The sequence below is a fragment of the Spinacia oleracea genome, chromosome 1, assembly GCF_020520425.1.
Source record: "Spinacia oleracea cultivar Varoflay chromosome 1, BTI_SOV_V1, whole genome shotgun sequence".
Taxonomy (NCBI): Eukaryota; Viridiplantae; Streptophyta; class Magnoliopsida; order Caryophyllales; family Amaranthaceae; genus Spinacia; species Spinacia oleracea.
The window spans coordinates 106,460,299-106,527,337 of NC_079487.1; the positions used below are offsets into that span (position 1 = coordinate 106,460,299).

Consider the following 67,039-nt stretch of genomic DNA (forward strand, 5'->3'; position numbering starts at 1 on the left):
AATAAACACTAACTTCGTTTACTGAATCCGACTTGAATTGCACTGTTGTCTTATACCCCCTTCGTATTTTTAAAAATCACACTTTACCCGACACATAGTTTTAAGATAGTGAATTAAATTTATTAAAATAAGATTAAAGCGAGGTAGTGAGTGGTTTATTTATTATAGTAAAAATATGATGTGAGTAAGTGTGGAACCAAAGAAAGAGAAAAATATTAATACTTCCTCCGTCTTTTAATACTCGCAACGTTTGGACTTTTGCCACTATTCATATAATCTACTTTGACTATTCGTAGTGTTTTTTATATAAGATAAAACATAGTCGTGTGAGATCTTATTAAATTCGTCTCAATGTGTATTTTCAAAATATCAACTTTTTATAATTTTTGCATAAAGAAAATTTAAGATATAAATGATCAAAATTGTGCATTGGCATGCGTGAAACTAACAAACGTTGCGAGTATTAAAAGACGGAGGAAGTATAATAAAAGTAGAGACCAAAACATGTTAAAAAAGGAAAATGTATCTCTTTTTAAAATACAGCCGTTTAAGGACAGTGTACTCCGTAGCTCTTTTTAAAATACAGAGAGAAAACTTTCCACCAATTCTTAAATGGGTTTGGTCCACACTTAATTTATTGTAGACCGTGTCTTAAAATATACTTTCTCCGTTCCGCAATAGATGAAATTCACGAATCATTTGTGATTTATGGGGGTAAGGAGAAATATAGTCGTGTGAAGTCTTGTATGATTCGTCTTGATATGTACTTTTGTAATATTAATTTTTTAATAATTTTTACGAAAACAAAATTATAGATATTAACGTCGAAACATTTACCTTGGCAAGCGTGAATTGAAAAGATAAAGTTTAACCATTATTTTGAAACAGACGAAATAGTGAGTAAGTCTCTTAAAAATAGCTTCTGCGTACAATAGAGCTCGAACTCGAGATACTCATATAGCAATATTAAGTCACTTATCACTAGGTATATCAAGTCTTGGACGTAACTCGAATTTTACTAGTTTGATACAATTTTCGTCAAGAATACTTTGTAGAGTAGGAGAAGTTAACTAGCTAGATTATTCTTTTTTTTTGTCCCATCAACCAATTAATGTTGGTATGTGTTGAGTAATTGAGAAATTCAATCATAAACCAAAGTACATAGCACTCCACAATTAGGCAGGGTCCAACACGTACATGCACTCCAATTGATATGAACTTCATTAATTTGTTTGGTTTTGACGGCAGTGAAACATCCGTCCTCTATGGCTTCCTGTCCATTTTTTAATTATGAGGTCAAATACAAAGTAGTAAAACATAGGTTAATTGAATATATGGATTCCAATTGCATTGAGATCTACATCTCTGCTACTGTCAAAGTAATACCACTACGACTTCTCGAAAAGCATAATTAACAGACTGTTCGGGCCCTCTGTGGGACCCATCTTTTTACACGAATTACCAAAATATCCTTTTAGGGGAAATTACTAAAAATACCCTCAAACACTCAGACCAGAACTTAGGGGCCCATATCTCAGCCTCCTACAGGTCTAATATTTCATACCCCTACACTTGCCCATATTTACTAATAATGTCATCCTACATTACTATAAATATGTCTCACCTAATCATTACTCAGGTATGCAATTATTCTCAAACTCACTCTCTGACTACGTTCTCTCTCTAACAAGGACTGACTTGAGCGTCGGAGAGGGTTTTCTCGGGAACCCCCCCGAGCCAGTTTACGTTTGCTCCCTTTTGTAGGAAAACGACAGCCGATTGGAGGAAAATAACAGCCAGGTTGACGTGGCTTCCCCTATTTTCACACTTAGCAATTTCTTCGCAGAAACAGTTGGCGCCGTCTGTGGGGAAGTCAACTACAAGCCATGGTGAACACTCGACGAACCAGGCAACACTCCTCCTCTCATCGATCAGAGTCCCATCCCAATTACGTGTTGATGCCTACTCCGCGGAACGGGGATGATCACGATGGTAATAAAGACCATGAGAACCAACAGCCCCATGTCAAAGGTCACCCTGAGAACTTGGTCACCAGAAAGGATCTGGAGCATTAGGCTGCTCAAGTCAATGAGGCTATCCACAACCTCCAAGGAATGGGAGAGGGACCTTCAAGGAAACATCCAAACCACCCTACCAGCTCAAGAGTGAGCACAACATCTCATACCATCCACAGGGCACGGCCTCTAAGTGTGATGAACATGCTAGGTGACAGGGGTGGGGCACAACCTCGCCCTCACCAACTAAGGGCCAGTCAAGATGCACGCCGGGTAATTGAAGAGCGACAACTGCACAAAGGAGACCTTGATGCTCGAGACCTCTTGCACAGGAGGCGCCTCGAACAAGCCAGAGAAGCCATCAGGAATGATAGGATCACCCGAGGTCTACCCCCCTCTAGTGCTAAGACTACTGCCTCCTCACGAGACCACCGCACTCCTTCAAGGCAAGTCGAACCGGTCGAAATCAGCTCTCGAAGGACATCTCCCATGACTCCATGAGGCACTCACCTTCTCCTATAAGGAGACGTCACTCACCCCCTTGCCGTGTTAGAGGACCTTCCCCCAGGATAAGGGCTTCACCCCCCGATCAACAGCCAGGGGCTCATTCACCTTCTCATCGCCCAAGGCATCGCTCACCCTCAAGAATAGGAAGGAGTCATCCACGCCGTGAGCGAACATACTCGCCTCTCCCAGAGAGTAGAGGTAGGCATGCCTCCCCAAGAGAAAGATGGGGCTCCCCTCCACCAAGAAATGATAGGCACATGCACACTTCATCATTACAGGAGGCTCTCACTCCCTTCTCCCAAGAGATAATGACCACCCCTCGCCGAGACAAAGTGAAGGTCCCTACCATCGAGCCTTTTGATGGAACTACGGATCCAGAAGAGCACATGGCCGCCTATGCGGCTCAAATGAACGTTCAGACTGGATGTGGAGCTACTTGGTGTAGGTACTTTCCCACCACCTTGAAGGGTCTTGCACTTATCTGGTTCAACAAGCACGTGCCGAAGGGGAGTATCAAGAGCTACAGTGAGCTTGAAAAGGTGTTCATCAGCCAATTCGCTGCATGTCGAAGACATCAAAAGACAAGTGTTAACTTGATGGCAGTCAGACAGGGTGAGACGGAGACTCTTCGCAACTATATCAAGAGGTTCAATGAAGAAGCCCTAAAGATACACAATCTCAAGGACGAAACCAAGTTCGCAACCCTCTTGGCGGGGCTTCTGCTAGATGACTTCAAATTCGAGTTGATCAAGTCCGGGGTGTCCAACCTCGATGAAGCAATGGAGAAGGCCCAAATGCACATTCAAGCCACAGATATTTGTAAGATCAATGGGGGTGGTGAGAGTGGAACAAGGCAAAAACAAAAGCCAAGACCAAACGGCAGCCGCGACCAAACTCATCCCTCCCCCAAAAAGTTAGCTATGGTTGATGGCCATGGTGAGGATCCGAGGTACAACCGCAATAGGCGGGAGATTTACCTTGATCTCAAAGGACAAGATATCCTCCCTAAGCCACCTGCAATTCGTACGTCCGAAGCAAAGCGAGACAAGTCACTTTGGTGTGAATTTCACCACGAGTCCGGGCACACCACAAAGAACTGTAGGGAGCTGAAACAGGCACTGGATCACTTGGCTGACAAGGGCAAGCTGAATAATTACTTAAGGAAGAATCCTCCCCCAAAAACAAAAGCCAAAGAAAAGGAATCCACTAGTGATGATACGGGAGACTACATTGGAGTGATAGCCGGAGGCTTGGCAACAGGCGGGTCTGTGAGCAAGGCGAAGGATAGCTTATGGGCACTTGAACATCAAGTCCCAAAAGTGGCACCGGCTTCTCAAACAGCCCCGGTGATGACATTTAGTGGGAACACAAGCCACCCAATTCAAGAGTCACATGACGATCCCCTGGTCATCGAGATGAAAGTCGCTAACTCAACGATAGGGCGAGTGTTAGTGGATAGTGGATCATCCGCCGACATCATTACTCTAAAGTGTCTAGAAGGGCTCAAGTATTCCAAAGATGATCTAAAAACCATCTCCCAACCACTCATTGGGTTCGGAGGTCAAGTCGTCCATCCCCAAGTCAGTATCAAGCTACCCGTCAGGCTGGGTCCCAAGAACAAAGGAAGACGATTGCTAGTAGAATTTCTTGTCGTTGATATCTCCTTACCATACAACATCATCTTAGGCCGGCCTCTACTAAACAAAATAAAAGCCGCAATCTCTGTGTACCAACTTCTCATGCAGTTTGAGTTGGAAGATGGCACCGTGGGAAAAATCTTTGGGTATCAAGTGGGCAGGCGATGCTATGTTAATAGCCTCAAGAGAGGGACAAGTACCCCCCAGCCACTGGCCAAGAAAGCCAAGACGGAAGGGACTCGAAACTCTTGAAGGCAAGCCCCTCCCCCGTCCTTGGAACGCCGAAAACCCTAGAAGGTTTTATGTTCAATCTCCTAAGCATTTCTCCCTTTCTCAAAAGTACTTAGCTTTATAGCTCACAGCCATAGTTTTCAATGATGAAAGTGGGGGTAAGATACATGTAAGCCCGCCATAGGCTAAATAACATTCCATCATTGTAAACGAAATTTCAATATTTCAAGGCAATAGTAAAGAGCGCGGCGGATATTACTTAGGATTTTCTTTTTCTTTTTAGAATGTTGTAAAGTAGAAGCCAAACATTGGCCAAGCAAGTTCAACATACATCAAAAGGAAAAGACAAGCCAAGTTCAAACATATGAACTCACTCTTATACTTAGCAAAAATATCTAAGTCATTTTCAAGAATGGCGCATCATCGTTCGGCCAAGCATGGGGCCCATTAGTCCCTTTGGAGAACAGAAGTCCATTCCCATACTTAGCAAAATAATCTAAGTCATTTTCCAGAATGGTGCTTCATCGTTCGCCCAAGCTTGGGGCTCATTAGCTCCTTTGGAGAACAACAACCCATTCCCATACTTAATTAGCAAAAATATCTAAGTCATTTTCAAGAATGGCGCATCATTGTTCGCCCAAGCATGGGGCTCATTAGTCCCTTTGGAGAACAGAAGTCCATTCCCATACTTAGCAAAATAATCTAAGTCATTTTCCATAATGGTGCATCATCGTTCGCCCAAGCATGGGGATCATTAGTCCCTTTGGAGAACAACAACCCATTCCCATACTTAGCAAAAATATCTAAGTCATTTTCAAGAATGGCGCATTGTCTTGCACCCAAACATGGGGCTCATTAGTCCATTTGGAGAACAGAAGCCCATTCCCATACTTAGCAAAATAATCTAAGTCATTGTCCAAGATGGTACTTCATCGTTCGCCCAAGCATGGGGCTCATTAGCTCCTTTGGAGAACAACAGTCCATTCTCATACTTAGCAAAATAATCTAAGTCATTTTCCAGAATGGTGCTTCATCGTTCGCCCAAGCATGGGGCTCATTAGCTCCTTTGGAGAACAACAACCCATTCCCATACTTAGCAAAAATATCTAAGTCATTTTCAAGAATGGCGCATCATCGTTCGCCCAAGCATGGGGCTCATTAGTCCCTTTGGAGAACAGAAGCACATTCCCATACTTAGCAAAATAATCTAAGTCATTTTCCAGAATGGTGCATCATCGTTCGCCCAAGCACGGGTCTCGTTAGTCCCTTTGGAGAACAGAAGCCCATTCTCATACTTAGCAAAATTATCTAAGTCTATCCAAGAATGGCGCCTCTTCGTTCTCCAAAGCATGTGGCTCATTAGTCCTTTTGGAGAACAACATCCCATCCCCATACTTAGCAAAACAATCTAAGTCATTTTTAAGAATGGTGATTCATTGTTCGCTCATGGCTTACACCAACAGCCCAGCGTAAGGCCATCAAGCTATGGGCATGAAATGGCAGCCCGAGTTTCAGCGCTCCCTTATGGTTCTGCATCGCACCATCATGTGCGGCGAATAGAAGCCATTGCACCATCATGTGCGGCAAGTAGAAGCCATGGCACCATGAGTAGAGGCCATGGCACCATCATATGCGGTGAGTAGAAGCCATGGCACCATCATGTGCAGCAAGTAGAAGCCGTGACACCATCATGTGCGGCGAGTAGAAGACATGGCACCATCATGTGCATCAAGTAGAGCCATTGCACCATCATGTGCAGCAAGTATAAGCCATTGCACCATCATGTGCGGCAAGTAAAAGCCATGGCACCATGAGTAGAAGCCATGGCACCATTATGTGCGACGAGCGCCAAGTCACTCTCGAAGAAAGAAAAAAAAGGTTCTTGGACCCCGAAAAACAATCGCCCAACCTTGGGCTCAGCTCGTCCGAATGATCAAGCATGCCCTCATGGGCGGAAAACGACAGCCACGTCCTGGTGTGCATCAGCCATGATCTCAAGCGTGAGGACGTTCAAAGAGCATTTTCTTACTTAGGAAGAATTTCAAGTCATAGGATAACAACAGCCAAGCCCAGCGCCCCTTGCCATAGACAAGATGCGAGAAACGACAGCCATGCCTAGACGTGACCCTCGTCTCGTGCGGCAAATGACAGCCACAAATTAACCGCCGATATACGCGTTTCCACGGCGACAAACCAATTTTTTAAGTCTTTCAAGCAGCGCGCTCATTAGCTTCTATTAGGGAATAGAAGCCCATTCTCATACTTAGAAAAATAAATCTAAGTCTTTTAAGAATGGTGATTCATCGTTCGTCCAAGCATGGAGCTCGTTAGCATCACAGCAACGCACACAAAATGGCAGCCCCGCCCAACGCACATGTGTGATCCAATTCTCTCACGTACATCTAGACTCGGAGCGCCCAACATGGGGCTTAGACGACTCGACAAGTAACCGCCCAGCAACGGGCTTGACCTGTCCAACGCTTGATGAGCGTATCCAAGACACGCAAAACAACAGCCATAAGGCGGGTAGTGGCAGCCATACCCATGCCCGTCCTTCGCCCCGCCCGCATTGTCTTCGCCCGCAAAACGACATATTAGTACGAGCATGTGTCTCGTGCACCAAAGTGCGAGAAATAGCAGCCCGAGTGCGCAAAACGGCAGCCAATTAAGTGACAGCCAAGTGCTCACATTCCGCGCGCCCTCCAAGCTGCACAACGGTAGGCGAGGAATAGTAGCCCAAGCGCGTAAAATGACAGCCAACACGCAAGTCTTGCTAGCCAAAGCATGGGCGAGACTCGTCCGCCCAACAAATTGGCGAGACTCGACCTCCTAATATCAACCGCCATAAATCAAGTGCGAGGCCCAGTAAAAACATATTACACGCCTATAATCGTACTCCGTGTATTACTCGCCAACAATACTCCAACAGCAACACGCGAGCATGCATTAACAGCCAAAAACATATCCTCATAACTCACAAGTGCTTCATCATTTGCCCATTTGGAGTCAAAGTCCAAGAATTTGGGCCACATAGGATTTCCACTAAAAATGGAAGTTGGCAATTACTCCAAATATTGCAAATGCATAAACACTCGCCAATAATACGCCAATCATATTATCATGGAGCAAGTTGGCGGGCATGGAGGCACATAAAGGCATAAACCCAAAGTAAACTACTCGCCAATAATATTTTACGGCTCGTCAATATCAAGGCTCACTAAAGTAATACTCCTTGCCAGTATTACACTCCCCGCCATATTTTCATAAACTCGCAAAAGTGCAAAAACTTAGAATATTTTTCACCTATATTATCAACTCTAAGGAGTATTATCATTAGCCACATGTTATCCCACCAACTACTACATTTTATTCCACCAAACACACAAGCCTCGAGACGACCAGTCTTATATATTTGGTGTGGGGCTAATGTTCGGGCCCCCTGTGGGACCCATCTTTTTACGCAAATTACCAAAATACCCTTTTAGGGGAAATTACTAAAAATACCCTCAAACACAAACCTCTTGATGGGCTCAGACCAGAACTTAGGGGCCCATATCTCAGCCTCCTACAGGTCCAATATTTCATACCCCTACACTTGCCCATATTTACTAATAATGTCATCCTACATTACTATAAATATGTCCCACCTAATCATTACTCAGGTATGCAATTATTCTCAAACTCACTCTCTGACTACTTTCTCTCTCTAACAAGGACTGACTTGAGCGTCGGAGAGGGTTTTCTCGGGAACCCCCCGAGCCAGTTTACGTTTGCTCCCTTTTGTAGGAAAACGACAGCCGATTGGAGGAAAATAACAGCCAGGTTGACGAGGCTTCCCCTATTTTCACACTTAGCAATTTCTTCGCAGAAATACAGACCAATTTTTAATTAGGTTGTTCCGCCAAAGAAGTACGGGTCGAAGTAGGTAATTTGGTTATTAGTGGCTTAATTTGTTATATGCCTTATTATGGCTAAACAGTACAAGTACTCCCTTCGAATCTAAATGGTATTCCCGTTTCCTTTTTTAGTGTGCCAAAATAATTTTCCCATTTCTTTTATTTCCTTTTTAATCTCTTTCTTGTAATTTTAACTTTGTAATTCTATTGGTTTATCAATAAAAAACCTTGTAGTCTCATTGGTTGGTTTAAGTTTGGATGGATTAATGAGTTGACATTTTTATTCCTTAAATTCTATTGGTTCAACTATTTTGTTTTCTTGTGAAAATGGAATCAAAAAGCAACAATTTTCCATAAAACTACATTAATAATAGTTAATCTTATAATGTTTCTTTTTCCTTAATAGCCGCGTCAAATGACAAACGGGAATAACATTTAGGTTCGGAGGGAGTATTATTTATGGCTCTCCAAAACATGCAAGGGTGTTATTAATTATTTAATGTATTACTACTATTAATCGAAGTTTAATTATACTTACTTAATCGGAGTGCGCGGCCGAGCTGCATCGTGATTCTTTGCATTGATTCAAAGTTTAAGGTGTACACAAAACACACAACCGGCCACCTTCATTTGAGAAGGTTGTAGCATCTCGGTTGATGGACTGTTGTTCGTATTAGTAACAATTTTCTTGAATGCCAGTTTACTTTCAACTTACAAGAATGAGCTGGCCTGATTATGTTATTACACGATCGATGTCAACAATAATCCTCTTCTATGCCTACATAAAACCATTGGTTATATTGACAGAAAACAAGTGTATTACGAATCACTTCCTCTGTTCTTTTTTAAATGACACAATTATTTAGGTACGTTTGCCAATGCACGATTTTAAACCTTAATATCTCTAATTGTGGATCGGAAAAAATTATAAAAAGTTGATATTAAAATAATATTTACTGATACGAATCTAATAAAACCCCACACGACTATGTTTTTTCTTATGTGAAAACCACAAAAGGAAGTCAAAGGTGTTTGTGTGAATAGTGTCTAAAACCCCACTGTGTCATGTAAATAAGAACAGAGGAAGTATTATCAAAGCTCAACCGTTAATAATTAAATCAAATAAAGTGAAAGACAACTCGAATGGATACTATGTGAACCTTCTTCACAACTCACAAGATTAGCTTAACCAATGTGTGGGTAATCGAGCTAATTGAGTTCGAGTTCGAACTTGGAGGCATTGCAATACAGTAATTATCGATTTAAGAAAAATAAAATAAAAATTTTCAAATAAAATAAGTTAATTAAGATAAGTTCAGATAATTTTAAATACATTAACATAAGTCAACATCAGGTGAATCGAACAAAACCTAAACATACTTAAATCTCATGGAGTATATTAGACAAAAACTCCCTCTAAAAGATCTAATACACAAAAGATATGATATAATTAAGTTTTCATGCCTTCTTGTGCCCTTTTGATTTTATTGGAGAAACATCAATGACAAAGTAGTGATGTCCTATATGGGTTATGTCCACAAGATTTAGATAAGGTGACGATTGTGAAATGAGTAAAAGCAAAGTAGTGATGATTATACAAAAAGAAAGTTGTATATGCATCTTTGAGGTCGGCTCTAAATCGATCGAATCAAAAAGGGTCAAAGTGATTCTACAGCTATGTGTAGACCCTTCTTAGACATCAACTAACTTAAAATTGGTCCAATTTCTTTTATTGCACACGTATATTATTGCATTTTAAATGTAATATTTTATGTGTAACATAATTTATAGTATAAGATAAGGTCATCTTTACTACTTTACACGACATATTTCTGTTGTAGATAGAGATTTTGCTAGCCACCTGAATGTCATGTGATATATGATTATTTGGCCTAGTTCGTTGGATGTATTATATTGACGTGAGCTGACTTCATCGGTGGTATTATCATCAATATCCATGTTTCTTGTAGAGATACAATCATGTTGAATCTTGTTAAATATTCGTCTTTAGAGTATGTACATTGAACCTCTTGGAGTGACTCTCCAAATAACTTTTTAAGTAGTTCTCCATCAAGAACTGTCCTTGGCCAACATTGAAGTTTTTAGTAGTTATTCATGGAGAGCTAATTCAAGATAGCTTTTGGCCAATACACCTTCAAGAATATATTCTTGTTGAAAAGTAGAGAGTAACTTTGGTTATGAAAGACAATTAATTATGGAAACATGGACCATCTAATAGACGAAAAGAAATTGGAGAGCTATTTTGAAGAACCAACTAATATTGGGTGTTTTCTGGAAGGAGTTCTTGATAGTACTTCCTCCGATTTAAAATAGTTGCAACATTATTTTTTGCATTATTCACATAATCTACTTTGTTTATGTTTATGATCTATACTTTAGTAAAAACATATTCACGTGGGATCTTGTTAAATACTTCTTAATGTATATTTTGCGAAAATCAATTTTGATAATGTTTACTTATCTGTAATTAAATATATTAATTGTTAAAGATATGTGACAAGCGTGAAAAGCAAAGTGTTGCAACTAAAAAGAGTCGGATGAAGTATTTTTGTAGAGAGAGGGAGGGAGTGGAGAGTCACTACAAGAGTCATTTTGAATAACCAACAATATAATAACTCTTGAGCCCGTTCAAAGTACGAACAATTATATCGGAAACTTTTGTGTAAGACTGCCTTACCAAAAAGACCGATTTGATTGCTTAACTAATTAATTTCATTGCTTAATTAATTGGTTTCATTGCTTAATAATTGGTTAAATTGCTTAACTAATTGGTTTCATTGCTTAACTAATTCGTTCCATTTCTTAATTTATATGGCACCAAAGCGGTCTTTTGTGTAAGACCACCTTATGTAAAAAGTTTGTAATGATCGTTTAATCATCTTCTAAAGTTTAATTTTATTGAGGGTTGTGATTTTAGTGAGAATATTTTAGTGGGTCAGAGGCAAAACAGTTTATTACGGTTTGATTTGGTTTCAAATTTTGGTAATCCATAACAAATGATAAATTATGGTTTGAAAAAAAATCATAAAACAAATGAAAATTTGTCAGAAAGTACCTTTTATAATCAAAAAATTATGACAAATGACCTTTTAAAAAAAAAGTTGTGAGAAAGGGTCCAATTCAAATTTTTTGTTGTGAATAAGGACCAAAACCGATTTTTCGGCGGTCAAAGCAAATTTTCCGGCGTTGACCGTCACGTGCCTGACACGTGACTCTTTTTTAACAAATAATTTTTTTCTAAAAATGAATTCCCTCCAACTCTCCCTTATTTCCCTTGACTAACCACCCTGAACTAAAAAAAATCGCGTTTCTCTCTCCTCTCATCCTTTGTGTTCTTCACCATGTTCTCCCCTTGTTTCTCAAATATGTTCTCTGTAACTTAAAACAACAAAATTCGCGCAACCCCTTTGATTTTCGTGCCTTTTCATACAAGGCAACACTAAAAGCCCCATTTTTTCCCCTCAATTTTCTCCAATTTTTTAACTCTTGAAATTAGGGTTCTTGAGCTAATTAGTTCGTAGCTGATTCTTTTATATAAGAGCTTCAATCAAGCCTTTACTCGCATCAATCATTCTCCGCCTCGTTTTCTAGTTTAGGTGACCCAATTCCATGGTTGATCGCTCTCGCTTTCTTTTTCGCTCGTGGGTTCATCAAAAATGGACTCGTGAAATTATTTGGGAGTTCTTCATTAGAGTTAGGTTATAGCCCTTGCAATTCCTTTTGTTTCTGCAAGAGCAGATGGGAGTTTTCTTCCATTGGTGAAATCTTTTTGTATTGCTTGTGGTAGAATTGTGGGTGATGGAACTGAGAGGAAATTGAGGGCTTGGTTGATACTTACATGTTTCCAAACTTCTGTGATTTTTAGCTCTATGTTTTTGACAGGTATGGCTGCTAATCCTTTGAGTGAAAATTTGACATCTATATATTATTGGTAAGGCAATTGAGTGGTAGAGGAAGGAGAAGCATCAGAGGAGAGAGAAAAACATAAGTTTTTTTTAAAGTCACTGGTTAGTTGGGAAAATAAGGGGAAATTTGGAGGGTTTTTTTTTTTGTTAAAAATGAGTCACGTGCCGGCCACGTGCTAGTCAATGCCGAAAAATTGGCATTGACCACTGGAAAATGGATTTTGGTCCTTATTCACAACAAAAACTTGGATTGGGCCCTTTCTCACATCTTTTTTTTAAAAGGTCCTTTGTCACAATTTTGAACTATAAAAGGTCCTTTTCTGACAAATTTTCCTAAAACAAATCATAATTTTGAAACCGCATACCAAACCGAACAACTAAATTATGATTTAATTTACGATTTGTTGCAGTTTAATCCAAACTCAAAAACAAGCCTTGAGAGTTGAGACTTGAGAGTACCATACAAATATACAATTAGAGCCTGCAAATGTGTTTATGTGTCGTGTCAGGATCATGTTCGTAATATTTTAACAGTTAAGTAAAGAAAACGAAGCGAATACGAGCTTTTTCGATTCTCCGAGATTAACACATGGAGTAAATCAAGTGGCATAGAAAAACTAGGCGAGTATGGGGTGGGGGTGAGACGGGGATGGATACCCAAGCGAGTGGTGTGACGGGGATGGATTTTAGTTTGTACCCGTTGGGGAGGAGATGAATTTTGTACCCGCCATGGGTGATGGAGAGGGGATGAGGATGAAAAATTTAGGTGGGGATGGGGATGGAGGGACCTACATCCGTGTCTGCCCCGCTCCATTCACATCCCTAATGAGCACCACCAACATCAACACCACCCACAGTATGTTGGTCAAACATAGTGAAACAAACCCCCTCGCCAAACCCACCACAACCACCACAAACTCCGACCAAACTATATATTCGAAACTTGCAAATCAGCCAAAGGTATAGTTGTAGCCATTGTGGACGCCAAGGCCATTGTCTCTATTTCTTCCCCTTTTTTTGTTGACACCCCTAGAATCCCTCAAAAAAGGTTAGCAGCGCTTTTTCTCTCTTCTCAATTTTGTTTGTACAAAAATATACAGTCAAATAAGCCTTAATTATAGTCATGTTACAAAAGCATACAACCACAATCTTAAAATACTAGTATTCTATGATTACGATGCATGATATTTTCAAAATTTTGATTTGATATATATGCAAGTAATGTTCCAACATCTTATACATTTTTTAAACAATTTTTGTAAGGGTATTATTGATATCGTACGTGTTGCATGGATACGTAAGTGCTAAGTTACTACACTAAAGTTTGATCAAAATGAACTAAAAAAAATACTTCAATTAATGAGCTTTTTCTTTAATTTGTTAATATAAACATAGTCCTATATACACATTACACGTGATTAAAAGTATTCACGTACTATTTGCTAAAACATGTAAGAAAATTTATTTAAAACTGAAGAAAAAAATAACATATTTATATATGACAAAATCTATTTAGGAACTACTATAATAATAAATTAGCTAAAATGAACGTAAAAGATTGTGTGTTTTTTACCTGTTTATATTTTTTCTGCAAGGTGCTTGTATAACCATATAAAATTAGGGTGTGATTAAGAGTATGACAAAGTTTAATTTGATTGTTAAGGGTAGTTCTCAATAATGGTGATTAGAACGTTCCTCAGAACATGATCGATTATGTCTGCTCGTTTGAGAATTAGTTCGCTTTGATGCTAGCTAATCACACCCTAATTTTAGGTGGTTATGGTGGTACAGATGAGTTGATTGTTAAGGGCTATACGGACGCAAGCTTTCAAACCGACAGAGATGATTTCAGATCACAGTCTGGGTTTGTGTTCTGCCTCAACGGCGGAGCAGTAAGCTGGAAAAGTGCTAAGCAAAGCACTATTGCGGATTCTACACCTGAAGCCGAGTACATTGCTGCCTCAGAAGCAGCAAAGGAAGCTGTTTGGATTTGGAAGTTCATCGAAGAACTTGGGGTTGTCCCCTCCATTAAAGGACCACTGGCTTTGTATTGCGACAATAGCGGAGCCATTGCCCAGGAAAAGGAGCCTAGGAGCCACCAGAAGTCCAAGCACGTACTGCGGCGATTTCATATACTTCGAGAGATCGTTGAAAGAAAAGAAATCGAGATTCGCAAGGTTGGAACTGACGACAACGTCGCGGATCCATTGACTAAACCGTTGCCACAAGTGAAACACAACGCACATGTAGCGACCATGGGAATCAAGCATGTTGGAGAATGGCTTTGATTTTCTAAGTTTTGTTTTAGAACATTTGTTAGGTCTATGTTTAAAACAATTGGTTTAACCATTTCATATTTATGAAATTTATTATTTCACATTCATTTAATTTTGGTTTAGTATTAAATGATAAGTCCATGTGATTCAAACCATTCAAATGGGTTGTCAAGATGGATTCTTCGACAAAGAAACACCCATAAGTGAACTTGAATATTGAAGTCACAAAGGATCCCTAATCCAGGTCATTGAAAGGTGGACGACCAATGACTAATGAAGATTAGATTGCAAGTAGATTTTAGTTCTGTTTCTTGAGCTAGAGTGACTGGATGTCAGAATCTTTTGCATAGATACTTATTGGATCTTGTATCGGATTGACCATGAGAACACTTTAAGAGATTAAAGTAATGTCATAGGTAGTTCTCATTAATGGTGATTAGAACCGTTCCTCAGAACATGAGCGATTATGTCTGCTCGTTTTAGAATTAGTTTGCTTTGATGCGAGATTGAAGGGATGTATTCCATTTTTCTTTTTTTTTTTTTAAACTGCCTTAATATTTGTTTTCATGTTTGCTACAGGAATTCAATTAAATTGTCGTTGACTTTTGATTGTCAAAAGCAATGAAATTTCTTTTTTTTTTTTTGAAAATAATGAGTTATTATACTATATCACGCCCCTTCACACGAAGGCCCTTTGAGCTTGAAGTGAGGATGCAACATAGGGCTCCTCATACCCAATGCGAAATATTTCACTTATAGAATCTTGGTGCTCCGATACATGTCAAATGACCAACTCAACCAAAAACTTAAGCCAATGGTTGAAGACCCAAAATTAGTTTTATACTATGTCATTAAATTATAAACTTACTAAAGATATTATAATCACAAAGAACACTAAAAGACCATTTACTAAAATAAACTCATGAGTTCCCTTATAAAATAGAGATACCGTCACTCAATTACTATACGACAACTTTTGTGTAAGACCGTCTTACCGGAAAGACCACTTTGATTTTTTAACTAATTGGTTTCATTGCTTAACTAATTAGTTTAAGTGCGTAACTAATAGATTCCTATGCTTAACTAAGTAGTTTCATTGCTTAACTTATTGATTCAATTGCTTAACTTATATGACACCAATGAGGTCTTTTGTGTAAGGGCCGCCTTATAGAAAAGTTTGGAGTTAAGTTAAAGGTTGGGGTCCAACCTTTTGGTTTTTTCACCTTTTAGGACATCAACTTTTTTTTTTTCACCCTTTGGGGCCTCATTTTCATTTTTCGGCCAGTTAACCATAGTTTAACACGCCATTAACCATACTATCACTCAAATAATAAATTAAGCCAAATGTTAGGGTCCAACCTTTTGGTTTTTTCACCGTTCAGGACCCGAATATTTTTTTTTGCCCTTTTGGGACCTCATATCCATTTTTTGCATACTAACATTTTTTTAAAAAAAATCAGTAAAATGCAAATATAAAAAAATTAACATTCGAATAATAATTATTTATATTTTTATTAATTAATATTATGTAATTATAATTATTATATTTAACAATAATAATAATAATAATAATAATAATAATTCATCCTTCCCAAACCCCTTCATACAATTAAAACTACATAGTACTCTTCTCCAAACATCATAGATAATCTTTTCTCATTTATCAGACCTTTAATAGTTGAAACTTAATTTACATAATCCAATAACAACTGATTTGAATATGTTATAGAAAATTTGAGGTCGTAAATTTTAATTTGGAAATTTCTGATTAATTTTGATCGAGTTAAGCATAAATCATTTGAATACCTCATCAATTATGGGCATCTATAATTCAATTGTATTTACTATCATAAAACAATCAAGAACTAGTATGAAATATTAACTTGTGATCAAAATCAGAATTCCTTTAAAATTAACCCATTTTTGTTATTTTTACGTTTTTTGTGTGGACATTATTAATATTTTTCAAATAAACCACAAATAATTGCGAGGATATACCATCAATTGCGGATCTTCCTTACAACTTAGGTCACGGAGCGGAAAATTCCGTAATGTATTTTTAGTTCCACCGTGCCCTGTAAACCTTTGACTCTTTGAGTATAATTGTATAAATATCGTACTCCACTATATATATATATTGCTTAATTCTTATATTTCCATTGAACACCATAACCGAATATATAAAATATGATCAACTTGTGGATAATTATTTGCTTCTTTATTCTTTGGATTATCTGATACCCAAATCAATTTATATATGGGTTAAATTTGTGAATTAAGTTACATATTATTTCAATTTGAGCTTATTATATGTTAATGATTAGAAACTTTAATAATTGAATAAGAATATCATGAAAATATGAATGAGGTCTCAAAAGGTGAAAAAAAAATCCAGGTCCTGAAAATGAAAAAACGAAAATGTTAGTCCTTAAACTTTTGATTTACTTTAACCTTTTAACCCAAGAATCTAACATTTTAACGTACTCTAGTTAAGTTTGATCGGAAAAGAGGAATGAGGTCCCAAACGGTGAAAAAAAAGCAGAGGAATCTAACATTTTAATGTACTCTAGTTAAGTTTGACCGGAAAAGAGGAATAAGGTCCCAAACGGTGAAAAAAAGCAAAGATCCCAAACCGTGAAATTTTCAAAAGGTTAGACCCATCTATCTTAAGTAGAAAAGTTTGTATACATACTATCCCACTGATTTACCTGTTTTGTATATCTCAGTGATAAATTCAGAATTTCTCAGCGAACCCACAGAAAAAGCCATCATCAACCTCTCCTCGCCCCCAAATTCCACTCCATCACAAAGGTAAGTAAGAAGCTGCGAAAAATATATGGGAATGGGTTTTGGGACATACATCAAAACCCTACTAATTACATTCTCAGCAGCTCTAATCACCTACAATGTCATCATCTCTGCAAATGCACCTTTAAAGCTTGATTTCCCAGGACCCAAAAACCCTTCTTTAAATTCTTTCGATTCTTCATTTGACCCAGTAATTAGACTTCCTAATGATCGCAAATCTAAACTGGCTTCAGCTCAAAAGAGGCTCTTTCACACTGCTGTGACTGCCTCGGATTCTGTGTACAATACTTGGCAATGTAGAGTGATGTATTATTGGTTCAAGAAGTTTCAGAGTCAACCCAATTCTGAGATGGGTGGGTTTACTCGTATTTTGCATTCAGGTCAACCGGATAAGTATATGGATGAGATCCCCACTTTTGTTGCTCAGCCTCTCCCTTCTGGGGTGGATCAGGTGATTGATTTTACTCAGACCTATTTTTGTCAAATTTTGATTATTTTCGAGGAATTAATCTTAATTTTGCTTATGAGTTTGCTCCATTTTTACTATATCTGTAGTATTTAGGGTTGATGTTCAATGGGTGTTGTTATGATTTAGAAGTGTTGTTAGTTTCATTTTACTAGTTTGAAATTGAATCCATATTATGTATGCATTCATAATTGTAATGTGGATAGCTCTGGAATCTGCTGTTTAGCTCATTCTAGGGTGGTTTGGTTTCTGTTTCGGCGATTGCTTGGTCCTTGATGGGTGGCAAATGTGTATTGGAACTTTGCAAGTTGGGGGAAGGGGGTTAAATAGAACTTATATGAGTTTCTTAGTGTGTACACTGTAGAGTTCAGTTTGCGATTGCAAAATTTGAACTGTGGGGAGTTTATTGGCTGCAATTAAGACTTGTTTCAATCACTTCGATAGCTGACAAAAAAAGTCTTGACATGAGGAATTCTAATCGTGGATGGAGAAGTTAGCAGACGATGGAATTATTGTAGTGGTCCTTAGAGGAGTATTGATGGTATAATTCAAGTGTATACTATTTACTTGTTTACATTTTGTTGAGTCATGGATGAATTTCCTAAATTGTGGAACTTGGACAATTTGATGAATCAGTTAGGCTAATCACCTGAGCACAGTAGACAATAGACATGAATCACATGATAGATCGACAATGTGACTTAGAATCTGCATCTTGGATTTATTCATTACATGGGAATTTATTCAATTGAAATCATGGATTGGAAGCACAACAATTGTCGCCACTTTTGCCTTGGCTATTGGCGGTGTACCAAGCATTGCCAAAGAAGTAGGGCCATTCATAGTTCTTCTGGAGGTGCTTTCTTATGCTGGACTTGGTTGGCCTACTATATGGATCAGTAAATTTATTGGAAGGAACACCTTGTTTGAAATGCTAGGGTTGCTAGATTAAGGAACTAAGGAAACTTTGCATGATGAGCATTCAGAGTCTGGCTCTTCTGCTGTTACTTGCAAGTTCCAATCTGTAGGGCAATGAAGGGCCTTCTATAGTCCTATGCATGTGCTGATCAGTGTGAAGTCATATGTTGAAGTTAGGGCTTGATGGCTGTAGAGACAGTTTTTCTCCAACTTTGAAGACGGTATCTAGGAAAGTCATAAGCAAAGTTGTTACAGGCTTGGACAGTAAGTAATCTGTGGGGAATGCTGCTCTGTATGTGAAAATAGTGAAAATTGTGCATGTAGCTGCAACGCAGCGTCCCGATAATTGTGACTCTAGGGCTCTAGGCTTGAATAATATGGTTGTGCCATACATTTGTAGGTGCAGTGTATGCTTCTTTTGTACATTTAGATTAGTTGGTTTGATGTTTTTTTTTTGGAATATGAAGTCACGTGCATTCAAGTAACTAGGTAATGATTGCTTGTAAAAAGTTTGAGCGAAGGAGTCTCATTGTTAACATATAACTATATAAGTGATATAAACCAGACTGAATGATAATAAGAAGAGGAGGTCATTCTTCTTTATGCAGTGTGGAAGCCCGTGTATCGCTGTTCTAACTGTTTTTTGGTTTGCTCAAGTTGTTAGTTAATGTTGTGTGATATGGAATGCTGCTTAAGTTGTACTTGATTCCTTCATTCGGTGGCCCCATCAATCCCTTTTGTCGTTGTTCATGTCCTCATTTTGACCTTGTAGGGTTACATAGTTCTCAACAGACCTTGGGCATTCGTACAATGGCTTGAACAAGCAGACATCAAAGAAGAGTATGAAATCAGACCCTTAACATTTTGCACTTCTCCCCTGCCCCCTCCCTCGCCCCCAAACCTAAAAAAATGAAAAATAAATATGTTAGGTGTGAAATTTGGTTCTTTCTCAAATTAATTCCCACAATCTCATTGTAATGCAGTTATATACTAATGGCAGAGCCAGATCACATTATTGTGAAGCCTATACCTAATTTATCTCGTGATGGGCACGGAGCTGCTTTTCCATTCTTTTATATTGAACCTAAGAAATATGAGTCCACACTCCGGAAGTATTTTCCTGAGAACAAGGGACCAATCACACAAATCGATCCCATTGGGAATTCTCCTGTAATTATTGCTAAGGTAATAGTTCCTTTTGGAGTTTCCTTTCATGTTGTTACTTCAGATATCTATGTATGTATTTATAATCAGTATCCTCTTCTTCTCTTGGATCTTTCCACCCTTTACAGGAATCTCTCAAGAAGATAGCTCCCTCATGGATGAATGTTTCATTGGGAATGAAGCAGGATCCTGAAGCCGACAAAGCTTTTGGCTGGGTTCTTGAGATGTAAGCTTCCTCTAAGTAGGTTGATAGATTTGTTTACTACAATAAGGCGTATCTTGTTACCTCATTCCCTGTTATGAATCTGTAGGTATGCCTATGCTGTGGCGTCTGCCTTGCATGGTGTAAAGAACATCTTGTATAAGGATTTCATGATTCAGGTTTAGTCTATTGCTTCAACCTTTTTTTCAACTATCCTGATGTTGATAACTTTTATCTAAAGCTTGGCTATCTTTCCACCATATTTTTCTCACTTGCACAACTAATTGCTTTGAGAAATAATAGTACGTGTTAGGGTGTTGTGTTACTGTAAGATCATATAATATCTCAATGAAGGCCTGAAGCTTGAGTTTTATGTTATATGTTTAAATGCTACTCACCAGTCTGCATCCTGTCACTGACAAGGGCTGTTGGGTATTAAACCAGACCCTGGATTTCAAGAAATGTATACGATCCAGAAATATAGCATCGCATATATTATAATGCATCTAAGTCAGGATACAAAGTTTCTGGATTTCATGCACAGTTTGCATTTAATGTTACATAATTCCTTTGACAATGGCCATTTTATCCAAAGTTTTTATAAAATCTTAGATTAGAGTCGATCATCGCAGTCCATTTTTACTAGAGCCGAGAGATTTACTACTCTTGGGCTTTGGATTATAATGGACTGACTCCAAATTGCCGAATTTCTGATTAAGCTATTTGAGCTTCTTATTTGATGTGTAAGCAAGCTGCCGGTTTTGAGGTTTTGGGTTAAAACTTTGATGAAATACCCTCTATTATCACAGGTATAAGGTCTCCTTACCCAGGGCGAGAGCCTCTACGGAGGCACAGGGTAATTTCAATGTTGATGTTGGTGTAAGATCATTGATCTAGAACCTTCAGGATTGTCTAAACAATTGATGATCTGCAAGTGTTCGCCATTTTGTAAATTTCTTTATTTGTCTATATTTTTGGCAAGACAAAAGCTTGCAGCAACCTAGAATTTAGGATGATGAAATTGATCATGTATTCTGCTGCAACCATAACATTATTCTCTTTTAAGAGGAAAAATCAATAAAATCATTGCAGTTATTGTCTCTGTTGTGATGTAAACCAGCCTCCGTGGGACACAGAAGTGGGAAAGAAGTATATCATCCATTACACTTACGGATGTGACTACGATATGAAGGTATATACCACCCCCCTCCTGCAAGCTGACCTCTGTACACCTATTCATGTCTTCACTTGTATCATTGTATGCATGTCCGTTTTCATGTCTCAAAAGCATATTGAATTGCTTTTGAAGTATTTACAACCTGTAATGCAGGGTAAGCTAACATATGGCACGATTGGAGAATGGAGATTTGACAAGAGATCCTATGACAAGGTTAAACCTCCAAGAAACTTGACGCTGCCACCACCCGGTGTTCCTGAAAGTGTGGTATGTTTTCTATTGTTGCACCCTTCTTATTGTCTTCCTTTTCAACCCACTCGTCTTTGAACTTAAACATTCATATTGAAATCTCTAGTCCCTTGGATGCACCAGAAATCTGCATACTAGTGCATTGGAGCCATGTATTTATCTCGAGGTTTAGGTGAAATTTGTTTTAGTTCATTAATCTTCACATAGTTGTCTCATTATCAAATACTTGGCAAGGAAACTTTTGTGATCAAGGATTCAAGGTTGGAACTTGGAACTATGAAGGGATTTAAAGAGATAATAAAGAGAGGGCAGGCAGGTGAGGGCATGTGGTAAATGCGGAAACTGATGGGAAGTTATTATATGAGTTGAAGTGTGGAAAAAAAAGTTCAGAGGTTAACTTTCCTGGAATTTCAGTAATGGTCAATACAATGATTCTTATCAAATTAGCCTTCTTCCTTGAGTCTTTAAGTTAAATTTTACATTATGATCGTTCAGTTGGCTACTATCTCATGCAAAATTGTGGGAGATAGGGGCATGGTGTGGGAGAGAACAAAGTGAGAGAAAAAGAAAAGGTTGTCTTACTATCATTGTGGTGAAAATCATGAAGAATCATAAAAAATAAAGGATTGAAGTACTTGGTGTTGGAACCTCAACACTAACAGGGATACTTGACCCTTGAGTTTGGAAAAAAAAATATGGACTTGTTTTCATAAAATAGTCAAACCCGGCACTTGGATTAGAATACATGTGTCCACCACTAGTACCCGAGTCCGAGTAACATAGATTTCGAGTTTTACGATAAATTATTTTATGCAGTGAAACAAAGACCTTCACCTTTAAATTTGAAAGTATACTGCTAGAGAACTTTCAGCTTATTCATGCTGGGTAATGAGTGTGACTACTGACTAGTGTCCAAGCGATATTCTGTTAACTGTATTACCATTTTAATTTGTAGTGTTAGTAGTTAAATACTTCCTTCACTCGGATCCCACAGTTTAAGCCTACTGGTCAGTTGATGTGTTCTTAGGCTCTGTTTCGCCTGAACTTACTTTTGCTGGAATGACCTTATTTAGTTATTTGTGTGTTAAATTGTCTGGAAAGAACTTACCTTTGCTGAATTTTCTGAATTGTTTTTTTGCTGAAATAAGTTAATACTTGGTATATACTTGCTTTTCAACTACAGGTGACACTTGTGAAAATGGTGAATGACCTTATTTAGTTATTTGTGTGTTAAATTGTCTGGAAAGAACTTACCTTTGCTGAATTTTCTGAATTGTTTTTTTGCTGAAATAAGTTAATACTTGGTATATACTTGCTTTTCAACTACAGGTGACACTTGTGAAAATGGTGAATGAGGCAACATCAAACATACCTGACTGGTAGTCATAATGAGACGAGAATACGTGATGAAATCCAATACTGAGATAATGTTGTATCTTTCAGTAATGAAGCTTCATTGACACGAGATAGATCCAAATACACCAAACATAGATCATCCTTGATAGTTGATACTAGAGGTTTCTTTTTCTATTCCTCACCACCACCCCATATTTTGTACTGTCAACGTACAACAGATTTTACACCATAGGTAATAGACTAATAGTGCATAGCTTAAGTTGTAAAAATCCAGAAATTCCTCTGAAACTTTTGTGTTAATATAGAAAATTTCTTGTGCAAACTCTTTCATCTATGTTTGTAGATTTGATTATTATCTTGAGTCTCCGTTTTTTTACTAGTGCTGTACGCTGATCTCCCATTACCATTCCCCGGCACAAGCGTCTGCTCATGCGCATGGGCCATCTCAACGCAACTTAAGAATCAACATGTAATTAAGGTCATACTGTTTATCACTTCGATTTTCATATCTTAACTTGTACTCCTACATAGAACCACAATTTTTTAGGTATCGAAAAAGGCCTAAAAGCATCAATCTTTCTAAAAATCATGATGAGATACCAAGTAGTATAAGCTAGTTTTTCCAATTTTCCTAGTCACAAATTAAATGCCCACTTCTTAGCAAGATTACTCTCATGCAATGAAACTCTTTTGAGTGCCTTTGTAATCATTATCAAAGATCTTTCATGACCAAAAGTGCACCAGGCCATCGCTCGGTTCAGCGACCCACTGAACCAGACCTGGATTAAGAACCTTCTGGTTCAACCAATACAGCAGAACTTGACCCAATGCTTGGGTACATATATCAGACCTCTAATCCTGTCATCACCCACTACTTCCTCGGCTGATTTGGTTCAAGACAAAATTTCTTTTCCTTGGATGCCATCAAATAAGTCAAAGTCTTTACCCAACTCAGATGTCAGACCTGGCCAATAACATCGACTAGAATGGAATTTTTACAGCTATATTAACATTTACCACAAGGTGCAATCACCTAGTATTTACATCAAAAATTTTGAAACTGAAACTTGTACAACAGACTAAATTATGGTAACTAATAAAACATTGTTGCCCATTGAATTTACATCTTCATCTAGTTCAAATAACGCCTGCAGTTTTTTGAATTGCAGAAACAGGGGATTTTCTTACCTTCATCCTCACGATTGAAGTGATAGTCATAAGTGATCTCCTCCCCAGGGTAAATATCTCTTTGAGCCAAAAATACAACCTGCAGTGTCAATATAAAGCAACTCAGAATATCTGTATGTTAAGTAGCTATATGATTAATATGGTCAATGGGTCATCCTCCGGAAAAAGAAAAAAAGGAATATTTATCAACTCTGTTATGGGCCTTGTTATAATTCCTCCATCTCTCTGCAGATTCAACATGTGTAATATACTTTGGCAAATGCATAATGTTTAAGTTGAGTGATCCCATTAGCATTTGGTGAAGCTCAGATATATAACAAGGAAATAAAGAACTGTTGCGTTACCTTTTTCTCGCCCCTGATAGTCAACACTTTGGCAACACAGTTTGGCTGACCACAGAAAATGACATGAACAAAACCCAGTCAGCATTGAATGAAGACTTGAAGTGTGTGCATGAGATAAAAAAGAAGCTTCAGAACAAAACAATATTTTGTTCAGTGATCAAAACAACATATTACCTGGCAAGAATGGTTGACAAATCGAGCTATCCCACCTTTGCAGGTAGCATCGATAATCTGTTCTTTGTCTATCCTAAAAAAGTAACATGCACTCTTATACTGAAGCTTTTTTCCAGAAAGATACTCACTCTCTCTTTTATCAGCAACACGGTGCCCCACTATCTCACCCACATATTCAACAACCTAAGAGATCAAATGTGATTAGAATAGCATATTCGTAATGGAAGTCGTCAAGTCTAAACACTATAGCAGGGTAAAACATAGTTTTCTTTTTCTGAGGATGAAATTTCATACCATAGCACCACGCTGAAAAAACTGAGAAGTGTACAGACCAAGAGCATGAATTCCAGATTTATACACTAGCAAATGTTTCCAGTCCCTTGCTTGTTTGTATCGAGCATATTCTTTCTGCAAAGATGTTTTACATGTATAAGAGTTAACTGTCATCTATGCAATGATAACACAACCCTTTGAGGAAGGAACTACAGCCAAATGCAAAGACAAAAATTATAAAAATCACTTGTGCATTTCTGTTAGTCAGTTGTTGAATCCCCAAAAGTAATTGCTACAGGATGCAACAACCATCAGTTTTGACAGCATAAGTTACAGACAAGTATACTGAGACAATGTTTGATATCCATGCTGCAGTTTCAAAGAAAGAATTTATATTTAACTCTTTACATACCCGATAATCATGGTCTACATCTGAAATTGGAGGTTTAGGCTGCTTATTCTTGCTCAGCTTGTGTCTATTGATGTAAAGCCATGCGTCTAATTGCACCTGAGTGACAAGGCACCCATCCTTACCATTACGTTGATAGGAAGAATACTGCACATCTCCCTGTTTTTTCCCCTTATAACCCTGGTAGAGAGCCATTCACATCATAAGAATATTATGTATCATAAAGAGATAAAGTTCAAAGAGTTTACAACACTTGTACCTCTGTTCTGGCACAAGTTGGTTCTCCTTCTCGCTCAGTTTCGGAATCGGCCTTGTTAGTATCATTATCATTCTCTACATGACAAGCTCTGGAATCAGCATGAATAAAGCATCTTCCATAGAAACCAATCTGATCCCTGTCAACTCCTTCAACCTCACTTTGCAGCAGACCCTGCAAGCAACAGAGTAAGATACTGATGCCATTAACAACTATCATCAGACACTTCTTTCAACGACTCAAAAGTAACAGTCTAACCAGATCCATCCACCATCCTGTAAAACAGGCATATCTGAGAACTCCTATATCACCAAAATAATAAGTTGATAATTTTGCAAAAACTTGTTTCTAGCTCTTTAAGCATAGTTTTTCCTTAAATATTGAAGCAGCTTCCCACCCAAGAAAGCTATCTTTCCAGTCAAGGTCACATCACCACTAGCCATAACATGAAAATGACCGCCTTGACTAGCTCTTTACCCTTCACACTTCTTCGTTTTATTTCCCTCCTATCCAGCTATCCTCACTTAGGCTTTGTTCGCTTAAGTTTTAGAAAAATAAGTTAAAGTTCAGCAAGAAGTATGTAAAGCTAAACAAAAATAGTTAAGTTAAACAAAATTAAGCTCGGGAGAACAAAGCGTTATTCCATCCTATTAAGCAGAGAAACTAAAGATGACCAGCTTCCGTTCAAAATAAATTTTCTTAAAGAAAAATCCAGCAAGGACTAAAACTGAGAGCTTGTAAGATAGTTACAGAATATGTTTGAATGTTAGCAGTTCATTCTGTAATCATTTGTTAAATAAAAAATTTATTGATGAAACTATAATTTTAGATTTACCGTGAACTTGTAGTTTACAGTAAATTAGAAAAAGAATATATTAAAGAGAATGTTTCAATTTAAGAGAAGTACCGTTTCATCAATGAAATCTAGTGCTCTGGAAATGTTGCTAATGACATTCTAAAACTTATAGATGATTTCTTTTGTTACTCCCTTACACATGTCAAAAGAGAGGGTAATGTAGTTGTCCACAAGCTAGCCAAGATTAGTATGGATAGAAGAAGCTCCTGTTGGGGTGATTGATGTTGTATACAAAAATAATTTGTTGATTGAGGTGTAATTGAATATTTGAATTTTAAGTGTAAAGAAAAGGGTCATCAATTGACCTATCTAGGAGCATTATGGGTAATGCGGTTGTCTACAAGCTAGCTAAGGTTAGTATGGATAGAAGAAGCTCTTGTTGAGGTGATTGATGTTGTATACGGAAAAAAAATTTGTTGATTGAGGTCTAATTGAATTTTACACGTAAAGAAAATGGTTCATCAAGTCACCTATCTAGGAGCATTATGTAAGCATTGTTGTACAGGCCTTACCTTCTGATGAGCGCACCATGGATGAAAATGAGTATGACACGTCTCAACACAACACCGTATGCATGAACCACCAGGCCGCTTGCATATGTAGCAAACCTGGAACAAAGTAATTGCATGTGAAAACCTTGGGGAGAATGGAAAAAATAGTCACATGCCACATAATGCTCGGTCGTATTGAAACTTGAAATTTTGATTACGAAAAAAAAGTTTTCTTCCCTCTTTGTGTGTGTGTGTGTGGGGGGGGGGGGGGGGGGGGGGTAGGAAAAGCAGAGCTGACGCAAAATGATGTCTGATATTTACTTATTCTTTCTTTTCGTTATATACTCCGTATTTGATATTCTATCTACAGAGGAACAACATGCTTACCATGTAGTCTTTCAGAAGGGAAACACCAGAAACATCAAAGGCACTCATGGTGTCCACATTAGGACATCTTGTTCCTGGAGTCCATAGTCCACACACCATATGGACCCACTGCTTGACAGTTGGATCAAACAATCCTGATATTATGCTATTATGCACCACTGGTTTTATTGAAGGACAGGGCTGATACGTTGCACTTTCTGAATTGTTTCGACACTCCATCTTTGCTGGAACTGTGAAAGGACTGATATTAATACTCATCACACTGCAAATTTGATGTGATTGGCAGACATTGTTATCATTGGTACTCATAACATGGGGAGCAGTCTAGAAGACTCACCATACAAGGCTTCAGCAGAACCCAAATTCATAATATGGGGTTCTGTCCTAATATCCCATGCTTTCAAAAGACTTTTCACCACATTACGGCTGCCAAATGCACGAGTCATGGCTCCAGCTTTATAACCACAGAGGACACAAGCCTAAAGTGGATAAACCATCACTATAAGTTGCTTAAAACCAATAGAGGAACGAAACAGATAAAATAAAAAGAAAGAGAAAAAGATAAACAAATTTTATGAACAAATGACATAGTTAAAGCACATGTGCTGGAGCAGCACCTCCTTTTCAGTAAGCTAAACCCTCATCATAGTAGACCAAATAAAACCCCATGTTAAGCACCTCATAATCCTTTGATATAAGTAGGACTCTTACTGCTTCTGAGTTCTGATAAGGTTTAATTTAATACTCCATACCATCAGGAACATAATACAAGATCAAATTATTCAAATTGGACATCTACCACATTCACACATTTCAGATATTTTTACTTTGATCTTGAATAACTTCCACAGTTCCACAAGAGTGTTCTGAACACTTCCCACTCTTTTCTCTTAATCACAGAAGCAGTTTAACATGCCACTAAACTCTCCACTTTATGTTAAGAACTCAAAAGGCAGACAAAGAAACTCAAGGAAGAAAGTTCATGAGAATATGAACATAGATAGGAAGTATAACTTTCAAAAGAGCATTTTAAACCAAGAAAATCATCATATAGTGACACTTTAGTCTAGATGTGGAGATCATCAAACGCTTTCACCGTGCAAGAAGATAAACTGGCTGACACAAAAAATTCTAATTACTAGCCCACAAAATAACAAAAAAGAAATGGAACTTTATACCATAACACAAAACTGAAATGATATAGATACAAAAGGTACGACATGCAAACTCACTCTTCAATCTCCATTCATATAGTGAGAGCACAACAAAACTTCCTTAGTGCTAATGGATACAACTTATTCAATGAAGTAAACAAAAGAAAAGCTGGAAAATTCAAGAAAACTTGTCTGATAACAGAAATGATTTCATGGGCAACATTACATATTATGTATATAGGTAAAAGCAGGAAAAATGGAAGTGCTTAGAGAAATTGTCTGCAGTGGCTTTCTCAATCAGGAGAGGAACTAGAGTCTCACAATAAGAGGGGGGGGGGGGGGGGGGGGGGGGGTGAAGTACTGACGACCCTCCTGCAAGCATGTTTTGCTATTAAATACAATATAATATAACTTTCTTCTCATAAGATACAGACACTGATGTACTGGCATGATGGTAAGTAAATGTTTTCTCAAAATAATCTAAATTTTTAATCTGAACTGCGAAATGTATTATAGTCTCCCTCTTATATCTTCTACACAAGTATCCTTTCTCCTAAATTAGGAAACCATCTTGAGGTGAGGAGCAGTGCATGGAATTGAGATGAATATCAGAATATGTCAGAATTTTTTAGAAGACAACATCAGCCTTGCCAGTGATAGCAACTGAGGAGGGCATTCAGAAAAAAAGTGACTGTTTACCTGTTTCCTTTAAGCAGTGTATTGATGATTTAGAAGCATCAATATTACAATCTCCACTTCCCCATTTTCTCTTCTTTTCTTTCCTTATTATTTCTCTTGAATTCTTCAATCTATTACATGACTAATTTCTCAGATGGAGAGAGAAAGGAAAAGGGAAGAGATGCATACAACTGATATGCATCTGCTGCAAATCCTCTCAGTTTTCAAGAGACTGAACACTAGAAGAGGGATCCCTACTATTATCAGCAATAAGCCCTATCCGTTTGTTAGAAAGACTAAACGCCGAGTTGAGGGACCCCTGCCAACATCTGCAATAAGTCCTCCCGAGATCTATATAGACTAAATCCCACCATCACTTTTCCTAATTATTTGACATCCTACCTCTTTCTTCTCTAGCAACAAGATATTTCTATTTTCCGTTGCTGAATGTGCTAGAAACTATTTCTGTCTCACCTTCCACGATAATACTTATAAGAACCTCCATGTGTTACTGTTACTGAAAGTCACACCCATTCTATTCTCAAAAGTTTTTATGAGTCTTAATAAACATTTCCTTGAAGACTGCATTCCTTTGGCCCAAAAGATAACTAGCGTAGAATTGGATAAATATAAGTTGTAAGTGAATTCTGGAGCTTTCTTACCCAGCGAAGGCAGCTATTCGTATGAACATTTTCAGAATCACGCCAAAAAAAAAAAAAAAAATGAAAATTGGAAATATAAGCTTACAACATCCTTAGAGCTTGTTCTGCATGGTCTGCAATACCAATCAGTTTTTGGCACTCTTGAAATTCCATAACAAGCCTGATGGATCTGTAAATTCATGCAGAAATTAAAAATTAAATAAATCATCTCAAACTCTGGTGTTTAAAAAAGCGCGCTTAAAGCTCGCTTAAGCGCTGAAGCTCAAAGCTCTAGGGCAAAGGGCTTAATTAGGTCTGAGCGAAGCGTTTGTGAAAAAGCGCACCGAAGCGTACTTAAGCGCATGAAGCGCAAAAAGCGTATGAAGAGCGCTTTTTTGAGCTTCATTGAAATTCTTCTTTTTTTTCAAATTTTCACGTTAAAATATTTGTTTTTTATATGTTGTTATTGTCTATTGGACCACATCCTATTAAAGTATTAATCCTTAACAATAGAAAGTGGCCCAAGAGTCCAAAAGAAAAGAAAAAAGAACAAAAAAAGAAGATGACATATCCTTTTGAAAATAGCATAGTATACTTGTTTCCTAGTGGATATTACATGATAAAAACTATGTTATATGCTTCATTTTGTTAAAACAAGGAGCAACAGGGAAGAAAATCTGATGTTTATGTGTTTTTGTGGTTATTTTAGTAAGATATATATATCCATAATGGTAAAGAATTCTTGAATTCTTAAAAAGTGCGCTTCGCTTCGATGAAGCTAGCGCTTTGCACTTGCGCTTTAAGCTTAAGCTCTAGGACTCATATCGCTTTAGTGCGCTTTGCCCTTTTTTAAACACTAGTCAAACTACAACAAGAGGGACTAGCTGAGGTTCCGATTGCTGTTGCATACTTGGATTAAACAATGTCCACACTCCAACAAACAGTTGGCATTGTCTTTGTTTGAGATTCCACACACGCAGCATAATTTATCCATTTTCGTAAGCAGAGAACTACAGTGCAGTTTTCTACAGGATCTGAATCAAAGAAGCAAAAACCAGACAGATAAGAAAAATCATGGCAGGACTTAATCCACACTTATAACAGAAAATAATACTTCAGCTTATTATTAAGAAGAATCAAAACTCTATGATCTCCTCACCTTTTACCAGAAGCTCTATGTTCACCACCTTCACTTCTTCCAGCATTTTCCTGTGTGTTCATTTCCAGTTCACATACTGTTGATGAAGCACTCATTATATTCTGAGAACGACTGATATCTGAAGATATGAATTTGTTACCTGCAGAAAAACTCAAATTTTGTTCCGTCAGTAAATTAACGTAAAGAATTCAACATCAAAACAAAAAAACCAGAGTACAAGTGAGAATATGCATCAAAGACATGGTAGATTGGTTTTAGGCATTATAAGGAGAGTAGAAAAGAGAACTGACCCTATATTTGATCCGGGTTATGCCATGGAGGGAGCAGGCAGAAGACATGGGAGGACCTAGCTAAGAACATTTAGCTAAGGTACACTTCCTCCATTCATTTTTATTTGCACCATTAGGAGTTTCACGCTTATCAATGAATAAATTTGACCGTTAACATCTTTTATTATCTCCAAGTAAAATTACAAAATCTGATATTTTAAAAGTGTAAATTAAGATAAACTACAAATATCCCACATGACTAGATTTCCCCCTATAGTCACAAAATATTACAAAAAACCAGATGGTGCAAGTAATAAAGAACGGAGGAAGTTATATACTCCCTCCGTCCCTAAAAGATTGCCCCAAATATCAAACTTCACTTTATTAATTTTTGGGTGTAAAATATGAACATGGATTGGTAAAGTGAGCCTGTGAGGAGAGAGATAGAGAGTGAGCAAGTGCGAAATTTTATTAAATAAGGTATGGGGAAAACAAATAGGGACACCCCAAAAAGGAATGTCGGGCAATCTTTTAGGGACGGAGGGAGTATTAGACAAGTACAATGCCTTAAAGTAGGTAAACACTTAGATCTTTGGCAACTAGCACCTCTTTCTCAATTTATATCTACCTGGACACAGCACATCTCCCATTCGACCTTTTTATTACACAATATTTATTCATCTAATGGGAAAGGAACAGCAATACAGCATCACAATCATAAACAACTCATTACACAGAAAGTATCAGGATCCAAAAGAGTTGTTTACAAATTAAGGGATTCTCTTAACTACCCAACTGTAAAAAACCTCATTGTCATACAAGCTCAAATACATTTTGCACCCATATCTTGTTCCCATAAGCAACAGAGCTATCAGCTAGAGGCCTATAGTCTGCATCCAAAATGCAAGTAAAATAATACTAGAAAGGTGATGAACATTAAAATGTAAAGGGACATCACTAGCTCTTGTTGCTGTTGTGAACTTGTGATGCATGCAAGGGCACAGATAATTAGTACCAAACAGACAGAGAGTAACATGGTCACTACAAGATTGCACATATGAAACCAGATGCCACAGTAAAGAATACTGATCTATGACATAATTAAACCTTAAATATTAAATTGATACCTCTCATAGACAACTCATAGAGGCTGCGCATACGAATTTCCTTCGTCTTTGATATAGCAGCTGGGCGAGAGGTTGAAACACTTAGATTTCTTTCACCTCCATCAGCTCCACCTTCTTCTGATGCATCAGGATCATCAGATTGTGTATTGTCCAGGTGCATTTGCTGAGTCTCCAGAATAGAAGCACCTTCCCGACTATGACATGATGAAAACTTATTGAATTGGCTACCTTGGGATCGATGGGAACTAAATGGTAGATCAGGGAGTTTTCTTCCACCATTGCAACGAACATTCTTCTTCTTTCTTATTGAAGGTAACACAGGTTCTTTCTCAAACTTAGCATGTCTTTCGGAAGCTTTTAGAACCTGGCTCAGAGGAACAATTTTAGGTGGCCTTAATTGGTCAAAATCTAATTCCTGATCACATATAATACCGTACTTTCCACAAGCTACAGGCTTCGCCTGTTGGCAGCCTTTTGCACTGTTCTTCAAAGTTCTATTGGAAGTTGAATTGTCCAAACTATATACCTTTACAGCCTTAGTAGCCTTGTCAGCTTCAGTAGCCTTAACCTGTTTTAAGTTTTTGACAATAGCATTTTCTGGAATGTCGATGGAGTGATCATTGTCCTCCAATAGTCTCTGATTGCTGGGCCCACCCTCCACACTGTTATATATCCTATTTAAATCTCTTTTACGAGAAAGCATTTTGGCTGCAACCATGGCAGACCTCCCTTGCTTGAGACTGTTATAACTTGAGTTAACACTATGCATCTTCGATGATATCTGATTAGACTGATTTGAGACGGTGAATGATGCTCCTAGCGTCTTCCATTTAGTGGTACGCTTTCTCTTTGTACGCTTAAATCCATCATCATTCTGAGTATTATTAGATACTTCATCAGAACTACCTCCAGAGACGGTAAAATTTTGCAATTCATTTGAATATGTTTGCCTAAATTCATTGATTCCTTCGTGATGTGCTACATTTTCCGACACCGTCAAAGATGTATCTTCGGTAGATTTAGTCTTACCGTCACAAACAAGAATTGAACTTCTAACACTATCAATTGCTTCAACGGAAGAAGAACTTCTGGAAATAGCAGATGATCCTTGATCTGCTATTTGGCCATTGCCATACATAGTATGACAGCCACCAACAGTTCCAGAATCAATCATGTTGACCTCATTAGATTCTTGGGTAACAACTGGTGCAGAACATCCAGAAGAAATGTTTGACAATTCTTTCACTTTCAACAACTCAGCTGCCTGGTCCGATTTGAAAATACCTTTAGCAGCAAGCTCTTTCAAGTTAGTTTCAGACTCTTCCCTAGTGTCCAATAAATGTGTTGGTGCATCCTGGCATATCATTTTCGAAACTGTATATGCCTTGGAAGGAACATCTATCCACTGAGAATTTCCGCAATCAGATTTGAATTTAAGTTCCTTTTCCTTTTGATTGCATTCTACCCCAGTTGTCTTTTCAATAAACACGCGGTCCTCAGAAATCCTTGAACTACTATATCTAGGGGTTTCAACAACTGCAATGTTTTCTTGATTTCTCTTCGAACACACTGTCTGAACATTGTAACTGCATTTGGCTGAAATATGACAAGATCCTCCATTGCACCTTTTCACCATGTTACAACCACATTCCATATTTTCTTGTCTTTCAACACTGTCAAAAAAGATGCAACAAACAAGGAAATATTAAAACTGGATGTAACAGCTTAGTGAATTTTGGGACACACGGAAATATAGTTAGACCATTTAGCAAATATTCACATAACTGTACATAAAAACCAGAAGACAGGTGATGCACTCCACTTTTATATGTCACCGCCAAAAGAGTCTCAATTAGTCTCACTGATGCAAAACTTAAGGCAGGTTTGGCACTTCCACAGTTGTTCGCTTGTAGCTACTTGTCTTTCGGGATTCACTTAAAAACATTTTGCAGAAACTTCCAGAATTTACGTAAAAGGTTTCAACTATTGTTTTAATAGTTTCAAAAGAAAACTCTTCTTTACCTAGACATTTGAACTGCAGATCTTTTGATTTTAATACGAGTTACATAAGTTTGTACATCAAAAGGATTTTGTGAAGAATCTGCTAATTACACCAGGTAGAGCTTCCTAGTAGAGAAAAACATTAAGAATATTATCTAATAGTCACTATTAGAGTTGAATAAAAATGAAAGATAACCTCAGTGAAGATTGTTGCTTTGGCTGTCGATTACATGGATCTTCGTTATAATTGTCAGCTAACTTAGAAAGTAACGTCGTCTCTTCAGTAACAGCACCCAAATTCTCACCTGTACAGACAAAACACTATTTGAAGTCCCCCAAATTCCACGACAACAATTATATGTTTCTATTGGGGAAAATAATTACGTGTTTTGCCTTCTGCCATACTTCTCTAAACATTCTCACCTTTCTTATGACCAACATCTGGCAGGAAGGATGGTGAGACAATGTGTCCAACAGAAAATGGACGACCATGTCTTTGTTCTTCGAAAGACCCGTGATCAAAAAATAAAGCATGTGCTCTCAAATCAGGAATTTTACAGTTCTCGCTTTGTTGTCTTTTGTCGGCATGAATTCTTGATGGCTGATCAAGTACAAGGGAAGCATCCATGGGCTTTTCCTTGAATGATTTCTCTACATTCCTCAAAGAAAGAAGTTTCAAACTCTCATCTCTGATACGTGAGTTTACAGCTTCAACATCTTTGCTGAAAGACACAGAACCATAACCTGGAGCCAGGAATGTGGATAAAGGGGTGAAGCCAGAGGAAGTTGCCTGCAGGGTAGGAGTTGTTCTAAAATTAAAAGATGAATTTTTCAATTTATTGGAGAACTGATCTCGATCAGGATTGCTTGCCAGGTTACAGGTGTTCCCAACATAGTTTGATGCACCAGAGACACCTGACGGGATGTTACCTGTCTCAGGTATGGTAAACTTTGCAGAAGTCAATGCACAACCATTAGGATTACAGGATTTCCCATTTCCAGTAAAACCAGAACTTTCCATCTCTTTAGCATAAAGCCTAGATCCTGATTCACTCCCAACAATGGATCCTTCACGCCCACATGTAGCATCCCTGATTCTGCCCATGTTATTTGGCAAAGCTGATTTATTGATGTCTGAAGGTCTGATTGGTGCATCTCCATTACACGAGAAATCTATCAGTACAGACCTATCTAAACAAGGCTGGTAATGAAGCGTCCGAGGACTGAAAGAATGGTTGTCTGTCTTCCTCTTGTTAATTTCCTTATTATACAAATTCCCTCCAGCTGTATTATTAGAAGAGCGAACCGGCACGGACATTGTAGAACTACTATACAATCCGTCTTTCAAGTGCTCCGCATGAACAATACTGTTTGTAGAAATCAGTGCATTATTCAGAGGGCTTGCCAGGAATGAAGTTGGTGCATTATTTAAAGGGCCTGCTAGGAATAATTCTTTTGTTCTGCTAAAATCCGCCGCAAATTTGCAAAACAAGTGCTGCGTGTTTTTTTCAGAAACCTTTGAATTTGCTGTTGCATGAAGAGGCACTATAACATGTAAGTATACAAAAACAGAGTCGAGCAGTAATCAAATTGCATAGAAAATAGACTCAGAAAAGTTCTCTCAACGCACAATTTTGATTCAGCTTTTCCTGCACAGTTGCTGCTTGGACTCCACTAGTGTGATGTCTTACAGTTGTTAGAGCAATTGGTCCTGTACCCCGACTCAACTGAGATGGCTGTCCAAGCTTCAAATCAATGCTCGAAGAGAAAGGACCTCTCTGCAGAACAACTTTATCCTTTGAACTATTGTTTTCCCTGGAGCCAACACTCTGCAAGTTCTGAAACGCAGAACTAAACGAATTCTCACAGTGGCAACCATTCCCTGATCCTTCTTTGTCACTCGGCAATGAAGGCTTCGAATTTCTTAGAGTAGGGCTAGCTATTTTTGGATCATCTGTCATATTGTGTGAGTTCCTCCGGGAGGTTCCCATGTTGCAGTGGTTACAACCATTTTCCATTTGAGCATTTTTTAAGATTTGATTAGAAAATTCCTGGGTTGATCGAGGTCTACTTGTGGACACATTATTCTGAGGCTGCAGAGAAGACTCTGCAGATGAATTAAACAGACTAGACATGTCAAAAACCTTCCTCCTGTCAGCAACAGCCATGCTGCTATTTGTCAAGCCAGAAGTTGCTAACAATCTTTCCGGCCAGTCCCATCCTCTATGATCCCCTGGAGCCCTAATCTAAATCACCATAAAAATATCACCCCTAATCTCCATGTTCAAAATACATGCAATATGAAATAAAAGTTAATGCAAAAGAAGCAAGCAAAAATGAGCTACAGTCGGCAAGGTAAAATATAGCCAACATACTTGACACTTTGCTTTAGTAAAAGAAGTCTGTAAGATCGGGCCATGTCCAACTCCTTGCAAAGTATAAGAAAGGATTGTTGGGGTTCTATCTAACATTTTGAAGTTTCAGTTCATATTAATTTTCATTACTTTGATACTTGGTCAAGAAACTACGAAGAAATTATTTATATGAAGTATCAATACAGCTAAGTCCTATGACCTGCAAGTACTCAAGTGCGCAGATAGGTACACATTCAAAGGGAGCAGACACTTTTATGGAAGACCAATTGGAAATTTGGAATACAAGTTAGCAGGTGGGCAAAAGAAATTTTCACTTTAGACATCAATCTACAGTAATTAGCTATCAAGATATACATGAAAGGCACAGAATCATTCGATAACTGAGTGTGCAAAGACAAAACGCAAATGGGACATAACCATGTGAACGAAGGTGGAAAGAAGAAAATGAATGCTTAAAAGCTCCAAGTCACAACAAGCATATGTTTTACAGATTATAGAAGTCCACTTCAGGAATATATTCCAAATGAATTCCATTAACATCTTACCCCGAAATTTTGGAGGTACACCTTACGCCATTGAGCAATGCTCTCCCCACTATCCATGCGTACAGCATATCCGGGATTAACATCAGATAACCCTGAATGCTGCATAGTGTGATAAATCATTAGAATGAAGCAGAATGAGAGTTCAGAGGTCTGCAACAGGAGAGATATAGACAAGACAGCCGAAAGCCATGTGGAAACTACAAACAGATACCAATTTTTATGTTTTCAGATTACCTCGCAAAATTCAGATACTGACATGTGCAAACCATGGCATGAGCACAGAATACCAAAAACACCTGTGTTGCTGAGAAGTAGATCTCCACCTTTTAAATTGATCACACAGGGAGATTCAGATAACAAAGCAAAGCATCGGTAAATATTAAGATTGAGAACGGAAGAATCAAACTCACTTGCACCCATGCAGAAGACACGAGGACAGCCACCCGCAACTGAACTTTGTTTATTATAGACAGACGATGGTGTTTGCAAAGAGGCATCTGGCAAATTACTGCTTCTTGTAGGAGCACAAGTTACCCCTTTTTGCAAAGAAGTATTGATTCCACTTTCATTCCTGGAGCCAGGATGAGTGATTAATTGCCTCAGAGCATTGATGTCGTCACATAGGCCATGACTACTACCATTATTGGCATTCATGACAGGTCTCGAAGGGAAAATAGGGTGAACGTCTACTCCATCTCTTGCATTAAAGTTTGTACTATTCTGAAACAATGCCCAAGTTGGCATTTTGCCAACATTACCCTGAGCAGAAGTATCTGGAATGCAGCCATGACTGGAAGAATGCATATTAAACTGCCGCTGGAAATCATATTGCGAGAGAGGCGGGGCTGATGACAGAGAGTGGAAGGAACTTCCGGTTTCAAGGTGCATTGGCTTGCATGAGCCAAAATTCAATATATTGGATGTGGGTGCCTGTTTAATCTGAGGAGACAGTGGCCCTTGTTCTCGTACATCATGGGGAAGGATACAGTGGTTCGTGTTCATATTCATCTGCAGACCACAAATAGGTCAAATATAATTTGTCCGGCAGCTATCAATCTATCATTTTATTAATCATGCAAGGATTGCATGCAATTTGAACTATTGGCAACGACCACCATGTATTGATAAGAATCACATAATCAGAAGTAATAACATGTCAAGTCCTTGGCAGTTAGATGGAAACTAATGTTGAAGTTTAGAGTCCCGTCATAATTGGCCAATGTGCCTCACTTTCAACCAAAGAAACATAGATGACCGTATTGAGGGTGACACAAGTTTTTGGTTTAAGCACCATCATTACTTGATATCTACAGCCCTATATGTAGTATCATAGCGGTCGTTTCTTATTGCAAGCCTAGGAAAGAGATTTTCTAAAATCATTGAGACATTGACCAAAGGAAGTAGAATTTCTAGGCCACTTACCTAGGGGGATTTTATGAGAAACTTACGCATCTTGTTTCCCAAATAGTAGTAACTTTTCAGTCTTCTACTTTCTAGAAAATGTTCCTGAGTTCTAACACATCTACTGAATGACTACTGTAGAATCAGCAAACTATAGATGTGGATGCATTTTGCATTGTGATAATCCATATTATCTTCTAATCTAAGTCTTATATTTTTGGCAATTTTCTATGTACAACCAAGGTTATTTCTACCCCCATGTGCTTAGATCTTGTGAGCACATATACCTCAAAATAGCCTATGTACAACTGGTTGTACGGTGAAGATCCTCTATATTTGTGAAACCATTAGAACTCAAAAAAAGGTCGACAAAGTTGAACACATCAACCAAGTGAAACAAAAACTTGCTACAAGTTCATTTCGTATATGCATATCATCTCTCATCCATAAAAATTCATTCTCAATTTTCTCATTGAACATCAAATGTACCTTTCACTTCCATATGACCGAGAAGTCAGCCGACTTAAATAAACAATGTACACTTAATCAAACATACTGCATTGTTCATATAACATAGCTCTTCATCAACACAATAAAGTTTATGCCAGTTTTCAGCTACATATGACATATCTATCATCCATGATTGACTTTCCACAAATATTGAACATGCAAGTCAAAAAATTTGCAAATTGCAAATCATCCAACCTCATAATCACAATTACAATTACCTGATTCCTTGCCTCCTGAAGCTGAAATTGCTCCGAGGAATGAGTAACCCTCGAACTCGAACATGGAACTTTGAGACCACATCTCATCTGACAACCATCTTCCATACCCAAACAGCCACCTCAACAACTACCAGCATAAGCACCACCACCACCACCACCACCCAAAATAAAATTACTGATCAATTTCCGCCATGGAAATTCAGAGTACAGATTAATATGGCATAGAACAACCTGAGAAAGTAGAGAATCAAACACTAATAGACTATAGATTATTAGAAATAAATCGAATAATGCCAGAAAAAAATATGAACTTTCTAGCATTTTATTCCCCTAAAATTACTGCTATAAAACAATTAACAAATTAAAATATGGGTATGAAAAGAAAAGATTACAGATGAATAATGAAGAAAAGCTACCTTTATTCTCTTTTTCGATTAATTTATTGAGAGATAATTTTTGTCATTAACTTTGGAGCTTTCAAGTTTCAAGTGAGAGTAAGAGTAAGACTCTAGAGTGTGAGAGTGAGAGGGGAGAGAAATTGAACATGGAGTTAATTGGAGAAGGAGATAATCGAGGTGAATTTGTCTAATTTATGATTCCTTACATCACCTCCATTTCTACAAGGTTTCACAAACTTAAAAAAAAAGACCCGTCTACGATAATATATTGAGTGGTGGTTTAAAATAGGATTGGTATCTACACATGTATGTTCTTTTAGTTTTTTTTTTTTTTTTGATAGAAGTATGTTCTTTTAGTTGCCTTATTGATGTTATTAATTCTATTTATTGTAGTTATATATCACCTTATTTTCAAGGTTATTAGCTCAAATTGTAGAGCAATGTTCAATATTTTACGTCGCAGTGCCGGGGCTACAATGACGTCATGACCATGGGGCCCTGTGTAGGGAATTGAACCCAAGACCTTGGGTACTATACAATAAAGCCTTAACCACAATCCAACTTTGTTTTTGTTTATACTAGTTTAGGGCCCGTGCAACGCACGGCTACTACTAAAACAATTTATTATTTTAATAGTAATTAAAAGACTTGTGATATTAAGAAAAAATGAAAGTAAAAAGGATATATGAAAACGTATAAATTCAAAGTTGTGTAAAAAAATATTCAAATGAACTAAATTTGCATATACTATACAAAGTTAAAAATTATAGTCGTTTACTTGTATGTAGAAGGATTTAACAATGTTAAACAAATCCGAATGACTCAAGATTAATTTTCGAAAAGACCCGAGCATAACCGAGTTAGTCAAATACAACATATTTTGAATTGAGTAAAATCTTGATAAATAAACTTATATGTTAGTCTACTTACCATGTATTATTATTTTAATTAACATTCTTACTTACCTGTTACCATGTATTATATTATTAATAGTAGACTAACATTAGAAGTTCATTTTTCAATATTTTTTATATTTCTTATCAGATTAAAAAGTTATAATAATACATAAATAAAATTATATCATAAAGGAAAAAATAATATTGATTTAGCTTTCCTCCAATAATATATTTTGCAGTACACATCTATGGTAATTAAAATATATTTTTATCTTAGTTTCCTAAAAAAACGTAATGTAATTTATTTATTTTAAAGTAAAAAAATAAAAATAAAACATTTTGGCAGGAAAAAATCGCACCAGGAAATGACACGTGTCATTCTTGGTGTCTCTTTTAGTACTTCGTATATAGTAATAGATAGATTAAGGAAACTAATTATATTATATTCTAAACATTTGGAGGCCATGTTCCGTCGCTCACCTCGCACACCCTCAAAACCGGCTCTGGTACATCGTGTGGGTTCAAGCCCCACATGTCCTACTATATTGCACTTGTGTATTGGTTCACTTCATTGTTTATTGTAAGGGTCACATTTATCCTGAGTAATGTAACTTTAGTCCTCGAATAAGGTCACTTATATCTTTGGTCGAGTTCACTTTTATCTTTGGCATAGGTCACTTTTTACCTTGGGTGAGTTCTGTTTTTCACTTTTTACGCGCTAGTTTGGATGTACAGTACAATACCGTAGATGAGGTTTTGTTCTTTTGTTTTTGTTTTTTTTTTAATTTTATTTTTATTTTTAGGAAAAGTATATAAAAGTTAGAATAGTCTTCTTATCAAGACTATACCCTAATTTATCTAAAGAAATAAACTAAGAAAATTTATTGTCTATATAAGGATCAATACCTTGGTTGGTTGGAATATGGTGATCTATGGACGCGACGTAATCTGTTGTGCGATTGGCTTCCTGATATATATGACGAGAAGAAACTTCATCAAATTGATTCACCAGATATCTGACATCATTCAATAACATTTGAATTTTCTAAGGACATTGTCTCTCTCTCTTGCAAAATATTAATAATTAATAGGCAAATTTGTGAGAATTAAACCACCTTTTAAAAGAGCAATTTTGTGAAAAACCACCTTTTAAAAAGAAAATTGTAAGAAAAAACCTAAATCATATTTTTTTTTTTTTTGTCAAATACCACCTTGGCCAGAATCCGGTCGTTGACTGCATCTTCCGGCATTGACTTAACATGTGCATGTCACGTGATATCTATTATTCTGTTTTTCACTCTCTTCTTCCCTCCTTCCTCCATTCTTACTCCTCTACAGCTCATTTAGTGTTTCCTGATTCATCCCCAACAATATATTGTTTTCTTCTTCCTCAACTAACTTCATCCTTAACACAAGCTCTCCGTACATTTAATCCCGCCTAATACAAATCAAGATTTTATCAGGAAAAAAAGAAGCTAAACCATGGCTTTTATTGCGCTTTTCTAGTCTAATCAACATACAACAACTCCAATTATTCACAAGCTTAGTGTCTTTACCATTCATGGTCGTGACAGAGGAGGTTAATAAAATTTCACCATTCTCGCCATTTTTCCTTTTTGGTGCAATCTATTGTAACTTGAAATTTCTTAATTCTGTTTAATTTTGAATTGCTGGATTTGTTTGATTTGTTTGTGAATTTCTTAATTAAATCTGTAATGCTTAATTTTAAGAAATTAAAAGTCCCATGTACTTTTGATTTTTTTTTTAAATGAAAATTGTGGAGCAAGTTTTAAAAGAATATTGAAAATTGGGGAGTAAGATTGGTGTTGGTCTTTTGTTGGAGCAATCTTATGTTATGGATACCCTATGGACATGGTGAGTTTTATAGAAGAATAATAATCCCTGGTTATGATTTTTTTCGCGGTGTTGCAATACAAGAGGAAAACAAATGGGTAATTTCACTTTTGGAAAAATCAGTTATGTAGAGATTGTATAGACTTAGAGAAGAATTGTATTACTTTCATTAAGAAGAGTGGAAGTATATGTAGTCCTAGGTATATACAAATAGGAAAGGTATGGGAATATATAATGCTAATGTTAAGGAATACAGTGAGTAGAGTATTGCTAGAATCATGAGGAGTATTGAGATAATATCAAGACTGATTTTGGAGGATCTTTATCAAAGCCTATAATTAAGGATTTGGTCAATCCTTATCACGCCCCCTCAAAATGGTCGGCCAAGTGGAGACACCAATTTTGCGAACCAAGGAGACATACGTTGAGCGTGGAAGTGGCTTAGTAAGAGGGTCTACTAGTTGATCATTGGTAGATATGTACGTCACTCGCAATTTACCCGACTGGACATTTTCACGAACAAAGTGGTAGTCTAACCCGAGATGCTTCATTTTTTAGTAGAATACAAGGTTTGCACTAACGTAAGTAGCTCCAGAATTATCAAAGTATTTTGCAGGGGTAGGGAAGAGAGTTAACCTCAATTCTTGGAATAGATTTTGAAGCAAAAGGATTTCAGACGTTGCACTAGCTACGGCTCGATATTCTGCTTCGGTAGAAGAGCTTCGTGTCTTTTTCTTCCTTTGAAGGAAATGTGTTCTTCACCTAATGTGCATTAGTCTAGTACCAAAGGTTCAGATTAATTACGAACAATTAATTCAGTGAGATCAAGTGATCGGAACATCTGGCTGGAGCAATGCTTCCGATCAGTGATTCTGATCCTAATTAGGCTCACAACTTACTCTTTACCGAACCTATAAGTTCAGACCATTGGCATGTAACAGATCAAAGATTTAAATGAATAGTAAATTCATTTAATAGTTTTTTGGGATATTAGTTCGGAAAACATAATTATACGATTTAACATTGGATCGTGAAATCATATATCGTGTTGCGTATAGTCGTAAGCTAGGAAAAACTAATAATCGTATCGTACGACAATGGATCGTCAAGTACGAAACGATAAATAAATTATCGAAGGATAATTTAATAGCAAATACGTTGCGCTGTGTGTGTGCATGCGGTCGTGGGCCTTGCTGGCCGGTTGAGCCTTGTGCTTGGCCGGTTGGCTTGGTTTGTTAAAAAGGTTATTTTAATAACCTATTCTACATATTTTTCCAACTTAACCTAATTACCTAAGGCAATAGAGAATCTTAATTCTCTTTGTGCCTCCATTAGAGTGTCCATCCCAAAAGCAAACTATCTTGAAGGAGATCTAAGCCATCAATCTCAAGACGGATCCGAACGTGTCGGTGAACCAAGTAGAGGAACGACATTTGGAGTTCTTGTTCGTGTTCGTTGAACTAAGGGAAAACACGCTACAAACGTAAGTCATGCTTAATCTGTACTTTATACATGCTTCCTGGCTTTGGGGTTATTCCGCTATCATGTTATGTATTTAACTGTAAACCCCTACATCCTTGACATCCAGGATATTGGATTTTTACCAAGATACACAATGTAGGCTGAGGTTGATATGTAATCATCTTTATCACGTGCCCAATCCGCATCTGATAAAGCATGCAAATTTGAAGGAGAGTTTTTGTAAATGACTAGACCCATAGTTTGTGTTCCACTTAATAACGAAGGAGCCTTTTTAATGCTAACCAATTTTGCTCAGTTGGTCGTTGCATGTATTGAGAAAGTTTTTCAACTGAGAAGGCCACATCAGGCGGAGTAAGGCTAAGATATTATAGACTGTCGATGAGAGTATGGTATTGTGAAGGGTCTTGAAGCGGTTTTCCGTCCAACGTTAAAAGAGGATAAGTTGCAAGAGGGGTGGCAACTGGTTTTGCATTATCCATGTTTGCCTTGCACAAAATATCATATATATATATATATATATATATATATATATATATATATATATATATATATATATATATATATATATATATATATATATATATATATATATTTGGCTTAAGAATAATCCATGAGGATGAGGAAGAACCTCAAACCCAAGAAAATATGACAAGTCACCTAAATCTTTGAGGGAGAACCTCTGTGAGATATTTGCAATGAATCTTTCAAGAAATTGTTGTTCATTTCTAGTGATAATAATATCATCCACGTAGACCAACAAATAAATTGTTGACCCACTGGAATGTAGCATGAATAATGAGGAATCTGAGATTGTGTTCTTGAACCCATAATCAAGTAGAAACTATCGAAGTTCCTTGGACCATGCCCGTGGGTCTTGTTTAAGTCCGTATAAAGCTTTTGATAATTTGCACACATAATTTGGATGAGTAGCATCGACATAAGGTGGTTGTATACTATAAACCTCATATGTTAGTGTGCCTTGGAGAAAGGCATTGTTGATATCCAATTGCCGTAAATACCAACCTTTACTCACCGCAAGAAAGAGAATAAGACGAATTGTGGGTGGTTTCACAACGAGACTGAATGACTCAGTGTAATCGATGACAGGTCGTTGATGAATCCTCGTGCAACATAATGGGCCTTGTACTGCATGATGTTACCATATTTATCACGTTTGATGCGAAACACCCATTTACATCCGTTTACATTCTGAGATGTAGAGGGAGGCACAAGCTCCCAATTTTTGTTTTAAGTTTGTGCGGAAATTTTGTCATCCATAGCTTTCCTCCAAACCGGGCTCTTAAGTGCTTGACTAATTTTTTTTGGCTCAGTTTCAGTCACAGCCTTGGGCTCGATTTTAGACACTGTAGCAAGAAGGTTAAGTTTATCAATTGGCTTTTGAATATTATTTCAAAGCCTAGTGGGCATGGTATGGGTTGGGGGTGGCGGTGGGGCAGATGGAGTAGGCAGGGTGGCAACAGCTGTTGGGGAGGTTGGGTGGTTTGATGCTGCCAGAAGTGTGTGTGAAGATGAGGAAGATGGAGACTCGAATGATTCTAACGCGATGGGTGAAGTAGGTGCAGCAGAAGAAGTAGTAGGAGTACTAGTACTGGAGTTAGAAGGAGTAGGAGATGGAGCATGTGTAGTAGCATCAAGTTGAGAAGCTAGAGGAATAGACATAGAGCACCATTCCTCAATTATATTTTGGAGAGAATGTGTTGGTGCAAAAAGGTCAACATATGGAAATTTATGTTCGACAAAGTGAACATGTTTAGAGGTATAAATTTTATGTATTTTAGGATATAGACAATAATAAGCACTTTGAATGGAGGAATAACCCGGCCACAAAAATACATGGAGTGGATTTAGACTCAAGTTTGTGCTTAGTATATGGTTTTAATCAAGGATAGCATAAACACCCAAAACTCCTTAGTTTAAAATAATTAGGTGATTTCCCAAATAGTTTGAGCTACGGTGAAGTATTTTTCAAGGTTGGGATAGGAAGGCGATTGATGAGATATACCGTCGTTGTAAAAGAATTTGTCCAATACTCTAGTGGCATAGAAGCATGGGTTAATAGAGATAGAACGGTTTCAACAATATGTTTATGTCGTCTTTCCGAATAACCATTATGTTGAGGAGTATGAGGAGGAGTGGTGAGCCGGGAAACCCCATTGAGAGCAAGATAGTCTTTTAAGGCCTCATATTCCCCACCATTGTCAGGATATAAGGTAAGAAGAGGGAGTTGAAAATATTTCTCTACAAGAGCTTTAAAACTTATGAATATGTCCTTATTAGTGTTTGACTTGCTTCAATGGATAAAACCATATGTATTTGGAATAGTGATCCACAAATATTAAGTAGTACTTATAACCATCATGAGAGTAAATCGGGGATGTCCATAAATCAATATAAATGTATTGAAGAGGAGTTGTAGAGGTAATTGAAGAGGTGTTGAAAGGTAGTTGGTGACTTTTATTGCAAGCACATGAATTGCAATCTATGGTGGATATACTAAGTACATTTAAATTATTAGAAGAAATAAGTTGTCTAAAGACTTTAAAAGAAGGGCGTTCTAGACGATGATGCCAATCTAGGGAGGTTGTTGTGGTTGCAAAGACTTGCGGGTAAGAGGGTTGGAACTCATAGATGCCCGATTAAACATGACCCTGTAAAAGAGATGCTCATGTTTTCTGAAAGCAGTTCGGTGAGAATTCTATAGAAGCATTATTATCAACACACAATTGAGAGATAGATATGATGTTTCGAGCAATAGAAGGAACATAAAGGACATTAGATAGTTTAATGGGAGAAAATACCAATATGAGAGATGTGTAATCCCGTACCATCACCGATTATTAACTCATCGGTGCCATTATATGGAGTATGAATAGCCAAGTTGTTGAGGTCATTTGTGACGTGATGTGACGCACCGCTACCAAGGAGACAAGTTGAAGAGGTGGGTGATGACATCTTATTTGCAGCATATGTTTGGGGGAGTAGACTGTGAAACAGAAGAGAGTTGTGTTGAGAGATGACCACCACCGTTGCATATTTGGCATGAGGGAAATAAGTTTGCCATTTTTTTTTTGTGAGGATAGGATCAATAATCTGATACCATGTAGAGACTTAAGAAGAATTATATTACTTTCATTAAGAAGAGTGCAAGTATATATAGTCCTAGATATATACAAATAGAAAAGGTAAGGAAATATTAGACCTGATCAAGATAAGCCCGGCCCGGCCCGCCCGAAATTTTTGCGGGTTTGGGCAGAATTTTTCGGCCCGGTTTCCGGGCCCAGCCCGACCCGACCCGGAAATTTTATTTTTTTGGGCGGGTTTGGGAAACACAAAAATACACTTTTTAGTTATAAATTTGGCCCGGCCCGAAATGGCCCGAAAAGCCCGGTAGGCCCGGCCCGAATATAACGGGTTTGTGCACAAAAATTTGGCCCGAATCTTGGCCCGGTCCGCCCCGACATAGCGGGCTGATTTTTTACGCTCAAGCCCGGCCCGAACCCGGCCCGTCATTTGATCACCTCTAGGAAATATATAATGCTAATGTTAAGGAATACGGTGAGTAGAGTATTGCTAGAATCATGGAAAGTATTGAGATAATATCAAGACTGATTTGGAGGATCTTTATCAAAGACTATAAATTAAGGATTTGGTCAATCCTTATCAGAGATGAGTCAAATTCAGATTATCAGCCAATCAACCATGGACATGCCAGATTAGAGGAGGAATTAATGAAGATGAGAAGATGGCTTGCAAAAGAGAGTGAAAATTGAGGGATAAAGGGCTGAAACAGGAAAGGAAGAGGAGAGTAAAGGGGGGCACGTGCTTCCCATGTCAAGTCAATGCGGAAAACATAGTCAATTACCGGATTCTTACGAAAAGTGGTATTTGACAAAAAAAATTATGATTTAGGTTTCTTCTTACAATTTTTTATTCAAAAGGTTATTTTTCACAAATTTATACTTTTATAAGGTGGTTTTTAACAAATTTGCCTAATTAATAAGTTCTCACTTATGTGCTTATAATTTGCACATCTTTGAGAGCCATTAGGAACTCTTTTGTTTACATATTAGCGTAGTTTAGTGGCATATATATTGCATTTAGAGCTACTCATATTCGAAAAGGTTGACTCCACCCGTCTAACATCACATGATCAACTCCTGGTGATCGTCCATAGAAAGGATTTGTCACCATTATGCATTTGCATATTGTATCTTACGACGAGAGGAGAGAGAACTTGGTTAACCAGCAAGAGTTGCCAAAAGCCCTATAAATCCTTGACGTAACTCTAGTATCACCAAAGTCCTTATTACTCCATCAGAAAAAATGACAACTATATTTCATCTCTACTAAATCAACAATGTCTATTAGAGCTTCAAAGTGACTTAGTTACTACTCCATCCATTGTTCTTTATGTTTGGTAATTTTCACGCGTTTTAACGATTAATTAATGTGCATTGAGATTCCTCTATTTTTCTATTTAAACAAGGCAAATTACGTTTATTTATAATGTTTTCACTTTTATCAAAATTCTAATATTGGGAAAATGAGAAAAAAAAAAAATTAATGTTTCAATGGAAAAGTGTGAGAAATTAAATGACCCAATGAATTATTGGTTAAAATAATCATTGGACAATTTTTTTGATAGAATATTTAATCATTTATGTGATAATATAAAAAGAAAATGTAAATAACGTTTTGGGACAACTAAAAAGAAAAACGTAAAGAACAAAAAGAGACCGGGAGAATGTTAACCACAACAACAAGGCTTACAAGAGTATATCAGAATGGTTTCATGTTTTCTAGTGGGTAGCCTGTAAACCGCAGTAAACAATGATGAGATCTAAAAGTTCGATCTACAAGTGACTACAAGAATGAGTAAATAAAAAAGATAGATTATTACTTTGAATAATATTATTCTTTACTATTTGTTTGAACAATGGACTTGGAAATTCGTTGGAAGTTTTTCATTTCAGTTAAGTTCTTTAGTTTGTGTCCTAGATTGATTATTTGATTCAATGAGATGTAAAACATACTCTATGATTGAAATTACTATGTTTTAATTGTTATTTTGAACACTTTGGTTCATTCATTGATCATAAATATTAATCAATTCTTAACTCATTGGTCACAAGTATTAATCAATATTTACAAAAAAAAAAAAAAAAAAAATTGTTTCACTTGCTTATATTGCATAAAAGTACTTACGAAATAATAATGCATAAGAAACAAATTAAAAAAATAATAATTAAGGTTACAAAAAAAAGTACTTGTATTTGGTTTTGTTGACTTTTGGGGTGATCGTTGGGATACGCTGATGGTGATTTAGAGACGACTTTTTTCTCTAATGATGACACAAATAACTTAGGTATCCTCTATTTACTCATAATAAACAACAACACTATAAATAAAGACACTATAAATAAAAATCAACTAAAAAATTGAAAAGGGAGATAGAAAGGAAATGAGGCATTATAATATGTGAACTGAATATCGTTCTAGTATGTGAAATCGGGCTGGTTTCATCAAAAAAGTATTTACGGAATAATAATACACCAGAAACAAATTAAAAATAACCATTTAAGGGTAAAAAAAGTACTCGTAGTCGACGTTTATGAAATGAAAACTTATATAAAGCCATTTAAAAATTATAAAATTAAATTAAAATAAAATTAAATTATTTAACTTATTTTGATTATGGAATTTATTATATCCACTTATTACCAAAAGTCTTTAGTTTGGTATTACAAAAACTATGATAATTAAATGTTTTCAAAAACTACGGAGTACTCCCTCCGTTTTCTTTCTAGGAATCACAATTACTACTTGTAATCCCCCGTAAATTTATAAATTTTGTTAATATATTTTAACCTGTAGTTATTTATATTTAAATAGAATTTACGAATTTTAATAATAAATATATAATTAATGTATATTTATTTTATTTAATTACATTCTAAATATTTTAAATATTTATGCAATCAAAAATAATTTTTAGAATCATACTTGAAAAGAATTTGAATTCGGGAAACACTCCTAATCTGTTTTGGATTCAAACACTAAAACACAATTCTAATCCTAGCCCAATTAATAAACCCCAATATAAATAAACCCCAAAAGTTACCCATAATTATTCTCTCTCCTCTCAACACACAAACCCACAAAACAAAACAAAACTCACGTAACCCTCATTCACGTAAACCCCTTGTTGCTGCTCCTCCTTGTTTGCTTCAGCCACCGCCTGACCGCCGTCGACCACCGTGCCCCCGCTGTCGACCACCGGTACTCCCTCTCCTTCTCCCCCCTCGTGTTTCTTTATTCTCTCTTTTGTTTTTTCTCTCCTCCTTAACCCTTGTATTCTACTGCGTGAGGCAGCCACCACCTACCTGCGAAACCAGTCACGACCACCACCAGGTGCTGCACTCCTGCGTCACCGCCGTCGACGCCCTCCTTCCTCTCCCCCTCTCGCTCGTGGTACCTCTCCCTCTTCGTTGTTTCTTGCTTCCTACTCCGCACGCGCAGCCACCACCGTGACCACCTACTGCCACCAGCCACATTGCCCATCCCCGCGACCACCTGCCTACTGCCGCCGCCCCTTGTCTGTCGGCCACCACTCCCTTTCTCGCTCTTTTCCTTAATTCTTAAACCCTTAAAACTAATCAATGTTTTAATTACGTTTTATTAATATAATTCATGTTTTCTTGAAATTAAATTATAGTTTTATGAGTTAATTATGAATTTCAGATTATATTTTTGCATAATCAAATTAGTAATTTTCAGATTTATATAATTGATTTGAAATAAGGGTTTGAATTATTAAAGTATGAATTTTTAAGGTTTTAATAGTTTTAAAATCAATATAGGATGATTATAAGTTGTTAAAGTTATTGTCTTTATGATTTTAAGAATGTTGTTTAGGTTTTGGTGAAGTTTTTAATTATTTTAGATTGCTGGAATTTCAAAAAGGGTGCTTTATTGGAGTTTATGATAATTTGTGATCGTTGGTGATGTAATCATTATGCTAGGAGGTTTAGTAGCTAAGTTTTGACATTGGGGAATGTTCTAAATGTGTTTAGGATGCGTTTGAAGTACTCCAATGTTACAATAAATTCATGGAGGTTTAATATGAACTTATATTGGTTGTTTTTACGTGGGGAATTCTCTGTAGGCGACTTTTGAGATTGTTAAAGTGGCCTATCAATTTGTTTACACAAGGTACATACATACATGTGTGTTTGTGGATGTGGTACTATGATTGAAACCATGTTGTATATATATTTGAACTTGTTTATGTTGAAATCGTAATATCAATGTCGTTGGATGGATATGATGAGCATAGAGTTATATTAAGAGAATTATAACATGTTAGCATGGATGACTGGTGCAAGCATGTCAGTTTGAGAACTTTATATTATTTTATATATTTGTATAGATCACGATTGATCGTTGTTCCCTTTTAGCATTTCACTACTTTATGAGGGCCTGGGACCTTGTTTAGTAAGTTGATACTTTACACCTATATATTAATTCCCAGATAAAAACAGTTGTGAATACTTGTTGATTAAATGATTTATGTGATTGGCGAGTCATAACAAAGTATTAATTAGTAAATCATGTAAAGTGAAACTGAATAGCAATAGCTTTAGACTGTGCACGTCTGAAGTGACGAACAATCAGGATTTGGGGTTCATGGTGCTAGCCCATAGCTTTTTCTGGGACCGGATTGATAACCGCGTTCTATTTTGTTTAAAAAGTTTCCTCGATATCGCATGTCATTGGGGTTACAGAGTCGCGCCCGTACCTCGTCTTCCTTAGTGGAGGCTTCTAGTTAGACAACTCGGTCCATTGACTATTCCAATTAAAATAATATTAATGTTGTAAAAGTCTAGTCTAGTCTAGTTAAGTGTGGTCTTCAAGTTAATATGTTTTGGTTGTCCTTACTTATGTTTTATTAGTATCATGTTAGAAATATTTATTCATTGATTTAGTATGTAGTACTCAGCTTTGCTGATTACATGTTTTGTTTGTGTGTGTTGATCATGGCTATGCCTTATTGGTCATGTGATGATCCATTTTGGTGAGTAGTCTCTAAGGATCAATAAGCATTGTCCATCTACAGGTTTGAAGATGATGCATCATTGATTTCGGGATTGGAGAGCTTGTAGTTTAGTTTTGATTTGCTAAATTAACTTTGGTTTGTTAATTTGGACTTTAAACTTGTTGAATTAGTTACGTTGACTTTATTTTCGTTGGTTGGTTTTGGAGTTAATTCTGTAGTTGACTATTTATAAACTTAAAGTTAGTTTTATGTTTTCCGCTGCAAAATTCTGAATAAGTCGTTACGTTTTCACACGGGCGATAATGCCTTGATAATTCTCTATATTTATATTAAAAGGTTATTTTGGAAAAGAGAGAATTGTCGGGGTGTTACACTACTTGCGGCCTTATTTTTTAGGAGTCACAATTTTATTTTTGGTAACTTTTACACCACTCCCCAATTGTTATTATTTTTCACTTTCATATGAGCCCACTTAATTCATATATAATTCCATTTTTGTTAACTTTTACACATTACTTGTTTTTTTTAAATATTTCTTTATTGTCAATTACTCCACTTGCATCATTATCATATCAAATTCAACTATTCTTTCTCAATACTTGTGCGGGTCAAATGTGACTCCTAAAAAAATATGGAGTGAGTATATAATAAGACAAATCTAAAAGGATCTTGATCACATAATAATGGAGTTCCAGTATATTGAATATACTAAATGTGGCTTAAAGTATATGGTTCAGCTACCGCTATAACAATCTTATTATGAGTATAGCACGTTTCTTCGAGTTTTGATTATAAAGTCAAATTAGGTTAGGTTGCGTTCCACATCGTGATTAATTACTAGTGTTAATATACATATGAATTTCTTTTTTTTACCAACTCTGACTTTTAACACTTGTGGAGTACAACACGAAATTTTGACCATCAATATTTTTAATTACCAATAAGTAAAATTATAAAAATTCTAGAATTGAAGGCTTGATTCAATCTACAAAATGTATATCACCACAATTGAGGTATATATGATTTTTTTCCAACCCGTAATTGATGTGGGGATTTTCCGGATGTTGACGTTTTAACCCTTTCAAATAGGTATCTGGTATGCGTTGGCACAATCTTCTAGACAACCTGCAAAACACTTCACCTTTCCAAGGAGGATATTATTTGCTAGAGAGAGAAAGTACTTAGAAAGAAGGCGGAGTAAAATAGGAATGTTAAGTAAAAATTCCATATCCTTTCACCTCGGGATTGAATTGGACTATTTATAGGGCTAGGGTTTTGAGAATTGTTCTATCTGATTGGCTAGCTTTTTTTTTTGGAGAGACGTGTGTCCTATGTTATCCACGCGTAGCGAAATAATTGGTCCAGATAATTTATGATATATCATTAATAGAAGAGGAAGTGTGTTATTTATAATTTGATTGGATTTTATATTTCTATTAATCAATATACTTTTTTTTAAGGGGACAACAATCCTAACCCTTTAAAAAGCAAGAGAAGCCCCCAAATTTCCTTAAAAATAGTTGAATTACTGCAATTCCCTTGAATCTTTCTTTGAAAAAATTTCATTTTCTCTTAAGAATAGTGGAATTACAAAACCGCCCTTTTCTCACTTTGGGCCCAAAAATTCTCTGGCTGCCTTTCCTCTCCTAACGACTCATATCCTTCTCCAATTTATATTTCTCTCTCTTCTCTTCACTACAAACATTGTTCATAGTTGTTCGGCAGCCAGGAAGCTTTGGGTGCTCTCTAATGAAACCTTTTCGTTAAGACTTAGTAAGGTAATTATATTCTCTATCACTAAGCTAACCGAAACAAAATCAAGAGTATTGGTTAGGGAGATAGACGAGGAAGAAAATCTTAACGTAATTAAATTTTCAAACTGATCTCTATTTGAAGTTAGTCTGCAGACCTACCATGGACTAAGATTGCAAAAATATAAGGAAAATTTTAAAATTACCACCTTTTAAAGTCCACTTTTTTAAAACTTACCACCTTATAAAATTTTAATCTAAAATTACTATCTTATAAAATCACAAACTTTCAAATTTACCACCTGTTAACGAATTCTGTCAATTTTTCCGTTAGTTGGCCCACTTTTGGGTTTATTTATGTTTTCCCTCAAACACTTCCGTGAACATGCGGTAAGTTTGAAGGTTTGTGATTTTATAAGGTGGTAATTTTAAAATCAAAAGTTGAAGTTTTGGAGGGAAAACATAAATAACCCCAAAAGTGGGCCCCAATAACGAAAAAATTGACAGAATCCTTTAACCGGTGGTAACTCTGAAGGTTTGTGATTTAATAAGGTGTTAATTTTAAATTAAAATTTTATAAGGTGGTAGCTTTGAAAAAGTGAACTTTATAAGGTGGTAATTTTGAAAAAATCCAAAATATAATGGTACTCCCTCCGTCCCAGATTAGTTGTTTCACTTACCTTTGCACAAAGTTTTAGGTGATAATTGGTTGTTTGGTTATCAATTGTTATTTTATTGAAAAAGTAGATGTGATAGGAGTTAGTGGGGTATTCTTGTAATTGAATGTGAGAGAGTGTGGGAACAAAAAAAATTAGTGGGAAGAGAGAGACAATATAATAATTGTGGGGTCATTCCTAATTTAGAAGTGTAACAACTAATCTGGGACAGAAAAAAAAGGAAAGTGTAACAACTAATCTGGGACGGAAGGAGTAGTAAAATATGAAGGAAGCACAATAATGATTTATAAATGTTTAGATATATATGCAACAATGAACTATATCACTCTTTAACATAATCTTGTTTCTTCGTGTTCAGAATATGAGATTAATATTGTGTAACTTTAGAGAATGAACTTTTAATATTTCCTTGAAGACATGGGGTGTAATTTTGGTCCCTTCCTTTGTAGGTATATTGGTTGGACAAAACTCTTTTTAGAGATTCATTTCCCTCAACTTTATCGAGTATTTGATGAATTTCCTTTTAAGTTAAAGAAACTTTTGTTATTTTCCTTTTAAACTAAATAGTTTTTGTTATCCATGTGATCTACACGGAGGAGCTATGGTTGCTCAGCACGTTGAGAAGATTGAAATTGTGAACAGGGAAAGAAAATATCAACATTTGACTTAATATGCTTACTCTTAGTTAGCAATCGTAATATTTGTAAACATGCTCCCATTAAAATATTACATGCTCTGCAAGATTAATAAAAATAGGTTACTTTTCTTTATATAGTTCGAAGTAATTCTTGAATTGATTCTTATTCTTATTTTTATATTTTTAAATAAAGTTGTATATTCATGAATCAATATTTATAGTTAACTTGTGAATTTTGATTGTATTCAATTTGGTAAATCTGAGTATAGTGAATATATTGAAATTGTTAAAGGGTTGGTAATGAATTGAGCTAATAATCACTCGTTATATAGAATTGGTTGGCTATTGTTTTAAGATGTGGAGGGAAATTAAGCGAGGTCAGGGGTTTGATTGGGTGCTTTATACTCGGGTGTTGTAAGCTTGGTAGTCATATTATGCTAATGTATTTGATTATTTCCTGCCATATGTGGTTGTCTTTCGTGTATTTAATAACTCGGATAAGAACTTAATTTCCACTTTCACCCGTACATCTAGGAGTCAAAGAAATGATTATCCTTTGAAAGCCTTTCACCTTTTGGAAATATTTATATTTAATTTAGGATCAAAGAAAATGGATACTTACACGGAAACCTGATTTTGAAGGGGTTACAGAGACATGTTCAACTTCAACGTTTTTCAAATTTATGTGATTTCGTCAAAATGGTCAATTTGGTACAGGGAAGACTGTTGGTTCTAGCTAGGAAATCCTTTGACATTCTTTTAATACCCTAATATTAGCTCTGCTTGTTTTTCCTGCTCCACTTTTTAATGTTTCCACCCCTCCCTTTAAAGTGTTGTGGTTCTGGTCTCTTAGGCATACATGATACACCAACTTTGGAGGCAGAAGAAAGGATTTTCCTTGAACAGGGATGGCAAGTGTAATTATAGTTTTACTCCCTATATATTATTTTCTTTATTCCTGAAGTTAATATTTGGTTACGGGATATTTTATCCGAGATTAATCACATCACATAACATTCCTCTAAAAGCAGCTAGCTGATGAGATATGAGTAGCAAAATGTTATTTCTCGAAATAATATACGTTGGGGGAATCAATTAGGAATTAAGATTTATATTAACAAAAACTCTCCATTTGTGGTTGGTCAATGATCAATCGACTTACGTGATACACGGTGAGCAAGCTTGTTGTTGGAAGCCCTAGTGAAAGAGCAAAAGAAAATGAGTGGGATAATTGGGAATGTGAAAAGTCCCACATGGGAAAAACATCAACTACATTTATTGTTTATATTTGGGGACTTGAGGGAAACATTTATTTAAGAAAGCATGGGTGGACACACAACACACGCGCGCGCGCGGGCCGAGTCATGCTACTTGGTACTTGCGGTTCGCGGACGTGGGGTGGGTTTTGTGGGTCGGGTTATTCTTTTTGGGAGAAAGGGGTTTCGATTAATTCTAACGGTAGAATTAATCAACCCACTAATGTTGTTGTAACTGCCCCATTAATCAACATAAAGTCATGTTGTTGTAACCACCCACTACTTCCACTACTAGTCATTTATGACTGTTACAACTTTCCTATAAATACTTTTCTCCCGTTTTTCATAAACACAATCACCGAAACTATTCTCTGCATTCTCTCTCAAATTCTAAACACTCTTATGTTCTTTCTGGGCAAGTATTCTGGTTTCCAATCGAGTCTTGTGAGTGCACATAAGTCTTGATGTCGTGTTAATCCTGGAGGAAAACCGCAAGCGTTCTACTGCAACGCGGTAGCGCGAAATTGTCTTTTAGAGCAGTGGTTCGGCCAAAGCGCGACAATCGTTCACCTTGTTCATCACAATATCGAGATAAGTTTATTCCAATTATATTATTGTTGCAACCTTATATATTTTATCATAGTAGATCGCAACAATCTAAAAGACATTATTAATGTTGCGCATATTTTTTTGAATAATGTTGTTTTGATTTCTCGAATTGGACGTGAGCATAATCTGATATGTGTTTTATACGAGTGATTTTTCTTCGGAAGGAATAAAGAACGATTGGAAATTAACATTGCATATGTCAGCATATTCTTGTTCTTGAGAATGATTTATCTGATGTTTCTTAATGTACAATCAAGGTGATAATTAAGGTCTCAATTTGATGGAGACATTTTCCATAACCGACAATTTGGCACCTTGCTTTCTAGTAATCCCTTGTGCAAGATGGGATAGCCTAATTTCAATTTACTCCGTATTTTAGTGGACTCAATGGGGCAGAGATTAGCTATGGCACATGTCTGTAATGATAAAGAATCAGAGGTTTTAATCAACTTTTGAATTGGGGTTTTTTGAAGTATAACTACCCAATTTCATATTTATGTTATTGCACTACTCTACAAGGTTTCTAATTGGCAGATAGTTTCTGATTGGAGGGTTGTTTGCTTAATTCGATTGCTGGATAATTATAATTTTACTGAGTTTCTCTAGTTCGAATTCTACTAAATTTATCGGCTGATTAATTAATTGTTGCTGCTTTCTAGGCCTCTTTGGATTGATTGGTGTAATAATTGCACAATTTTGAGATGGAGGCTGAAGAACAAGGGGGAAGTTTATTTTTGGCTTGATTTGTGATGAGCATGCAGTTGCTTGTTTAGTATATTTTGTAATGTCATACTATAAAAATTCTTGATTTATTATCAAAGGAGGTTCATTCTAAACTAATTCTTTTAATAATTATGGTGTTCATCTAGTATTCATTTCAACAACTTCTATATTTAATTTGAGAAATCGACAATATAATACTCCTTATTGATTTTATATTGTCAAATAAAATTTGTTGGAATGATTACTAGAAAAAATAGACACTTGGATTATATGTTAATTATAAGCATGGTTTCTTGAGGTAGGGAGGATTAGTCTTATTAGAGGTACTTATTTTGGTATTTAAATGGTGATAAGTCAATGCTAATTTAAGCCGACTCGTGTATAGGAGCCAAAAAAAAAATATCACGACGTTGTCGTGGTTGTTCTTCCTATTATTCATTTGATCAAGGCGTCTCTTTAATTGGATTTATATAGTAGTTCGTGTTATTAATGAATCTGCTGCTATAATCGGTGGAAAAAGAGACTATAGATTGCAACAAGGTGAAGGTATTAATCTATTTGCTAACCTTTATTTGGATGCGTGAGAAAACCATGTTCAATGACTCGTTATTTTTTTAACTTATGCGCTTGATTGGAGTAATATTTTGGTGTTTCTTCTTACATATACTCCACGTTGTTTGGTGATTTTTCTTCAAGTCTTATGGATTGATGCGAAATGGAAGCGAATTGAAATTCTATTTGTTTGGTTTGTTTGTTGTGAAGTAATATGTTCAAATTGTTTGAAATCAAGTGTTGTTACAATTGATAAATATTTGGTTTTGGTATATAACACAACTAACTAATTACTCATGACTTGGTTCAAGTATCCCAAATTTGATCCAGAGTTAGTATGCTTGCAAGAGATGGGAAACATCAATTGATTTGGCTTTTGGGTAGCTACAACTTAAACCAACATGATTGGCGGTCTCGACATGCTCTTAAACCAACATGATTGCGGTCTCGACATGCTTGGTTCAAGGAAGTTCCTATATACTCATTTTATTTATTGTTAAAACTCTAACATACTATATGTTTAGTTTGTGCCCCTCTTTTATGCATAATATTTATTTCGATAAATTATTGTGCAATGTGGTGAGCTACCATTTGAAACTAACTATTAAATTAGTTATGACGTGATTTAGTGAGTATATGTCTGTGAAGCTACTAAAGAGTCGTTGCAGGCAACTAAGTGCATAGAGGTTTAAGAAGTTTCTTAATACTACACTTTTTCTTGGTTTATAATATTTGGAACTTATTGCACGTGTGCAGTTTAACATGATTAACTTTGAGTGTGCTAATATGTCTTGTGGCAATCATATGTTGTGGGTTCACATACGTTTTAATACTTTTGGTGAGACAAGATGAAGGTACGACGTCGATGAGATTAATTAATATGATACTTAGGCTAATGAATTTGTACATGTACCTTTAATCTTATTCTCGCATTATGTAGAGAAATGTTTGGTAATAGTCAAATTCTTAGTATAGACTTATTGTGGTTCTAACATGCTATTGTTGATAGCTTTTGAGAAAGTACTCTCAAAATAATATGTTAATGTGCTTGTAAGTCTAATATGGTAATAATTTAATCTTGACTTTATGCCGTTTTGCAGTAAACAACGTTTGTTGGTACAATCATAAACCACTAGTAAATTTATTTTTCACTGGGTGGTAGGGTAATGTTATGAGAAGATGCAAATCACAAGTATATTGCAATTTACACTTGGATCTCAAATGCCAATGGTTAAGTCGTTGAAGGACTTAAGCAAGCTTCTAAATAACGACAAGACAAGTTTGACAAGACTATGACTGGTAATGATTTTCATGTCAATGGAAGTGACTCTTGTGTTTATTTTAAGCATGATTCTCTTGGCTGTGTGATCGTTTGTCTTTAAGTGGATATAGTATTCTAATTTTTGGCACTGACTTGGATCGAGTAAATGAGATAAAGAATTTCTAAATTCAAAATTTTGAAATGAAAGACGACATGGATGAGACAAATGTGATTTTGGGAGTAAAATTCATAAGGACTCCAAATGACATTTGTCTTAGTCTATCTCACTAAGTTGAAAAATTTCTTAAAACACCTTTTCTCATTTACTGAGTTAGGGCTACATTTGGTCCAAACATACACTTAAAGATAAATAAGGATGATCGATCAAGTTTGTCCATCTGAATATGCTAAGATTATTGGCAGTGCTATGTTTCTTATGAACTACACTATGCTTGACATTGTTTGTTCTTTGAGTAGGTTGAGAAGGTATAATCATAACCCAATCAATGAACTTTGGGGGTGCTTTGAGACGATTGCTTAGGTACCTAAGGGGTACTATGGATTGGAGTTTGCAATACTCCAAATTTTCAGGAGTGTTGGAGGGATATTTTGTGATCCCTATTGGGTATCTAATAATTATGAAGTCCATTCCACTAGTAGTTATGTCTTCACCCTAGGGGGTGGAGCTGTATCTTGGAAATCTTGCAAGAAATCTTGTACTGCTATGACTAATATAGAATATAAATGTATTGTTATTGAATTGGCAAGTTATGAGGCAAATGGTTGAGGAATGTGCTTGCAGATATTCCACTGTGGGGGAAGCCAACTCCTTCCGTTGCAATCGTTGTTGCAAACAACCTTGCCTACAATGGGAAGAAAGACACATTCGTTTGAGGCATAAGTCCATCAAAGGTATGTTGTCTATTGGAGTTATATCTTTAGAATGTACAAAGTCTAAAATAAATAATGCAGATCCGTTAACAAAAGGCCTATTTAAAACTAGTTTTGGAAACGTCGGAGCCCGGAGGGGATGGGCTTGAGGCCCATTTGATGAATTGTAAGGTAATGAACTCCTACTCACTATGAGTTCAAAGGGGAACATTATGTGATAATTCAGAAGCACAATTTTTTTTTTGTCCATCCCTTAGATGTTTATTATGTGCTTGCTACTATTTGGAACGAGGTTGAGCACACGGCTCTTAATGAACCCATATCCATATTTTTGGTGGTGTAATGTAGCTCACACTTGATGGGATTCACCTACGTATAAGGCCGCTTCCTATGAGAATTGCATGGGCTATTCTCTAGAGCACCTATGAGCATCCAGGTTATGGACGTATGGCCAGTATAATGCGTCACTTTAATTGGCGGAGATTCAGAATATTATACATGTTCAATTGTGTGCTTTGAGTAACGGTTTTGTAACCTCCTATTAAGTTCAAAACGAAAGTCACTTGGTAGGAAAGAGATCCTAGCTTGAATGTCACTAAGTGTTAATTCAAGTCGCAAGACATTGACACTTATTCAATTGTTTGTTTTGCCCAGAAATTCGTTCCTACATTTCTTTCTTTTTTTTCTTCTCATCTTCAGACCTGTGGGGGATTGTTGGAAGTCCTAGTGAAAGAGAAAAAGAAAATGAGTGGGATAATTGGGAATGTGAAAAGTCCCACATGGGAAAAACATCAACTACATTTATTTTTTATATTTGGGGACTCGAGGGAAACATTTATTTAGAAAGCATGGGTGGACACACAACACACGCGCGCGCTAGCCGAGCCGTGCTACTTGGTACTTGCGGTTCTTTTTAGAAAACATTTAGTTGGTTTTGTGGGCCGGGTTATTTTTTTTGGTAGAAAGTGGTTTTGATTAATTCTAAGTACGGTAGAATTAATCAACCCACTAATGTTGTTGTAACTGTCCCATTAATCAACATAAAGTCATGTTGTTGTAACCACCCACTACTTTCACTACTAGTTGTTTATGACTGTTACAACTTTCCTATAAATACTTCTCTCCCGTTTTTCATAAACACACATCACAGAAACTATTCTCTGCATTCTCTCTCAAATTCTAAACACTCTTATGTTCTTTCTGGGCAAATATTATGATCTTCAATCGAGTCTTGTGAGTGCACATAAGTTTTGATGTCGTGTTAACCCTGGAGGACAACCGCAAGCGTTCTACTGCACCGGGGTTGTAACACCCTGTATTTTTAAGCCTCTTTTATTGTTCAGTAATTACGATTATTAACGTAATTACACATCCTATATTTCCGATATTATTTTATTTATCGTATTATGTCTACCTTTTTATTGTGACATAATACCAATTAATTGAGCCCAAATTATTTTTCATAAGATGAGTTTTCTATTTCATTTTTATTTCTATCCTAAGTTCATAAATTACTATTTTGCCATTATTCAATTGAAAAACCAAAGACCCATTTTTCTTCTTGTTCCTTCTCCCTATGTGTAAATGGAGAGCTTGGCCACCAAGCCTTTGACTTTCCTTTGTCTCCAAATTCTGTCCAAATGCATAGAAAAGCCAATCCATCCTTCTTCATTCTTGTGTGACAAAATTTCGGATAGCCAAATGTCTAAACCATTTCTCAATTTCATGACTCACCATGTCAATAAAGCTTTATAAATAGCCTTCTAATGTTCAGTAATTTGCAATACCAAAACCCAATTCAGAAATGAGTAAGAAAAATAAATAAACCATGGATGAAACTTGAAGCTTTTCCACCATTTTCTCTCTCCTCCGTTTCACCACCGCGGCGTCACCTCCCTCGGCCACCGCTGCTACACTCCCTGTCGGAGACTGCCTCCAGTTGACGGCCGACCACTATCCTTATCCGGCACTATTCGTGGCCATTGTTGCTGGTTGTGGTGTGGTGTTCTTGTTGCTCCATTGTTTCGTTTCTTTTCCTACTTCTACTGCTTCTTGATCTCATATCACACTAACCCAAAGGCTAATAAAGGAAAGGGGTGGGTTAGTTCATGTGGGCCTTCAATTTTGATGAGCTTCTTTTTGGAAATGGTTAATTGATTGGACCGTGTATTTTTATTAAGGAGTAAAACAAATAATGGGCTATGGCCTATGACCAGAAAGTGAAGTAAGTATCTCATTCTAAGTATGACATTTATTTAAGTTATATTATTTTGAAGGAAACTTAAGGTATATTATTAAGCAAGTTATTAAAGTTTATTATTCATCAAGGTTGTCAACGTACATAATCTTGAGGATTTCTAAATTAGTAATGGAGCTCATGGACGATTAATGTTAAGAGATTGAGGTAATTATTATGTCTAGCATTTTATCTTACATGCCCGTATATGTTATGTAATTTTTATGTCCAGCAATTATATATATGCCCGTATGTAAAAATATATTATGTTTATATTCAGCATTTAAGTTTTATATTCCTGTATATGCAATATGTGTGATTATATGATCACTATGTGAATATAACGTGATTTATGTGATGATGCTATGACGTATGAGTTAAAGTTTTATGAGTACGATTATGATAAGATGTTACTATTTTATGATGTTAATTGTTCGGGAATAATTATGATTTTATAAAGTTATTTTAAAGAAATACGATGTTGCTTTTGTCGGCGTGCAAAAGTGAACTGAACTAGTAAATGGGCAAGTTATAGGTGGAGGCAAGTTAAAGTCAAAGTTAAAATTAAAGGGAACCAGTTCCCCCCCTGAAAAGATGTAAGAAAAGTCCCGCCAAAGCATGTACTTGCCAATGAGCTGTAAAGGAAATGATTCATTGCCGACGCAGTTTTCAACATAACGAGATTAAGTTAGTTATTTCCGAACAATAAATGTTAATGATTGATATTTGCCAAAATGATTTTCAAAATAAAACCGTTTTGACGGGCTGTACTGAGTTTTCCACTCATTTTTGGATTTTTCTGTGTTTTTCCTGTTTTCTATTTTTATGATGATGTACAAGTTCGGTTATAGAGCTCGAGTTGCTCAAGAGGAGAGTTATTACTGGAGTTGGTAGTTTATTATGGAGATATCGAGATGAGTATTTATTGAAATTTTCTTATTGAGGTTATTATCAAAATATTGAATTAGATTCATTTTGGGAATGTAATTGTATTATTTATTTTGTGGCCCCATACCCACAGGTCCCAGGATTAATTATGCCTAATTCCGCTGCTAATGATCAGTTAAGTACAGTTTATTACCGACGATTAAGGAGCCGAAAATTCGGGGTGTTACAGGAGTAGCGCGGAATTGTCTTTTAGAGCAGTGATTCGGCCACGACGCGACAATCGTTCACCTCGTTCATCACAATATCTAGATAAGTTTATTCCAATTATATTATTGTTGCAACATTATATATTTTATCATAGTAAATCGCAACATTTGCAACTTGCTACTCTGCTTTGTCTACTATATCTTTGTTTCATGTCTCTTGTCTTTTGTGATCTTTTTTTTTAAAAATATGCAAGGTTTCATAGAGCTATTGTTTGGAATATGCTGGGACTTTACAATAAATTTATCAATTCCCGAGAAAGAAGCAGGTAGTTACCGTTTAGTGCATTTCATAATAAAGCTACGCTTTTTAATTTTCTGTTGGGTGGTGATCTTATTGTCAAGATGGGTGGTTTATTAGAGATTATATTCTGCATTTTGGAAACTTCTTGTGGTTTGGTTCATGAAGTGAATGATGTATGTCTGTGTGTTACGGGTTTTGTTCATGGGAGGTGATTGCTTGATGGTTAAGGTGTACAAAGTTGTGGGCTTGTGGTTATGTAACTTATGGGATATTAAAAGTTCAGATGGTTTACCAAAATAAAATAAAAACTTCGTATGAGATTGATACATCGAAGGTGACAAACTTTATTTTTCATGCATCACATTTTATATGCTTTAAACTTGTGAGATTTAATTAGTGTATAATTTATTAATTCATTTCTATTGTGAGGTTATTGAGATTTGAAGCTTGTAGTATAGTGTTGTCTTCTTAGGTTTGTAGGTTGATTAGTGAAGTACACGCTAATATGAAACTGGTTATGTTTTGGACAGTCCTCTTTAGGACCTTACATACATGTTATAAATCTAGAATTATCTTGTAAAAAAAACCTATGTATCTAATTATTACTACATGATAGGAAACAAAAATTAAAAAGTTCATCTTATTTTTAAACATACTTAGAAACCCAATTAAAATTCCTTGCTAAAATATTCCTATTGGATGCCTTCGAAACTCTTCCTGTAGAATTCTTTTTCAGATTTGAAACCTACATTGATATGATGTCTGTGTTATACATTAATTTTTATGTTCTATTTTATTTTATGTCTGATTTCCCCTGGTATACCCTAATGTTTCTCTTCTAGGATAATGCATCAAGATAGAGCGACTGGAGTTGATCAATGAGCTTGGGGAGTGGCAAATGATGCAGGCAAGTTCGTGTTTGAGTATGTCGTTATGTCAATTGTGGACTAAACATATAAGGAAGATTATGAAGATGTATAGAACCATCTCCCCCTCGAGCCTAATTACACATTGTAGCGCTTCTAGGCTTGATGTGTGGGTTCAACTTGCAATATATGTACTGAGTTTGAGCCTTTTTTTGCTTAATAACCTGTCTTTGATCAAGCTTTTGATCGTAGACGTCTTAGGTAGTGTTTGGCCAAGCTCTTGAAAGTGTTTCTCAACCTGAGAAGCTGAAATATGGCCAAACAGGGTGTTTTAAAGAAATAGAAACACTTTTGCTAGAAGCCCAAATGGTCCAATAACAACTTCTGAGAGGCGTAGACGGAGAAGCCCCAAATTGATGTTTCTGAAAACTATTTCTCGCGGAGCTAAAATTTTTATTTAATGAAACTTTTAACCTGACAATAATACCCTTATGTTTTTAGAAAAAGGCTCGCATATCCTATCTAAAAGTAGTCTCCCTCCTCTCTTTTTCTCTCAGTAACCATTATGTAGGGGAATACAGTTAAACATAATAACATGTGCGGAACAATCCCCAAAGCCAGGAAACATGTATAAAGCACAGATTAAGCAAACTTACATTCGAAGAGTGTTTTCCACAATAATCTGTCAACGAACACGAACAAAGAACTCCACTTGTTGTTCCTCTACTTGGTTCACCGACACGATCAGATCCGTCTTGATTATCGTAGCTTAGACAATTGATCAAGATACTTTGCTTTTGGGAAGAACTCACTTTGGAGGCACATAGAGAATTAGGGTTCTCTGTGTCTCTAGGGTTTGAGTAATATGAATTGTGCTAAGTTGGAAATTAGGTTGTAAGGTTATTTACATAACCTTACTAACCGACCAAGCCAAGAGGCAAGGCCGGCTAGCAAGCCTTGCACGCCAAGTCACACGGACCGCACGCCCGCGCCCAGCGACACACTGCAGGCCGAAGCCCACACCGCGCGCGCCGAGCAGCTGGGCCGTGGGCCTTGCTCGCTCATCGCTGCTGTGCGCTGTTGCGTGCTGTTGCGTACTCGCGCCCTATGGGCTGGCCTTGCTCGCCTTTGCTCGCGAGCTTGCTGGCTCGTTGGGCCTTGCACGCTTACGTGCTTGGCTCGACGGGCCGACAACTCCGATGCCCTTCGTATTCGCGATTTAATATATTTCCGATATATTATTTATCGTTTCGTATACGACGAATCACCGTCGTATGATACCATTTTTTCGTGTCGCCCAGCTTACGAATATTCGCGATATGATATACGATTCCGACAAAGGGTGTATCGTATAATACGTTTCCAACTAATTCCCGAAAAGCTATTAAATGAATTTCCGATTCATTTAATCCGGTGATCGGTTACGTGTCATTGGTGTGACCTTGTAGGTTCAGTCAAGAGTAAGTTGTGAGTTCAATATCCATTAGAACTCACTGATCGGAAGCATTGCTCCAGCTAGCTGTTCCGATCATTTGATCTCACTGAATTAATTGTTCGCAATTAATCTGAACCTTGGTATTAGACTTAATGCACCTTGGGTGAATGACATATTTCCTTCAATCTCCCACTTGTCATTCAAACAAGTGTGCATCCACATTCCTTTGTCACTTAGTGTTACTTACTGAACATAAGGTAAGATCCAAGCCATCCTTATTAGGTCCAGAAGTGTTTCTCGGATTACAGAGTTCAACTGTCAAACTTTTGCAGAAGGTTAAGCCTAACCATTCTGAGCACGGCCATGCATTTTATAGTATCTAACTCTCCGAGAGGCCTTGTTACACAACAACACCATATCCTATCAAAGATAGGAGGACAATCCATCTTGCAATCTATGAACACTCACTTTGATTCATAGTACGCCCAATAACTGCTTTTATAGCCTCCTTTTACGGTGCGACGTTTAGCTAGTATCAAAGAGAACTAATTCTCAAACGAGCAGACATAATCGCTCATGTTCTGAGGAACGGTTTCTAATCACCATTAATGAGAACTAACTATGACATGACTTTAATCTCTTAAAGTGTTCTCATGGTCAATCCGATACAAGATCCAATAAGTATCTATGCAAAAGATTCTGACATCCAGTCACTCTAGTTCAAGAAACAGAACTAAGTAATCTACTTGCAATCTAATC

The 67,039-nt window shown here is 36.7% G+C and overlaps 3 protein-coding genes across 6 annotated transcripts; 2 read left to right on the forward strand and 1 right to left on the reverse strand.

Moving 5' to 3' along the window:
- Window positions 1-2,512: 2,512 nt before the first annotated feature.
- Window positions 2,513-4,411, forward strand: LOC110801141 (uncharacterized). The gene has a single exon (XM_022006467.2). The coding sequence runs from the start codon at window positions 2,513-2,515 to the stop codon at window positions 4,409-4,411; it is 1,899 nt and encodes a 632-aa protein (XP_021862159.2).
- Window positions 4,412-17,191: 12,780 nt separating this feature from the next.
- On the forward strand, window positions 17,192-23,150 carry LOC110801168 (hydroxyproline O-arabinosyltransferase 1). Of its 2 annotated transcripts, none has more exons than XM_056838661.1 (8): window positions 17,192-17,747; window positions 19,453-19,520; window positions 19,664-19,865; window positions 19,973-20,070; window positions 20,156-20,225; window positions 21,167-21,238; window positions 21,377-21,490; window positions 22,656-22,706. In XM_056838661.1, exons 1-8 carry the CDS (start codon window positions 17,325-17,327, stop codon window positions 22,689-22,691), a joined length of 1,083 nt encoding a protein of 360 aa, XP_056694639.1. In that variant the 5' UTR covers window positions 17,192-17,324; the 3' UTR covers window positions 22,692-22,706. The 2 variants fall into 2 exon arrangements, with proteins under 2 accessions (XP_056694639.1, XP_021862185.1); XM_022006493.2 differs by lacking the exon at window positions 22,656-22,706 and adding an exon at window positions 22,802-23,150 and having other exon boundaries at window positions 17,197-17,747.
- A 655-nt stretch (window positions 23,151-23,805) lies between these two features.
- Window positions 23,806-39,889, reverse strand: LOC110801182 (uncharacterized). Of its 3 annotated transcripts, XM_022006509.2 has the most exons (21): window positions 39,701-39,889; window positions 39,285-39,515; window positions 37,566-38,163; window positions 37,390-37,478; window positions 37,156-37,254; window positions 35,866-36,481; window positions 34,659-35,762; window positions 34,432-34,540; window positions 32,235-33,907; window positions 30,839-30,977; window positions 30,590-30,713; window positions 29,786-29,869; window positions 27,544-27,685; window positions 27,207-27,436; window positions 26,841-26,936; window positions 25,476-25,646; window positions 25,220-25,396; window positions 24,829-24,942; window positions 24,535-24,717; window positions 24,361-24,405; window positions 23,806-24,095 (listed from the first exon to the last, which is right to left on the reverse strand). In XM_022006509.2, the coding sequence occupies exons 2-21, from the start codon at window positions 39,387-39,389 to the stop codon at window positions 23,961-23,963; spliced, it is 6,033 nt and encodes a 2,010-aa protein (XP_021862201.2). In that variant the 5' UTR covers window positions 39,390-39,515; window positions 39,701-39,889; the 3' UTR covers window positions 23,806-23,960. The 3 variants fall into 3 exon arrangements, with proteins under 3 accessions (XP_021862201.2, XP_056694630.1, XP_056694631.1); XM_056838652.1 differs by lacking the exons at window positions 39,285-39,515; window positions 39,701-39,889 and having other exon boundaries at window positions 35,866-36,476; window positions 37,566-37,786; XM_056838653.1 differs by lacking the exons at window positions 37,390-37,478; window positions 37,566-38,163; window positions 39,285-39,515; window positions 39,701-39,889 and having other exon boundaries at window positions 35,866-36,342; window positions 37,156-37,253.
- Between the last annotated feature and the right edge of the window lie 27,150 nt (window positions 39,890-67,039).

Excerpts from the sequence above, each read along its gene's own strand:
- LOC110801141 (XM_022006467.2), top strand. The coding sequence starts at position 2,513 with ATGAGGCACTCACCTTCTCCTATAAGGAGACGTCACTCACCCCCTTGC.
- LOC110801168 (XM_022006493.2), top strand. The coding sequence starts at position 17,325 with ATGGGAATGGGTTTTGGGACATACATCAAAACCCTACTAATTACATTC. Across the intron at positions 19,521-19,663 it reads CAAGCAGACATCAAAGAAGA|TTATATACTAATGGCAGAGC; the intron begins GTATGAAATCAG and ends ATTGTAATGCAG. Across the intron at positions 21,239-21,376 it reads GATGTGACTACGATATGAAG|GGTAAGCTAACATATGGCAC; the intron begins GTATATACCACC and ends CCTGTAATGCAG.
- LOC110801182 (XM_022006509.2), bottom strand. The coding sequence starts at position 39,389 with ATGGAAGATGGTTGTCAGATGAGATGTGGTCTCAAAGTTCCATGTTCG. Across the intron at positions 27,437-27,543 it reads TTCTGCTGAAGCCTTGTATG|TTCCAGCAAAGATGGAGTGT; the intron begins GTGAGTCTTCTA and ends GTCCTTTCACAG. Across the intron at positions 26,937-27,206 it reads CCCTTCTGAAAGACTACATG|GTTTGCTACATATGCAAGCG; the intron begins GTAAGCATGTTG and ends ACTTTGTTCCAG.